This window comes from Pelobates fuscus, chromosome 12 (genome assembly GCF_036172605.1).
Source record: "Pelobates fuscus isolate aPelFus1 chromosome 12, aPelFus1.pri, whole genome shotgun sequence".
In the NCBI taxonomy this organism is placed as follows: Eukaryota; Metazoa; Chordata; class Amphibia; order Anura; family Pelobatidae; genus Pelobates; species Pelobates fuscus.
This window is the reverse complement of record NC_086328.1, coordinates 139,840,306-139,912,394: the sequence shown is the minus strand read 5'-3', so window position 1 is coordinate 139,912,394 and position 72,089 is coordinate 139,840,306.

The following is a 72,089-nucleotide window of genomic DNA, read 5'->3' as shown; positions in this document are numbered from 1 at the left end:
TGCATTAAAAGTTAGGAGCACCAAACTAGCATACCATAACAGGAGCCCATTATTAGCCCAAGCAGACAGAAAGTAAAAAATAAGATCAAGGAGCCAGCAGCCCTCTGGTCCTTCTTTATCCAGCATTTCATATCTCCAGCTTTTCCACCATCCTCCCCTTTGTTTCTTTGTTTTGCTTTTGTAACAGATTAGTGGACGTTCATGGCTAGTGCAATTCAACGAAGCTTTCATGAATCTGGGCTTGGCCTTCCAGGGACTGACATCAAGAAGCAGGTTGCATGCCATGGATAAATTGTGGTGGGAACTGCCTGGCAGGTACTCACTCCAGCACACAACAGGTTATTATTAGTTGTGCTGGCATGTTTCATTTAACTAAAAGCGACAACCACTGCCATGATGCAAACTATTTATCACGTGTCTACTGGATGGTGGGTGGGGAATAGGACAATTCTACATTTCCGAGAGGTGATAATAATATATTAGATGGCAAATCGGATTGAGAATGGGACCTATCAAATTCATGGTTCCATCATACAGATTAAGGAACAGCGCACACATAATAATACATACTGTATATACTCAAGTATAAGCTGACCCGAATATAAGCCGAGGCCCCTAATTTTACCCCAAAAAACTGGGAAAACGTATTGACTCGAGTATAAGACTAGGGTGGGAAATGCAGCAGCTACTGGTAAATTTCTAAATAAAAGTGTGTGTGTATATGAATGCAGTGTGTGTGTATGAGTGCAGTGTGTGTGTGTGAGTGCAGTGTGTGTATGAGTGCAGTGTGTGTGTATGAGTGCAGTGTGTATGGGTGCAGTGTGTGTGTATGAGTGCAGTGTGTGTGTGTGTATGAGTGCAGTGTGTGTTTTAATGCAGTGTGTGTATGAGTGCAGTGTGTATATTAGTGCAGTGTGTGTGTGTGAATGCAGTGTGTATGTGTATGAGTGCAGTGTGTGTTTGTGAGTGCAGTGTGTGTATGAATGCAGTGTGTGTGTATGAGTGTAGTGTGTATATGAGTGCAGTGTGTGTGAATGATGTGTGTGTGTGTGAATGCAGTGTGTGTATGAATTCAGTGTGTGTGTGTGAATGAGTGCAGTGTGTATATGAGTGCAGTGTTTATATGAGTGCAGTGTGTGTGTGTAAATGCAGTGTGTGTGTATGAGTGCAGTGTGTTTATATGAGTGCAGTGTGTGTGTGTGAATGCAGTGTGTGTGTATGAGTGCAGTGTGTATATGAGTGCAGTGTGTGTGTGTGAATGCAGTGTGTGTGTGTATGAGTGCAGTGTGTGTGCGTGATGCAGAGTGTGATGCAGAGCCTTGGTGTGGGGTGGGCATTTTTATTATTATTTTTTAATTATAATAATTGTAATTTTTTTTTTATATTAATTTATTTTTATTATTATTTTTTTAAATTAATTTTTTAATATTATTATTTTTAATATTTTATTTTATTATTATTATTTTTTTCCGTCCCCCCTCCCTGCTTGATACATGGCAGGGAGGGGGGGTTCTCACTCCCTGGTGGTCCAGTGGCATTGGCAGTTTAGTGAGGGGGAGGGGGGCTGTCAGAGAGCACTTACCTCTCCTGCAGCTCCTGTCCGCTCCCTTCTCCTCCGCGCCGGTCCGTGCAGCTCCTCTGTCAGCTCACACTGTAAGTCTCACGAGAGCCGCACTATGACCCCGCGGTTCTCGCGAGATTTACACTGGGAGCTGACAGAGGTGCTGAACGGACCGGCGTGGAGGAGAAGGGAGCTGACAGGAGCTGCAGGAGAGGTAAGCGCTCGCTGCCAGCCCCCAGTCTGTATTATGGCAATGTAAATTGCCATAATACAGACACTGACTCGAGTATAAACCGAGTTGGGGTTTTTCAGCACAAAAAATGTACTGAAAAACTCGGCTTATACTCGAGTATATACGGTATGTAAATCTTAGGCTACTTAACCCCTTGTCCGTCACCCGTTAAAATTAACTCCAGATCGCCACAATCGCGGCAATCGCGGGGTTAATGGTGCTCCGGTATGCCTCTGTATTAGAGGCAGACCGGGAGCACCGGATCCGGCTCCGGATCCGGCTGTCCCAGCTCATGTGCCCGCTCTGACAGCATGTCAGAGCGGGCACATGTGCTCAGTATACTCACCTCCACCTCCCTGCACTTCCGGGTTCAGTGTGAAGTGCAGGGAGACGGATCAGTGCTGATCCTGCCCCCTATGTAAAAAAAATAAAGTTAAATTAAAATCCCACCCCCCTTTACCCATTTTAATAAAAAAATAACCCCTTCCCTGCCAATTGATCACTGATTACAGTGATCAATTGTCAGGGATTACATTTTACTATGATCTGATTTTTTTTTTAACCCCTGAGGGTTAATTCTTTTTTCTTTTTTAACCCTCAGGGGTTAAATTTATTTTATTAATTAATTTCAATATTTTAAAAGTTATAAATGTAGCTAGCTGGGGAGGGTGGAAGTTAGTGGAGAATTGGGGGATTTAGTGTTAGGCTAACTAGGGGTTAACGTTAAAAAAGTTTTAAAATAAGCTTTAAAAAGTTAAAAAATTAAGTTAAAAAAAGTTTTAATAACGTTTACGTAAAAAATAAAAAAAATAAACCCTTTACCCAGTCCAAATAAAAATTAACCCCTTCCCTGCCAGTCGATCACTGCCTACAGTGATCAAAATACAGATCACAGTATTATACTGTGAACTAATTTTTTTAACCCCTGACGATTAACTTTTATTTATTTTTTAACACTCAGGGGTTAAATGTATTTAATTAACTAATTTAAATATTGTATAATTAAATGGGGGATTTACTGTTAATGCTGCTTACTGCTAGTTAGGGGTTAACGGTAAATAAAAAAGCTTAGAAAAATGTTAAATCTGTAAAAAAAAGTTTTACAAAAGTTTAGGAAACTTTAAAAAAATTATTAAGCAAAACAAAAGTTTAAAAAATTGTTTTAAAAAGTAAAAAAAGTTTTAAAAAGTTAAAAAATAAATTTAATAACGCTCATTACCACTACACCTGGTACAAGCTAGCGGAAAAATACCCTGGGGTGTCTTCTTTAAGAAATGGTATGGCTTTATGGGGTATTTGGATTATATAGCCTGGTAAAATACTCTAAAATGGGACATGGGCACAGTGTAAAAATTAAAAGTTTGAAAAAACATGGAATGGCTGTGTCCCAAATGTGCCCCTCCGATGTCCACATATACCTGGCAACGGTACATACGGGGGTATTTTTGTACTCAGCAGACATAGCTGAGCAACATATGAAGTATTATAGAGTGGTGGTACACATAAGGTTTGCAATATATACTGTGCAAACTCACTTTGTGTGTCAAAAAGGCAGAAAAAAACGCTTATTACCACTACACTTGGTACATGCTAGCGGAAAAATGATCCCACGCTAAGGTTCAAAATATGCCTTTTGAAATACCCTGGGGTGTCTACTTTAAGAAATTATAGGCCTTTGTGGGGTAGTTTGAATTTAAAACCTGCGAAGATGCTTGGAAATTGCACATAGGCCCAGCGTCAAAATTCAAAGTTCGGTAAAAACTGATATGGCTTGGTCTCCTATATGACACTGTAGCTTCACGGAATAGTGCCAAAGACATTCATTGGGGGTGTCTTTTTACTCAGAAGACTTAACTGAGCATAATCTGGGGGTTTTGAACTTAGTGGCACATATGAAATATACAAAATGCCCAGCAAAAATGCAATCCGTATGTAAAAAAATGCCCAAAATAATTTTTTACCCATACTTTGGCATATATTGGTGGCAAAATGGGGGCATGCTAAGGCACAATATGCACCTTATGAGATACCCTGGAGTGTCTACTTTTACAAATGGTAGGCCTTTGTGGGTTTTTTTTGAACAATCAAACTACTATAATACCCCAAATGGAAGCATAGGCTCATTAAATCCGTCTCTCAAAATTCGACTGTGAATACTGAAAAGGACAGGTCTCCTGTATGGCACTGTAGCTTCACAAAATAGTGCCAAAGACATACAATGGGGGTACCGTTGTACTCAGCAGAAGTAACTGAACACATAATAAAACTTTGTACAGGAATAGCACACACCAAATTTACAAAATACACATGAGAAGTTCTTTGTTATAAGTTTGTGTGCGAAAACCCCCAAAAAACACAATTTTACTCCAATATTTAGCGAGGTTGGCGGTAAAATGGCTACGTAGAAAGTGTCAAAACAACCTTAGGTAAATAGCCTGTGGTGTCTACTTTATATAAATATATACTTTTGTGTGGCAATTTTCTTTTCATTTATGGCTATTAAGCTTACAAGACAAACATACCAAATTCTAAAATCGCTCCACATTAAAAGTTTATTTTACTCCTTGTGCTTTGTGACCTGTAACTACCAAAAAAAACTGAAAATCCCAGACACATTATATATTCTGTAAACCAGGACAACTAAATGAATTTATTTTTAATTACTTTCCTTAACCTGCACTAATTGTGCACACATTATTATTGCAAAAACTGTAAAAAAAAACAAGATTTTTCATTTTTTTTTTCATTTTTCTGTATTTTTTTATAATAAATAAGCATTTATGTATATATATATATATGTTACATCAAATTAAATCCCTTTCTGTCCTTTAAAAAACGGTATATAATATGCATCGGTGCAATAAATTAGTAAAATGCAAATTGCAGTTGAACGCAAACAGCAAGAAATGCAAAAATGCCGTTGTCATTAAGTGAAAGACAAGCTTCTGAAGCTCTGTCCTTAAGGGGTTAAAATCACCTATCTCAGCAAACAAATATGGGGATTCAGTTCCACCATATGGCCATATTGTGTTAAGCCCACCACTATGTCACAGTACCCCAATATCGGTGGGTCCTACAATAATTCCAATGTGGGAGACAAATCAAATAGTGCTAGTGATAAATAAACTGAAGGGTATTTTAATAATCTGTATTGTGAATATGTATAATGCAAAATAAATGATAAGGTTCCAGGGCCATCGGCAGCCACCTGTGGTCAGATTCTGGTTAATACTGCTTTGACCCCAAATGACTATCATGTTGAATAACTTACATTTACACCAGGCACTTCACGTCTGGATTGAATGTGATAGGATCGGAAGATGAGTTTCTCACTAGGATGTATGCTCTTCTATTTATTATCCTATAATGACAAAATAGCAACATTTATTGCTACACAAGAAGTCGATTAAACATAAAAATCGACACATTCAAACACTCCCGCAGGTATAAATAACATGAACTTTCTGTATATCACATTGTTTCTGCTAATTTTCAGAATCCATTCTTTTATTGGTTTTCACTCACAAACAAAGAGGGACGTGCTTGAAACCTTGATGCTGGAAGAATATAAAATGAAGGTTATTTTTGCTGAAAAAGAGATGGAATGCTGTGGTAGACAATCCAGAATTTGAGATTTGGACATAACAAATAACATCATTGTCTACTTGAGAACAACTAATTTGAGATTTGTGGGTATAGAATTCGCAAAGTCCAAACAAAGCTTGTGTTTTTTTTATAAACTGTAAAGGATCCCGGCTTGGACTGCAGAACGCATTTTTTTATCCACCATCTGGATAGTGTTTGCAGGGCACAGCTTTGGGGAGCTATCCCGATGCTCTATATATACCGATGACAACAGACTTTAGCAACAATACTCCTTTTTGTTCACCAACCTTTGACACAAATAATTTGATTCTGTGTTACGCAATATTTTGTAACAGGAAATATTTTTGAGTTGTTCGTGCCAGCTTCTTGAAATGATTGCATATATCTAATGTGTTATTGGCTGAGTTGTATTGCCTCTAGTCTTCTCAACGTCGGAGTTCATGTCCCATGGGGGAGCTTCCTGTGTAATCATGGTTAGAATTTATATAGCGCCAACAAATTCCGCAGCGCTTTACAGTGCGTGGACGAACAGACAAATGTGAGGTATAGAATTAGAGTACCCTTATTAGTCATGGAGAAAACCTTATCCTTCGCAGAACGGGAGACTTTTTATTGGGCCAACAAAACTAATTCTACGTAGATTTTGTTGAACTTGGGCTTTCAGGACCACACAAGTCTTCTGTTTCATGTAATTGTCCTTTGAATATAATGCTGACCTAAACTTAACAAGATAATTATATCATTTCTGAGAAGTACTATGTACCCTTGTTATTTGAAATCTGTAAAAAAAAATAGCAGAAAAATAGCTTTAATAGTAGAGCATTGTTTTATTTTTCTAAAGGGGTGTCTCAATGTTTGGCTTCTGCTTTGCATTTTGAAGTGATCCTGTGTAACAGAGACCACAATACCCATTCCACCATGGAACATCGTGATTTCATTAATATCACCCCAAAAGAGAGCTCAGCTGGAAGAATTGTTTCACATTATATTGGATGAGATTCGAAGGGACTTACTGTTTATAAAATAAAATACAAAGATGGTTCAGGCAACTCCAAGATTCAGACATGGTGCATTTAGCTAATGGAGGTTATAATTTAGTTTATACAGTATCTCCCAAAAGTGAGTACACCCTCACATTTTTGTAAATATTTTATTATATCTTTTCATGTGCAACACTAAAGAAATGACACTCTGCTACAATGTAAAGTAGTAAGTGTACAGCCTGTATAACTTACTACTATGTTAAATTTTGTATATATTGTGTATTAAGATTGTTTTTTTATTTTATTGTACCCTAATGTAACAATGCAATGATTTGTGGACCCAGGACATACTTGAAAACGAGAGAAATCTCAATGTATCTTTCCTGGTAAAATATTTTATAAATAAATAAATGACAGTGTAAAACCGCTGTCACCTCAAAGTAACTCAACACACAGCCATTAATGTCTAAACCACTGGCAACAAAAGTGTGTTTGATAGTTTGACAAAGACGGCAGGGTCGAAACATTGTGTTACTTTGGGCTTCAATAAATTTGCCATTTCTCAATGTTGGAGTGCCTGCCTGGATTATCTTTGTATTTCATGCTATTGCCATTGGAACCTGGTGCTTGGTCCTGGTTTGGTTGCACCCTGCTCATATTGATGGGATTGAGTGCAGTTCCTTATGTTTGATGGAAAGGATTTACTGTCTATAAAAGAGATAATGGCACACAGAAACATTTATTGATCGAAGAAGAAGAAGGAATGGAGGCGATCTTAAAGCAAAACCAGCAGAAATTCTGGACACACAGAGGTAAAATATGGATAAGGCTCATCCTTTCATCCCACGTGTAGATGAGAAGATTATTGTGTAAATTTAAGGATCATTTTAGCTACTCATACGCATTAAAACAGAAAGACTGTGCATGTGCTTGGCCAATATGTGTCGTCAATAATTGTACAGCGCTGCAGAATTTGTTGGCGCCATATAAATAATAATAATAATAATAATACACAAATAATAAAAGAGAAAAGGAGTTGCACCAAAATGTAACTCAGCAACATATATAAAATAAAATGCCATCTTAAACAATAAGGGTAATACAAGTAAGTATGTACACAGTCTACAGTGAAGAGCTTGTTTTACATTCTTCAACATAACGTCTCTTAGTACGTGGTGATCCTTCGTATAAAAGCCCACTTCAAGATATGATGTTGGTCGATCCTGGAGTGGGAATAATTCTGCTCTAAATCGTATTGTTTGAGCTTTCTGGAAGCTCTATATATGTGAGTGGCCACTTTGTTTCTTGTTTTTATTATTGTTATCTAAGAATACTGCAGTCTGTGTATTTGTGTTTTCCCTTGTACAGCCTATTTCCTGCCTTTGGGGACCACGATGGAGATTGACGGATCCCCATAGTTTAGGTCGCTTGCTGCCAGTTTCAATTCAGTTCCTTGACTGTTAGCACTTGCCCTTTCTCCTGTTTGTAGCCAGTTCCTGAGACAGAATGTTCACTACACATGAATTCGAGCTGCTTTTCTCTCTCTGTTTGTAAATGCCTTTTGTGGCGAAACCGAACTCGCCACGTGTCCTTGGAGGGGGCTGCTTGCCCGCCTCTTGCCTTTGGACTATGGACCAGACTTTATGGGAATGTGATACCCCAGATAGCCATACCATGGAGCCTATCTATATAATGAAAGACTATGGGAAAGACTTTAGCTCCATGGCAATTGTACTGTGTGAGTAGGATCTGCGCGCTATTCGGTAGTTTTGTGCGTGCAGATCCCAGCTATCTGGGGATAGGTGAAATGTCTGTGTGTTATGTGTAAATGTGACTTTATGTATTTTAAAGTGTTTTATGTTGTTTTGCAACCATGTGGTTAATGGAGTCTGCCTTTAGTCCTGGGTAATTGGATTACTTCTCCAATTAACTCCAGGGCAGAAGGGAGGAAACCAGGGTGCATTGTGGGGATGTTTTTCTGCCAGCCAGAAAGGAACAAAAGATACTTTTAGTAACTTTTTAACCCCTGGTCGGATTCATGCCATTTTTAATATGTTGTTCCCCTGAATGGATTGATTGTGGATATGTATTTTTATGTGAATGTGATGTATGGTTTTAAAGTTATGAAAGTTGTGTAAAAGTATATGTTACACTGTATGAATGATGGGATTATGTGTCACACTAAGGGGAGGGGATGTGTGGGAGGTAACATCTATGTCATTGGTTCTTTTATGCCTCCCCCTGGGTGTGGCCTGTATGTGTGAGTTGGAAATAAAAGCCAGGCTGGATGAGCCAGTCCAGAGTTCCTGTTTTACCCTCAAAGTGATGTGTCGTCTCATTATTGGGGGAAGGATTTATTGTATGCTGTTCCAGTTGACTGCTAGGGGTACAAGCCTATTCGTATGGTTCCTATTCAATGGTCTACAGCATTCATATGCTTGGGAGAATTTAAAGGTTTCTTGGATTCGGTGATTGTGGTGTCTGCCAGAGTGCTTGGAGTCCTCAGGAAGCACTAGGAGCATCCATTAACGGAGGTACCAAGTCGGGGTGCCAGGCGATCCGTTACATTGGTGGCAAGCGGTGGGATGGCGTCCTAGTGCGAGGTAAAGCAGCTCAGAGACACTGTTTGGATTTACAAATTGAGGGCAACGCTAGCACTCGTGCAGCGCCCCTGGGAGCAGACTAGTATGGAAGGTTCTGGCTCTGGAGATGATTGGCTGGCCGAGGTGAGGCAGCGAGTGGCCGAGTATGGGGATGATATACCCATGGAGACACGCCGGGTGATCTGGAACCAGGTCATGGCCGAGCGAAACACAAGGCTGGACCGAGAATTCCGGTTGGCGAAAGAGAGGAAGTATGCTCAGCAGCAGGAGCGTTACAGCAGCCGAGTAGAGGCTGCATCCGAGGAGGTTAGCCGTCTTTCCCTGAGGCGGCGGGAAGAACCCGAAGTGGGGGTCCTCATAGACTGGTCCTGTGAGGAACCACAACAGGCAGGTAGAGATGGGACCAAGGTCTCTCCACCGGGATGCTGGGCAGCCGGCCCAGATCCCCAGCAGCAGCCAGAGTTGCCAGGTGGGGAAGCAGGTGGCCCTTACTCACAAATGTTGAGGGGCCTCACGGATTGGTCCTGGGAAGACTCACAGATGGCAGGTGGAGATGGGACTGCGGTCTCTCTACCGGCCCTACAGGGATGCTGGGCAGTCGGCCCAGATCCCCAGCGGCAGTGTGCGTTACAGGGAGCTGAAGGTGCCGTTCTTGCTCCCCAGCGGCAGTCTACGGTGCAGGGAGAGGAGCCTGTTATCCCCTCTCCCCAGCGGTTGAAGGTGTGTAAGGGAGAGGAGTTTGTTATTCCCTCTCCCCAGCGGCAGCACAGCTCACCAAGGGGAGACAGTAAGCCCCTCACCAGCGCAGATGGGACCGTGGTCTCTGCGCCCTGCCTACAGGGAGTACAGAGGGTCAGCCCTGCTCCCCAGCGGCTGAAAGTGTGTAAGGGAGAGGAGTTTGTTACCCCCTCTCCCCAGCGGCAGCTTAGCACACCAAGGGGAGACAGTAAGCCCCACACCAGCGCAGATGGGACCGTGGTCTCTGCGCCCAAGTTACAGGGAGCTGAAGGGGCCGTCCTCCCTCCCCAGCGGCAGTGTGATTTGTTGGGAATTGGGAGCCCAGTCTCCATTCCCCAGCGGCAGAGTATCCAGCAGGGAATGGAGAGCCCAGCCCCCTTTCCCCCTCAGCAGGACTCTGTGCTGGGAGGAGAGACAGTCGGTCTCCCTCCGCAGAGACGGGAAGTATGTATGGGAGAGGAGATTGTTACCATCTCTCCCCAGCAGCGGATCATTAATGTACAGGGAATAGAGAGCCCAGTCTCCATTCCCCAGCGGCAGAGTGTTCTAATGGGAGAGGAGCTGGTTACCACCTCTCCCCAGCGGCAGCTTAATGTACCAGGGGGAGACTGTAAGCCCCACACCTGTGCAGATGGGACAGTGGTCTCTGCACTTCCAGCACAGGGGGTAGGGACGGTCGGTCCTGCCCCCCCACGACAGGGCTGTTTAGCCAAAGGGGAGACAGTCTGTCTCCAGCAGCAGAGCTGTGTACCCAGAGGGGAGACGGTCGGTCTCCCCCTCCCACAACCAGGCTCCAATCAGGCTACTTCAGTGGTAGCGCTGGCACCAGGGCAGAGTACCGCTGGTCTCTGCCCACTCAGCAACCCACCAAGGCAGACTACCAGTCCCCCACACAGCCGTGGTGAGGCACCTGGACCTGGACAAAGTTCTCCTCTACCCAGGTGTAGTAACCAGTTATTGTGGGTGGGAGGTACTGCTGTTTGTGCTTCATGGGTGGGTTGCTGGACTAACCAGGGCACGGACCGGCAGGAGGTCAGATACCCTGTTAGTCTGGGGGGTAAAGGGGAGAAGTGTGGCGAAACCGAACTCGCCACATGTCCTTGGAGGGGGCTGCTTGCCCGCCTCTTGCCTTTGGACTATGGACCAGACTTTATGGGAATGTGATACCCCAGATAGCCATACCATGGAGCCTATCTATATAATGAAAGACTATGGGAAAGACTTTAGCTCCATGGCAATTGTACTGTGTGAGTAGGATCTGCGCGCTATTCGGTAGTTTTGTGCGTGCAGATCCCAGCTATCTGGGGATAGGTGAAATGTCTGTGTGTTATGTGTAAATGTGACTTTATGTATTTTAAAGTGTTTTATGTTGTTTTGCAACCATGTGGTTAATGGAGTCTGCCTTTAGTCCTGGGTAATTGGATTACTTCTCCAATTAACTCCAGGGCAGAAGGGAGGAAACCAGGGTGCATTGTGGGGATGTTTTTCTGCCAGCCAGAAAGGAACAAAAGATACTTTTAGTAACTTTTTAACCCCTGGTCGGATTCATGCCATTTTTAATATGTTGTTCCCCTGAATGGATTGATTGTGGATATGTATTTTTATGTGAATGTGATGTATGGTTTTAAAGTTATGAAAGTTGTGTAAAAGTATATGTTACACTGTATGAATGATGGGATTATGTGTCACACTAAGGGGAGGGGATGTGTGGGAGGTAACATCTATGTCATTGGTTCTTTTATGCCTCCCCCTGGGTGTGGCCTGTATGTGTGAGTTGGAAATAAAAGCCAGGCTGGATGAGCCAGTCCAGAGTTCCTGTTTTACCCTCAAAGTGATGTGTCGTCTCATTATTGGGGGAAGGATTTATTGTATGCTGTTCCAGTTGACTGCTAGGGGTACAAGCCTATTCGTATGGTTCCTATTCAATGGTCTACAGCATTCATATGCTTGGGAGAATTTAAAGGTTTCTTGGATTCGGTGATTGTGGTGTCTGCCAGAGTGCTTGGAGTCCTCAGGAAGCACTAGGAGCATCCATTAACGGAGGTACCAAGTCGGGGTGCCAGGCGATCCGTTACACCTTTCATTTAATTGAATAAGACAGACAGGACTAGATATGTTGTACATTTTTGACAACTAGGTGTGTTGCCAATGTGTTTGTTGCTAGGCTTTATTTTGCCAGGAGTTCGATCTTATCTTCATCTTTGACACCCCTCACTTGTCCACACATAGGGTATGAGAGCCATAGCTGGGATAATTTAGTTCCTAGCTAGAGGACAAGGGAAATCCTTATCTCCCAAGTCTTCTTCAACACATTTGTTTCTTTCTTTGTGAGCTTGCAATAAAATCTAATACTGGGACCACGCTGAGTGATCATAACTGGTTTTCATCCATTTAGATAGGAACGTGTTAGTGAAACAGGCTTGGGAACCTCTAACGTTTACATCTCCATCTGTCCAACATATTCATCTTTCCTTCTGTATCTTAGATTTCTCATATTGATTAACGTAACTCATTAATAACAAATCCAACTTCAGTTTATACATTTGAATCTAATTTTGGTTGGAACACATTTTTAAACGTTTCTAAATCATTTTGGTGTTTTGATTTTGTAGACAGTGATTTGAGCAGTTCTGGGACAGTGGAGATATGGATATAAATGGACCATGCTAGAAGGAAAGATAAACATCCCGTGTAGCTGTCTTACTAATCCCATAATTTGTGGTCACCTGCAAGACGTATCTCGTATGAAGTAAGTCTGTGGAAGGCACTGGGTAAAACAAAATGGCTGCAAAGTGCGGTAACGAGTAACACGCATTAATAAGAAGCAGATGGAGAATAGAGTGTATTGTAAGTGATATGGTTACAGTCAATGTCTCTGCAGAGGAGAGTCACACTATCTATTATTAATAGCTTTCACTAATTTAAATAAAGTACGTTTTATTCCCATATTCTAACTTTACTTAAAACAGCTCAGTTATCTTTTTTATTTTCCAAAGACAAATACAAATCAGGACACAATAAATAATACATATTTTGTTTTACATCATCGACCCATTACTCGATTTAGATCAAATCTTAACCAGTAATTCGTCTTAAAGTGTCCCATACACATTAAAGGACCACTCTAGGCACCCAGACGACTTCAGCTTAATGAAGTGGTCTGGGTGCCAGGTACCTCTAGGAGTAACCCTTTTTTTTATAAACATAGCAGTTTCAGAGAAACTGCTATGTTTATAATGAGGGTTAATCCAGCCTCCAAATCCTCTAGTGGCTGTCTCATTGACAGCCGCTAGAGGCGCTTGCGTGCTTCTCACTGTGAAAATCACAGTGAGAGCACGCAAGCGTCCATAGGAAAGCATTGTAAATGCTTTCCTATGAGACTGGCTGAATGCGAGTGCGGCTCCTGCCGCGCATGCGCATTCAGCCGATGACGTCGCGATCAAGATGGAGAGGAGGAGGAAAGCTCCCCGCCCGGCGCTGGAAAAAGAGGTAAGTTTAACCCCTTCCTCTCTCCAGAGCCCGGCGGGAGGGGGTCCCTGAGGGTGGGGGCACCCTCAGGGTACTCTAGTGCCAGGAAAACGAGTATGTTTTCCTGGCACTAGAGTGGTCCTTTAATCAGCATAACACTCTATACATAATAACCTTGTATATATATATAAAAAAAAACAACAAACAAACATAAATGACAAACATCACGTACATGGCCATATAGAGTCTCTAAAGTGAAAGTTATAGATAGGCAGGATATATTGGCTAATTCTTTCCTTTCCTTTCTATAATTTTGTTCTAGGAGAGAGCCCCGGAGGAGAGAGCACGTACAGTCAGGTCCCCTTTGAACCTTTATAAGAGATTAACCCAAGATTCTTTAATATGAGCGGAGCCATGAGTTATCACTTTTATAAAATCCAACGTGACCATTGGCCTTTCAATAAATATTAATGTCCTTCAGGTGAGTTTCAAAGTTCTGCCTGCTTTCCAAAGTTTCTTTATTCTAAACCAGAAGTGCCAGCCGGACTCCGCTTATGTCTCCTTCGTACTGAACTGATGTATCACTTTTTGTTACTGCAGACATACGCTCTTGGTGTGAGCCTGCAGGCGTCCAGGCATATACAGCAGCATGCATTCAAATGAAGCACAATTTGCAAGTCAATGGCATCCCACTCATCGTCGCCTTTCGATAGAGAGCTCACAGTGCATTCACTTAAAGCTCTTCTTAGAAAGTATAACACAGGAAGCTGATGCCAATTAAATGGCTAAATAAGGACGCAACGCTTGGTTTGAGCTGCATTTTCACGAGTAAACTTTTAAAAATATCTCTTAAACGTGCAAATTGTTTCATGGGATAAGCACACAATTTGCCACTTTCGGTGGGAATATATAAACGTTGTGACACATACCTTTTGCGCAGTTGAATGTTATAGTTAAATAAGATTCACATTTAGAGAATGTTAAATATGTCAGTGGTCCGGGATCCGCTCATTTGGGACTCGTTCTGAGAGCAGCATAGTCAATAGGCGAAGGATAAAGCATCCTTAAAACTGTAAGCTAATTGATGTAATGTCATAGCCACTTACAGCTTTTCTTCACACTAAGTTTCCACTAAATAGAGACTGATTTTGCAGGGTCGGACAATGGATACAAATGTACTTAATTCCTGGAATTTTAACAATATGGAATTGCATTAACTTTTTTTTTTTGCTTTCCACTGGATCAACGGCAGCAATAGAGATGTGGGAAAGGTTCAACCTGTTGGACTTGATTCTTTGTTGACTTTTTTTTAGTTGTTTCATTTGTTATCCTGTTATTTTGTTACTGGTGGGTTGCCATAGGCAAATTATTCCAGAAAGTAAAATGTATAGTTAACAGAACAATACACATTATTACATATGACAGGGTTAACAATGCTATTGAAGTCATTTTTTTTAATTCTTTGTTTAAGAGCAAGGGATGATAGCTCAGATAGATAGAGTCTGTTCAACCCTGGGTGTCACAGGTTCAAATTCCGGCAGAATTGGCTCAGCCCTTCATCTTTCCCAGGTAGAGAAATTGAGTACCATTAAATTGAATAATAGTAACTGTGATGGACCGCCTGGCACCCAGACCGGGTGCCCCCTCCCCCCCATCAAATATCCTAGTGCTGACCGAGTACTCCAAGCATTCCACCAGACACCATCAGCACTGTAGTCCTCACTTCCAGCATTACAGCTTGGCTCGCTGTCCTCCACCCACCCTGGAACCAAGACCAGGATTCAGCTTCCAGTGGGTAGACCTCTCCTTCAAGAGAATGTAGCAGTATGCTCTTAAAAGAGCAAGTGATTATAATCCCAGGGGAGTATAGTGATATATCAATCCCCAGGGTAGATACAGCCATTTCCCCCACACATGAGATGAGACTCTATGTTGAGGGTAAGCAGGAACTCCTTTAATGGTAGCAACAACTGGCCTTATATGCAGGTCTCCACACAAGGGGCACTCCCCCTGGACCTGATGGAAACTACAGTACAAAGTTACAGACCAATGACAAAATTGTTCAAGTACATGACACTCCCATACACAGGGGCGGACTGAGAACCCTCAGGGCCCCCGGGCAAAATAAATCGAGGGCCCCCTTACAGGCCCCACCCATACTCCGCAGCAAGCGCCACCCATGTCCCGCCTCCATGCACCGCCTCCAGCCACACCCTACACAATCTTTAGACACAAGGAACAAAAGTGCAATAATCCCTTCAAGGCCCCAGTAGAGACTACAATTGAGGGCTAATGGGCCATGGAGGGGGGTCTTTCTAGCAGAGGCTATCTCAGTGTCCTTTAGAGAGTGTGTTAGAAAGAATCCCCTCCAGGCCCTATTAGAGACTACAATGGAGTCTAATAGGCTTGGAAGGGGGTCTTTCTAACAGAGGCCATCTCAGTGTCCCTGCTGGAAACAGTCGCCTCCAGGCCCCAGTAGAGACTACAATTGAGGGCTAATGGGCCATGGAGGGGGGGAGCATTCTAGCAGAGGCTATCTCAGTGTCCTTTAGAGAGTGTGTTAGAAAGAATTTCCTCCAGGTCCCATTAGAGACTACAATGGAGTCTAATGGGGCCTGGAGGGGGGTCTCTCCAACACTCTGGTTCCTATTCACAATATAGCAACACAACATAGCTGATACCTAGGCCAAGTTGGCTCCTCTTACCTTAATTACTGTTGCTGGCTGGCAGTCTGTGGGCTTGCTGGAAGGCTGTGGGCTTACTGGCTGCGGCTGGCAGGCTGTGGGCTTGCTGGCAGGCTGTGGGCTTGCTGGCTGCGGCTGGCAGGCTGTGGGCTTGCTGGAAGGCTGTGAGCTTACTGGCTGCGGCTGGCAGGCTGTGGGCTTGCTGGCTACTGCCGGCAGGCTGTGGGCTTGCTGGCTGCGGCTGGCAGGCTGTGGGCTTGCTGGCTGTGGCTGGCAGGCTGTGGGCTTGCTGGCTGCGGCTGGCAGGCTGTGGCTTGCTGGCTGTGGCTTGCTGGCTGGCAGGCTGTGGCTTGCTGGCTGCGGTTGGCAGGCTGTGGGTTTGCTGGCTTTAAGCCTAACTGGTGGCCTGTAGGCTGGCTGGCTGTCTACTGGCCAGCCTGTGGGCTGGCTGGCCTGTGGGTTGGCTGGCTTGCTGGCTACTGGGGCACTCGTAGATTATTTAAAGAAATAATCCATGCACAATAACCACTACTACTCTGTGTAGTCGTTATGGTGCCAGGAGGGCCGGGCCCCCCTCCCAGAGTAAGTAGTCAAACCGTTTAAGAACAGTTTGACAACTTACCTGGGGTCTGCTGGGATATAAGGCTGTAGTAGGGTATAGGAGCAGTGGTGCAATGTGTAAGGGGTGCAGTGTGTGTGAAAGGTTCAGTGTGTGTGAGGGGGTGTAGTGTGTGAATGTGTAGGGTGTGTGGGGCAATGTGTGTACGAGGGGGCTGTGTATGTGTGTGGCAATGTTAGTATGGGGGGCTGTGTGTGTATGGGTGGGCAGTGTATGTGTGTGTGTGTGAGGCAATGTGTGTAAATGTGTATGGTGTGTGTGGGGGCAGTGTGTGTGTATGGGGGGCAGTGTGTGAATGTGTATGGTGTGTGGGGGCAGTGTGTTTATGGGGCTAAAGTTCACTCTCACCACTGCGACCACCAGGAATACCTGGTGGTCACAGTGTTGAGAGTGAACTCTAGCCCGTAGCTCCAGGGCTAGAGTTTACTCTCGCAAGAGCCGTAACGTTGCCGTGGTAACCGCGGCAACGATCTGTGCTCGCGCAAGAAGGACCCAGAGGAGCTGCAGGCTGAGCTCCCGGGTCCTCTCTTCCTCCCTCCCCTGCCGGCTGCCCGCACGGTGCCTGCGGACAGGGGAGGGGGCAATTGCCCTCCTCTTACTCCCCCCTCCCCCTCTTCTTACCCCCCCTCCCCTCTTCTTACCCCCTTCTTACTCTCCCCCTCTTCTTACTCCCCCCTCCCCCTCTTCTTACTCCCACCTCTTCTTACTCCCCCCTCTTCTTACCCCCTCCCCGCTATTCTTACCCCCCTCCCCCCTCTTCTTACTCCCCCTTCCTCTTTTTACTCCCCCCTCCCCTCTTCTTACCCCCTTTACTCCCCCCTCTCTTCTTACTCTCCCCTCTTCTTACCCCCCTCCCCCCTCTTCTTACTCTCCCCTTCCTCTTTTACTCACCCCTCCCCCTCTTCTTACCCCCTTCTTACTCCCCCCTCCCTTCTTACCCCCTCTCCCTCTTCTTACCCCCTCCCTCTTCTTACCCCCCTCCCTCTTCTTACCCCCCCTCCCTCTTCTTACCCCCTCTCTTCTTACCCCCCTCCCTCCTCTTACCCCCCTCCCTCTCTCTTCTTACCCCCTCTCTTCTTACCCCCCTCCCTCTCTCTTTTTACCCCCCTACTCCCCTCTCTCTTTTTACCCCCCTACTCCCCTCTCTCTTTTTACCCCCCTACTCCCCTCTCTCTTTTTACCCCCCTCCCTCTCTCTTTTAACCCCCTCTCTCTTTTAACAACCCCCTCTCTCTTTTAACCCCCCCTCCCTCTCTCTTTTAACCCCCCTCCCTCTCTCTTTTAACCCCCCTCCCTCTCTCTTTTAACCCCCCTCCCTCTCTCTTTTAACCCATCTCTTTTAACAACCCCCCTCTCTCTTTTAACCCCCCTCCCTTTTAACCCCCCCTCCCTCTCTCTTTTAACCCCCCCTCCCTCTCTCTTTTAACCCCCCCTCCCTCTCTCTTTTAACCCCCCCCTCTCTCAACCCCCCCTCTTTTAACCCCCCTCTCTCTTTTAACCCCCCCCTCTCTCTTTTAACCCCCCCTCCCTCTCTTTTAACCCCCCTCCCTCTCTCTTTTAACCCCCCCTCCCTCTCTCTTTTACCCCCCCCCCTCCCTCTCTCTTTTAACCCCCCCCCTCCCTCTCTCTTTTAACCCCCCCCTCCCTCTCTCTTTTAACTCCCCCCTCCCTCCTTCTCTCTTTTTACCCCCTCCCCGTAGCGTGGCCGAGCTGCTCTGCGTCCGCGGTGCCGGCCGGATTGATAGGAAGGTGCACACACACTGAGTGTGCACCTTCCTGTCAGTCCGGCCGGGTACAGGAAACAGAAACTCCTGTTCCGCGCGGAACAGAAGTTTCTGTTTCCTGTACCCGGCCGGACTGACAGGAAGGTGCACACTCAGTGTGTGTGCACCTTCCTATCACTCCGGCCGGCACCGCGGACGCAGAGCAGCTCGGCCACGCTACGGGGAGGGGAGGTGAGAAGCTGCAGCCGCCTGAGCGCTCTTAAGAAAGCGCTCAGGCGGCTGCAGCATTTAAAAGGGCGGCCGGGCCCCCTGATGGCGGGCCCCCCTCCCGGCCGGGCCCTTGGACCATGTCCGAAGTGCCCGACCGGTCAGTCCGCCCCTGCCCATACATAATCATATAATCCCTCCCCTCTGCCTGGGAGATAATTGAGTCAGGTACTGTATTAACTCAATAATCTCCAGACACAAAAACACAAATGTAAAAAAACAAAACAAAAAAAAAAACCTTAAAACACACAAAACACACACAACCCCTGATCTGGGTGATCAACATATGCAAAAATCGCCCAGATCGGTTCAGGGGTTCAGGAATTTCCTGGAAGGCTTATTTTTGACTGACCGCATGCATGGTCCCATGCCGAAAACAGCTCCAGAGAATCAGGGCTTGCGGTCCGTCTAGTTCGGTACTTTGGAAAACAAGAACTACCGAACATAGTCAATGTTCTTACCCTGGAGCTTGTTCCCTTCTAAATAGTATAGAACCGAACGCAGGCGATGATGGAAGTCCACCGGTGTTCGGGAGTTTCTGTGTCTGATTTTAGTTCCATGATAATAATGCCCAAACAACGCTGCCTGCGTTCATGCGAACAAGATGGCCGCCACATAGTGGTTGTCCATATGAATTGCGGCCACCCAGACGAACAATTAGAACACTGCGGTGAGAAACGTTCCAAGGTGTTAAAAATCTCTTGAGTGGTCCCTGGTTCGTGAGTCTGTTTGGTTCCCGAACAGGATAGCAAAAAGGCACGAACAAAGTCTTGTATGAGCCTTTTTGCATGGCCCATAGTCCTGAGGCAGAAGGCTGGCAAACAGGCCCCTCCAAGAACTTGTGGCGAGGTTACTTTCACAATAGTAACATTGCCTGGATGTTGGGAAAAAGTAACATCCCAGGACGTACTTGGAAATCAGAGTAATCTGAATGTACCTTTCCTGGTTAAACACTTTGTTATTATTATAAGACAGCATTGGTAAATATCACAGAATACAGTGAAAACAGATTGTACATTCACAGGGAACATTACTTGTTTAATAAAAAAATAATAATAATGCCATTTTTAAGATAGAAGAAAGAACAAGCAAGGGGAGAAAGAAGATCAAAGGGATGGCACTATAGGCACCCAGACCACTTCAGCTCATTGACGGGGTCTGAGTACTAGAAGTAAAATCCCGGAAGCGCCTTTAGGTCACCTGACTCTGGACATACTACTATCGTCTTTTGGTTTCTATACCCCACCCTTTCCTAAATAACACATAAATGTCGGCACCATGAATCGATCTCCTGTGTTAGCAATAGCTATGTGTGACAGAGACTTACATTACATCCCGACATCCCTACAATAGATGTTTCATTTTACAATAATGGACCTATGTACATAAAAGTTACTCTTTACCATATGCTTTGTTCTGTAATTATAAGAATTGTATCTAACCTCTCCATTGCCTTCCCTTTTTCTTTCGGTATCCTTCTCCCATTTTATGAAAACTCAAATGAGAAAAAAAAGGTTTGTATTTTCCCAAAAGCCGTGTTGCCCCGCTACACTCTTTAATGAACGCTGCCGCCAGACTAATTTTCCTCTCTAGTCGGTCCTCTCACACCTCAACCCTCTGTCAGTCCTTACATTGGCTTCCTGTATCCTATAGGAGTCAATTCAAAGTGCTAACCCATCCCTATAAAGCCCTAACCAACTCTAGCCCCTCTTATATCTCCTCACAGATCCTTAGGTATGCACCTTCTCAGTCTCTTAGCTCTGCCTGTGACCTTCTCCTGTCCGCTGCTCGCACCCGTATGACCAACTCGTGCTTGCAGGACTTCTCGCAGGCGGCTCCCTTCCTGTGGAATAGCCTGCCTACTGCCATCAGACTCTCCCCTAGTCTTGCATCCTTTAAGAAGTGCCTTAAAACCCATCTCTTTAGGAAAGTTTATGGCCTCACAGAGTAACCTCTACCTCACATACCTGTCTCTTGCCCTCTCCTAAAGGGCAGCACTCTACTCTCTCCTCCAGCTCTGCTTCACTCCCACCTTATTTGCTTGCTACCTCCTGTCCAATTGTGTTTTACACCCCACCTCCTATAGACTGTAAGCTCGTTCTAGCAGGGTCCTCTTCAACCTATCGTTCCTGTAAGTTTTCTTGTAATTGTCCTATTTATAGTTAAATCCCCCCCCCCCCTCTCATTATATTGTAAGGCGTTACGGAATCTGTTGGCGCTATCTAAATGGCGATAATAATAATAATAATAATAATAACTAAAGAACCCTTTTAAGATGTTAAAGTAAAGCAGGGAAAGAGGAGGTTTAGTAAGGTCCTCTTCAGTGGGTCTCGCAAAGCCACAGAAAGTTTGCAAGGAGTAAGCAGCTTTAGTACAACATCTATCTGAGGCTCTCCTCTCATAGCTGCCACACCTTGTTTAAATATTTTATTGTGAGCTGTAATTTGTCCATAGTTGTCCTTTATTTTAAATATGACATCTTCGCTCCCGTGAACTTTATCCTGTAACCAAAGGTGAGACAAAACTCCTCTTGCAGCAAGGGTAGTCTAATTAAGCAACCTCTAGTTATGTGAAGACCATGGCTCGACTGTTATCGTTCTATAGAATATAGATACTAATAGATTTTTAAGCATTTCCCAGAAATTGGCCACTTTGGGACATTACCACCAAGTGTGGATGCATTTTCCCTTGGCATCAAAACCTCTCCAACACAAATCGTTGGTAGTCTTCCCAATATGGAAATATTTGACAGGTGTTGTGTACCATCTGTGTATAGTTATGTGATTGTTCCTGCAATGTCACACGAAAGGAAGCCTTAGAGTCTGTCTCTCAAATCTCCACCCAGTCTTTCCCTTCACGTACCTGTTGCAAATTACTCTCCTATAGATCTATGTAGCGTTGCTTATCCCATTCTCCAGAAGAATCACAGATATGGGCATACATATTTTGTAATACCTCTGATTTACAGAGCATTTCAAAGAAAGAGAAAATGCTACATGCAGCTTTTCTAACAAGATACCCAGGGCAAAATCTCAAATTGCAAATATCAAAAATAATCCCAGGGTGTCAGGGTCTGAAAAATTTACAAAAATATTATTATCATTATAAATGCATGCACTGTTGAACACGAGCATCCTCAATTCCCTTAAAGGCTCTGGAAAGGGAATTTCCTTTTGTGCATAACAGGTGTAAGTGGAGAAGGGACAGCAGCCAATAAGTACTTAACTGCCGTTGCATCCCAAATTTGTATAGCGTTAAGTTTAATGGAGTTTTGCTATCATATTCCCTCTGACGTGCAGTTTTTCTAAACTAAACAGATTTAAATTTGTTGACCATAAATAAAATGCTCCATTCCTTTTATCAATTTTGTAGCTCGTCTCTGCACTTTTTCTAGTGCCATGATATCCTTCTTTAGAACAGGTGCCCAAAATTGCACCGAATATTCAAGGTGTGGTCTTACCAGCGATTTATAAAGAGGCAAAATGATATTCATGCATGACAAAACCTTACTGGCCTTAGCCACTGCTGATTGGCATTGCACATTGTTGCATAGTTTGTTTATAACAATTCCAGTATTCTTGTGTATTGTTATCCCTAATTCACTACTATTTAGGATATAAGTTGCTTGTTCATTCTTTATCACAAAGTGCCAAACTTTGCATTTTTCCACATTACATTTCATTTGCCATTTCATTGCCTTGTCCCCCAGTCTATCCAAATCCCTCTGCAACAAAGTAATATCCTGCTCACATTGTATTACTTCACAGAGTTTTGTATCATCTGCAAACACCGAATAAAATAATTTCTAAATGTTGAGTAGAAGCAGTCCCAGAACACAACCCCGAGGGACATCACTTACCACTTTTGTTTACCTTAAAAATGTACGATTAATCTCTGCACTCTATCTTTAAACCAATGTTCTACCCAAGAACAAGAATTTTCATTTTGAACATGAACCTATTGTGAGAAACCATATTAAACGCCATGTCAAAATCCAAGTATATCACATCCACTGCAACACCATGATCTATACTTCTACTTACTTCTTCGTAGAATGGGATTAAGTTAGTTTGACATGACCTATGCTTCATAAAACCATGCTGATTATTGCTAATAACACTGCTCCTCCCAATGAATTCGCCCTATAATGAATATTATCCCTTAATAACCCTTCAAATAATTTCCCAGCCACAGAAGTTAAGCTGCCTTCCTCTAATAATCTGGGACAGTTCCTGAAAGAAAAGAATCCTGAATTATTAAAAACAGAGGTTCACTTATTTCCACACTTTGTTCCTTAAGTACTCATGGATGAATACCGTCAGGTCCTGGAGCTTTGTTTATATTAACTTTAGTTGCTGCAGCACTTTGTCTTGAGTCATCCAATTACAAGTATTCTGCACACTTTTATTGCAGCAATTATTTGCACATCTATTAACATGGGTTCCTCCTTAATATATATATTTCTGCCTCTTCCTGGTCTTCTTTAACACTTTCTGTCTTCATTAGCACTCGTACTAACAATATCTGTTTTTAGTGTACCTACACTTTCATATTTTGTTCTTGTAGAATGTATGTACTTAAAAAAGCTTTGGGGTTGCTTTTGCTCTCCTTGGCTATCACTTTCTCATTTCCTAATTTGGCAAATCTAATCGCCTTTTTGCAAGTATTATTGGCTTCCTTATATCTTTTATAGGATGTCTCTGATTCGCCAGATTTAAATGCTATTAATGCTCTTTTCTTATTTTTAATTTCTTGATTTACTTTCCCCCTAAGCCACACTGGTTTTAATGTGTTTCTTCTATATTTGTTACCCAATGGTACATACTGAGAATTCAAACTGAATTTCAAATTAAAGTTTGGCAATTTCCACCTTACATTTGAATTTGTAATGAATTATTTTCCTGTTAGAGAATAACCCTGATGCTATTATAGTTTTGCAGGCTTGCTTCTTAATGATTTAGCTTTGTTTGCTGGGTATTACCAGTATGTCATGTTTTGAGGTGCATGGCTATACACAACACAAAACAATCTGAGAACCGACACTGAATGACAAACCCAAGCCCCTTCGTGGACACACAGAAACTGCAGATAGACATCAAACAAGGTCAGTCAGATGTCTTAAGACATTGTTCAGCTGATTGTTTTTCACATCATTCCAGACATATAGCTTACTGAAGTGCTGTATGTGTGAAGAGTTTGTCCTCTTTTTTTTCATTTTGCACCATGTGCAGATTTCCACAGAAATTAGCTTTTGTATAAATTAACCTTGTTCCACCCCTCTGGCTGTCAATCAGACAACAGGTCCTGTGATTGGACAGCCACAGAAAGTCTGGACGGGGTAAAAGGGGCAGGGCTTGCAAAGGTTTCAGACAAGAGAGCTGAAGGTTTTGCAAGTTGGTTTTAGATATACCCAGATGCATAATTAAATGCAAGCAAGTTTTCATTTGTGGGAAATGACTAAACAGTGATATTTATTTCAATTGTATTAAGGCAGTGGAGTGTCCCTTTAAATGTGCTTTAAAGTTTGGTCCTAGGTTTCCCTTTTTACAAACTGTCATTTTACAGGATTTTAATAATATAATGTTTACTCACCCCTTGTGTGTCGGGTGTAAAAAGTAAAAAGGTAGAAATTCATCTCTCTCTACCCTGGAACTTTGACCTTATCTCTCTTGTCAACCATTGTTTCAAACTCCGCCCTTGTACCTGTGAGTAGAAGAGACTAATAAACGATGTTGCAATATGTGCCCTGCCTGTGCCAGGATTGTACCGGATTATCATGTCAATTGTTTAATCATTCATTTACGTTTTAAAGAATACAGAGCATCAAATGGGGAACAAAAAGGTTTAAACAAGTTATATATAATGTTCATTGTTTTATTCAATTGCATAAGGTCCAGAGAAACAATTCCCCTTTAAGTTCAGCACTTGGCTCTCATGACAGTGGCCACACTTGCATACCTAGTAAAAGCATAAACACATTTTTTCCACACCACCACCACTACTTACACACCTCACTTACATTATATACAGCATTCCATTTAAAACCACACAGTACTCACAAACCTTTAGGGAGTCTGTTTTGGCAAATTCACAGTAAATGTGAGACATCATGAAAGTCTATTCCAAGTTTGCAGAGGTAAAGATAAATGAAAATTGAAGAACCAACATTTACTTTAAAAAAGAATCCTAGCAAATTCTCATAAAGTTTTCTCAGACATTATCCCAGGAAGAGATTGCTGGCTAAAGTGTGGACATAATTAAAACTAAAGCAATGTCATGTAGCAGATGTTCAGGAGGGCAAGACAGGCTCAAGGAAGAGTCAAAAAACCATAAACACTACAGTGCAGTCTAGTGGTTATGGTTACGGAGTAGATGAAGCAGAAGAGCTCCCCCCCATTGTAAACAGATAAACCATTAATTTCAGAATGAGTTGAATCCTTGTTGGGCTCAGCCAGGTGCCGCCCCCAGCCTCTCCAACTATCGATAGCGACCTGGAATCAGGGCCGCACTGAGGATACAAAGCAATCTATGCCAGCCCCATAAGTAATTGTGCCATTTATTATCACATGTAATATGTAAAGCTAGGTCTTGCCACCCCAGATGATTGAGTAATATATAAACACACACACACACATATATATTTATTACATAAATAGATATTTATTTTTCTAATATAAAATATTGGTCCTTTCAGAGTAAAACATTTAATTACACAGTAAGCATACTCACATGCAGACACAGACAATCTCACTGACACACACAAGCTCATTGATACACAGCCTCATAGACAAACAATCTCACTGATATACATAAGCTCATTGACATAAAAACACAAGCTCACAATTGCACACACATAGGCTCACTGACAGACAATCTCACTGACACAGAGATAAGCTTATTGGTATACACACAAATGAATATTCTTGTTCTTGGGTAGAACATTGGCTTAAGGACAGATTACAACGAGTTGTCATTAATGGTACATTTTCAAGCTGGACAAAAGTGGTAAGTGGTGTCCCTCAGGGTTCTGTTTTGGGACCCCTTCTATTTAACATATTTATAAATGATCTTGAAATAGGCATTGAAAGCCATGTTTCAGTGTTTGCAGATGACACAAAACTTTGTAAAGTAATAAAATGTGAGCAGGATATTGCTTTGCTGCAGAGGGATTTGGATAGATTGGGGGACTGGGCACTAAAATGGCAGATGAAATTTAATGTTGGAAAATGCAAAGTTATGCACTTCGGGGTTAAGAATGCACAAGCAACTTATACCATAAATGGTAGTGAACTCGGGATAACCACACACGAGAAGGATTTGGGAATTGTTCTAGACAACAAATTAGGCAGCAATAAACAATGTCAATCTGCAGTTGCTAAGGCCAGTAAGGTTTTGTCATGCATAAATAAGGGCATAAGTTCTCGGGATGAAAATTTAATTTTGCCTCTTTTTAAATCGCTGGTAAGACCACACCTTGAATATGCTGGGCAATTTTGGGAACTTGTTCTTTTTTTTTCTTTTTCTTTTTTTTTTCTCTTTCCTTTTTTATATATAAATCTTTATTTTCGATTAAATAAAAAAATTCATTCACATACGACTTTTCAGATATAGGATTGAAACACAGTACAATAAGTTGCGTTACAGTAGAATATTGTGCATATATTACAATAGGACCGTGTTTCGAATGCTAATAAATACTCTTTCTGCTATATCTACATTCATACATTACATAGTATTCAACTTATCCATACACAGTTCTCTGCTACCTAGAAGTGGCGATCTATGGGGGAACGGGGGGTTTGAGTTTTGTAATTTAGGTATCTAACCCAAGGGGCCCAGACTTCATTGTATTTCTCTTTGGATATCTTATTTTGAGCTATTCCAGCTTCCATACTACGTTGAAATTCTATCTGTAAACATATATCGTGCCAGTTTAGCGCACCCAGATTTCTCCAATTTCTGGCCATAACTATTTTTATTGCCATACAAATATGAATCATGAGAATTTTTAATTTTATATTGCTTTTTGGCAGATCCAAATGAAACAAAAACATTTGAGGCGTAATCACAGTCTGAATCTCAAAAATAAAAGCTACCAGTTCTGATAAGATTATTTTCACAGGCTTCAGCTCCTCGCAGTCCCACCAGATGTGGGAGAATGAACCTAACTCCCTGCCACATCTCCAACAGTCTGGTAGGAGTGTGGGTTGAAATCTGTGAAGACGAGTAGGTACCAAGTACCAACGATATACAACTTTAAAGTGCACTTCCTGAATATTCACCCCATGTATGTATCTTTTTACTGCTTGTAGGCCCGAAACCCAGTCCTCAGCCGAAGATGAAAAATTGAGTTCTTGCTCCCATTTGTTCATTGCTGGCGCTTTATCTATTTGCCTTTGGCTTCTTAGGAATTGATTAAATTTAGATGCAATTTTTTTTTTTGTGATGGGATGCTACGAACTGGTCTATTGGAGAAGTTTCCGAAAGGACTTTTCCCATAGTGAAAGATTTTATTCTTAGGTAGTTAAATAATTCCTTCGAAGGGAGGTTATATTTCGACTGTAACGTTGGAAATGACATTATTTTGTTATTATTTAGGAGTTCCGCAATTCTTATGATTCCGCAGTTTTCCCATTCAGGAATATTTATGGGAACTTGTTCTAAAGAAGGATATCATGGCACTAGAAAAAGCGCAGGGACGGACTACAAAATTGATCAAAGGAATGGAGCAATTTAGTTACGAAGAAAGGTAAAAAAATGTATATATTCGGGGCCAGTACAAAACATTATCTAGAAATCTATTCATAAACAGGGCTATACATAGGACACGAGGTCACACATTTAGGCTGAAAGAAAGGAGATTTCATCTAAGGCAAAGAAACGTGTTTTTTTTACAGTAAGAGTAATAAGGATATGGAATTCTCTGCCTGAAGAGGTGGTTTTATCAGAGTCAATAAAGATGTTTAAACTGCAATTGGATAAATACTTACAAAAACATAACGACTGGGATATGATTTCTAATTAGTGGGGTAATAGCTGTTTGCTCCAAGGAGACATCTGACTGCTATTTTGGGGTCAAGAAGGATTTTTTTCCTAGTTTGTTGCAAAATTGGAAGCGCTTCAGACTAGGTTTTATGCCTTCTTTTGGATCAACATCAAAAACAGATGTGAGGAAGGCTGAACTTGATGGACACAAGTCTCTTTTCATCTATGTAACTATGTAACTATGTAGTAGACACAAACTATGACACGCACAAGCTTACTACAGAAAAGCTCACTGTCACACAATGCTCACTGCAGACAAGTTCACTGACACACACATGCTCCATACAGAAAAGCTCGCTGACACACACATGCAGGGCCAGCGCAACCGTTAGGGGAACGAGGCATTCGCCTAGGGCTCCGGCCTGCTGGGGGCGCCCACCAGGATGTTTCGGTCAGTGAGTGTGTGTATGTATGTATATCAGTGAATGTCTCTGTGTGTGTGTGTGTGTCTGTCAGTGAGTGAGTGTATGTCTGTCAGTGAGTGTGTGTATGTATGTATATCAGTGAATGTCTGTGTGTGTGTGTCTGTCAGTGAGTGTCTGTCAGTGAGTGAGTGTATGTCTGTCAGTGAGTGTGTGTGTCTGTCAGTGAGTGAGTGTATGTCTGTCAGTGAGTGTCTATGTGTGTGTGTGCCTGTGTCTTTCTATGTCAGTGAGTGAGTGTATGTTTGTCAGTGAGTGTCTGTGTGTGTATGTGTGTATCTGTCTGTTAGGTTTCAAAACTGACATGTAAGACTTTTTAGTTTATTACTGGCCTTTAAGTGAACTTCATGATTTTCTCCTCTAGTGGCCTCCCTAGCCACAAATCTATTCACTCACCTTAATAACCTCACCTGGATTAACTAATTAGGAGGCTTGATAAGTCTACTCGCGGCACACAACAGGGCCTGGACATTGAAGTCTATGCTCTGATAAAGAATCTCTGTTCCTGGTAATATCCTGTATTTTATCTACATGATTTCATTCTGTAGAGAACTTACCTGCAGTGCCTCATCCTGTGCTCATCTGCATTTCCTCATACTGAAAGGCACTAACCTGCAATACTTCATCCTGAACTTGCCTGAAAGACTTTCCTTATCAGCTTCCAAGAATCCTGATTTGTGGCGTATTGCCTTCATTGAAGAATCTTAACTGCTTCAATTGCTGCATCACTGCATGATCTTGTAAGCAACCTGCATTATGTTATTTGGGAATATACCTACCTGTTTCAACCTCTGCCACTCTGCATGATCCTGTATTGCCTTATCCTAAAAGGTATTTACCTATAACTAGCTGCATTGCAAAGTATCCTGGAAATCCTTAAATACTTGGTATAACTTCAAGCCTGCTTGTATACAAAAGACTTTATTCATTTACTTTCTAAAGATCTTGTTTGTGGCATATCGCCTAAACCCTGTTTTTTCTCACAAAGTATCCTGTTTGTGGCAGACTGCCCTTTATTCTTTATTTCAGTAAATTTGTTATGTCTGATACGACAAATAAAGTTTTAACCAATAACCCTTGCAATCGTCTCCTCTCTGACCTGCTCAGGAGCATGACACTGTCAGTGAGTGAGTGTATGTATGTCAGTGAGTGTCTGTGTGTGTGTGTGTGTGTGTGTATCAGTGAGTGTATGTCTGTCAGTGAGTGAGTGTATGTATGTCAGTGAGTGTCTGTGTGTGTGTGTGTATCAGTGAGTGTATGTCTGTCAGTGAGTGAGTGTATGTCTGTCAGTAAGTGTATGTGTGTGTTTGTGTGTGTGTGTGTGTGTGTGTCTGTCAGTGAGTGAGTGTATGTCTGTCAGTGGCCGATATTAATGTAAATTCTCCCTCTGACCGCGGGTATCCTAATTTTGGCTGCACCTGCTCCTAGCTCCTCCCTCTTAAATCCCCTCGTACTGACACAGTCTGGCACAGTCTGAGGGAAAATACTTAAATTACAGGAACCTGATGATTAGGGCTGTCTACCCAGCCCATAGTGGCACGGCCCAACTGGGAAATTTCCCCGTATCCCGGTGGGCAGTCCGGCCCTGGCTGGAATTTCTCTGTTGGAGCTATGTCCAGTGGTGCTGCTCTCTCGTCATTGGCTGAAAGCAGTAAGCTGTTTTTCTTTGGAAATTAGCATGCACTGAACTACAGGGATATCTCCTGCTTAGAACATTAGAGGCAGGGAGACAGTAGATGCAGGGAGCCGAGCCAGGCATTGTAAAACAGGTTGACCACTGACAATGGGGGGGATCCTGGTGTCATAAACACTTCATAAATCTGAGTGGTTCTAAGAAAGCTAAGTGAAGCTGTATTTTACTGCTCGGTGTGTGTTCACTGGAAAAGAAATTAAAGAGCCTGGTAGGACAACTGGACTCAAGAAATGAGTGTAACTGAAAACCTACAGCTCGGGCAATACACTGAAACAAAGTGATTTAATGGAAGTTTCTGTCATTAGACTATGCTCTGCTCTACCAGAGGAGGCCTCAATAATTCCATATTTTCACTTCTTCTTTATTTAACACCTACGTCAAGCAGCTTTAACATTGCACAAACACACATAAATCATATGTGAATGATATACATGCACTTGTCTACCGTGAGGTAGAAATATGTCATAACTAGAGTGGAGACTCTACATTTCCAACACTCTTCATCTCCAGGCATGGAACAGTCGTCGTTTAGCCCTGCCCACTCAATGCTGGGCTTCACCAAATGCAAAAGCCTCCCCACTGGAGGTTCACTTATTCCCTTCTTTTATATCCCCTCCTTCCTTGCTCCTATACCAAAACCTTGTCTAGAACTGGAGGTCTCTAATGGCCGCTTGTCCAGGCAACCATCTGATTAGCAATATAAATTTCATCCATTTTGGATTACTTTGATTGGCTGAGTATCAACTGACAGACTCAGCCAATCAGTGCCATCCAAATGTGGATGAAATCGGTATTGCTTAACATCGGGTATGACAGACTCTTACAGCCACCTGATAGAAGTGGGTGGAAACCCCACAAATGTATTTATTCAGACAGGAGAAGTTGTGGGTGCCAGGATGAAAAGTCTACTCAGTAAAACATAATCTTTTTAGAGTGCTTGTAAGAATTAAGTTTTACATAAATTAAGTGGGCACTGTATATGGTTTCCAAATAGTATAAATCAATAAATTTCTCTCTTATTTTGTCACCTTTGTTAAAGGACCACTCTAGTGCCAGGAAAACATACTCGTTTTCCTGGCACTAGAGTGCCCCGAGGGTGCCCCCACCCTCAGGGACCCCCTCCCGCCCGGCTCTGGAAAGGGGAAAGGGGTTAAAACTTACCTTTTTCCAGCGCTGGGCGGGGAGCTCTCCTCCTCCGATCCTCCTCTTCTCCTCCCCGTCGGCTGAATGCGCACGCGCGGCAAGAGCTGCGCGCGCATTCAGCCGGTCACATAGGAAAGCATTCATAATGCTTTCCTATGGACGCTTGCGTGCTCTCACTGTGATTTTCACAGTGAGAATCACGCAAGCGCCTCTAGCGGCTGTCAATGAGACAGCCACTAGAGGAAATAGGGGAAGGCTTAAACCATTCACAAACATAGGGGGGAGGGGCAAGCTCAGAACAGAGAAGCTATGTAATGTTGGTAATTCACAAAATAAACAAGAGACGCATGATATTAAATGTATGCTTACTAATGCAAGGAGCCTAAATAACAAAATGGGGGAACTAGAGGCATTAGCATACACTAAACAATATGATATAATAGGCATAACTGAAACATGGTGGGATGAGACACATGACTGGGCAGTTAACTTAAATGGGTACACATTATTTAGGAAGGATAGGAAAAACAAGAAGGGTGGTGGGGTATGTTTGTATGTCAACCATGATTTAAAGCCAAATCTTAAGCAAATTGAATGCGATGAGGAAAATGTGGAAGCTTTATGGGTAAATATCTGCTTGGGGGAAAAGAAGGGAAACCAACTATTGGTTGGGATATGTTATAAACCACCTAATGTTAATATTGACGAGGAACAACAGCTGTTTGAGCAAATTGAGAAAGCTGCAAATCTTGGTAACACTTTAATTATTGGAGATTTTAATTACCCAGACATAAATTGGGACATAGGGACTGGTAGCTCAGCAAAGGGAATTAGGTTTTTAAACTTGTTAAATGACAACTTCATGTCACAACTTGTACAAGCACCAACTAGAATGGACGCTTGTCTGGACCTGGTTTTAACAAACAACGTTGATCTTTTGACCAACATTCAAGTAGGTGAGCACTTGGGAAATAGTGATCACAATATAGTGTCCTTTGAAATAAACTCAAAAAAACAAAAGCACATGGGGTATACTAAAACATATAATTTTAAAAAGGCCAATTTCAATAAGATAAGGGAAGCTTTACAATATATTGACTGGCATAAACTCTTTAGTGAAAAGAACACTGAGGATAAATGGATCATCTTCCAACAAATATTAGAAATGTACATTTCTCAGTATGTACCATTGGGAAATAAGTATAAAAGAAACAAATTAAAACCAATGTGGCTTAGTAGAGAAGTAAAACAAGAGATTAAAAATAAGAAAAGGGCATTTAAAGCATTTAAATCAGACAAATCAGATGCATCTTATAAAAGATATAAGAAAGCAAATAATGCGTGCAAAAAGGCAATTAAACTTGCTAAACTTCAAAATGAAAAAATGATAGCTAAAGAGAGCAAAACCAACCCCAAAGCATTTTTTAAGTACATAAATTCCAAAAAACCCAAAAATGAAAGTATAGGTACACTTAAAACTGAAACGGGGGTGTTAGTTAATGAAGACCAAGAAAAGGCAGGAATTCTAAATAACTATTTCTCCTCCGTATATATTAAAGAAGAACCCATGGCAATAGATGTGCAAATGATTGCTACTAAAAACTTGCAGAATAATTGTAATTGGTTAACTCAAGACAATGTGCTGCAGCAACTAAAGAAAGTTAATATAAACAAAGCTCCAGGGCCTGACGGTATCCATCCACGTGTACTTAAGGAACTAAGTGTAGAAATAAGTGAACCTCTGTTTTTAATCTTTCAAGATTCTTTTCTTTCAGGAAGTGTTCCGGAGGATTGGAGGAAGGCAGATGTGGTTCCTATATTCAAAAAGGGTTCAAAATCCTTGCCTGGAAATTATAGACCTGTGAGCTTAACTTCTGTGGCTGGTAAAATATTTGAAAGGTTATTAAGGGATAATATTCAAGAATTCCTTGAGAAGAATATGGTTATCAGCAAAAATCAGCACGGTTTTATGAAGCACAGGTCATGTCAAACTAACTTGACTGCGTTCTACGAAGAAGTAAGTAGAAGTATAGATCAGGGTGTTGCAGTGGATGTGATCTATTTGGATTTTGCCAAGGCATTTGATACAGTTCCACACAAAAGATTAGTGTTCAAACTCAAGGAAATCGGTCTCGATGAAAATGCTTGTTCTTGGGTAGAACATTGGCTTAAAAACAGAATACAAAGAGTTGTCGTTAATGGTAAATTTTCAAGCTGGACAGAGGTGGCAAGTGGTGTCCCTCAGGGGTCTGTTCTGGGACCCCTTCTATTCAACATTTTTATAAATGATCTTGAAGACAGCATTGAAAGTCATGTTTCAGTGTTTGCAGATGACACAAAACTTTGTAAAATAATACAATGTGAGCAAGATATTACTTTGCTGCAGAAGGATTTAGATAGACTGGAGGACTGGGCACTCAAATGGCAGATGAAATTTAATGTTGAAAAATGCAAAGTTATGCACTTCGGCGTAAAGAATACACAAGCAACGTATACCCTTAATGGAAGCGAATTAGGGATAACAACACACGAAAAGGACTTGGGAATTGTTATAGACAACAAACTATGCAACAATGTGCAATGTCAATCAGCAGTGGCCAAGGCCAGTAAGGTATTGTCATGCATGAAAAAGGGCATTCATTCTCGGGACGAGAATATCATTTTGCCTCTCTATAAATCACTGGTAAGACCACATATTGAATATGCTGTGCAATTTTGGGCACCTGTTCTAAAGAAGGATATCATGGCACTAGAAAAAGTGCAGAGGCGGGCTACAAAATTAATAAAAGGAATGGAACATATCAGCTATGAAGAAAGGTTAACAAATTTAAACCTATTTAGTTTAGAAAAACGTCGCCTGAGAGGGGATATGATAACATTATACAAATATATTCGGGGCCAATACAAACCATTGTGTGGAAATCTATTCACAAACCGGACTTTACATAGGACACGAGGCCATGCGTTTAGACTGGAAGAAAGAAGATTTCGTCTAAGGCAAAGGAAAGGTTTTTTTACTGTAAGAACAATCAGGATGTGGAATTCTCTGCCTGAAGAAGTGGTTTTATCAGAGTCCATACAGATGTTCAAACAGCTACTAGATGCATACTTGCAAAGACAGAATATTCAAGGATATAATCTTTCAATGTAGGGTAATAACTGCTTGATTCAAGGATAAATCTGACTGCCATTCTGGGGTCAATAAGGAATTTTTTGTCCTAGCTTGTTGCAAAATTGTGCTTCAAACTGGGGTTTTTTTTTTTTTTTTCTCTTTTGGATCAACAGCAAAAAACAGGTGTGAGGAAGGCTGAACTTGATGGACGCAAGTCTCTTTTCAGCTATCTAACTATGTAACTATGTAACTATGTAATAGCAGTTTCTCTGAAACTGCTATGTTTATGAAAAAATGGGTTAACCCTAGAAGGACCTGGCACCCAGACCACTTCATTAAGCTGAAGTGGTCTGGGTGCCTAGAGTGGTCCTTTAATTGTTTTTTGTTTTTTTAGCCTGTGATTATAAGAGGAGGGATAGTTATTATATGTAGACATGCTAAGAGAATATTGCATAGTCTTAAAGGAGGTATAGTGAGATAAGGCTTGGGACCTGAAAGAACCTCCAACATTTCGGCAATGTGCCTTTATCAGGGAGATCCCAACATAGTCCTAAACTAAACCTATACATGTATCACAGAAAGTAGTCCAGATGTGCGTAGTATAACCACAGAAACCTCCCATCTAAGTCTTTATCTTAATTATTATTTAATAATTCCTGCAGCAAATCCAGTTGCCATATTAATAATTTACGGCGGCCATTCCAGTCCAATTGATGGAAATTCAGTTTTTGTGCCAATTTTCAGTGCAGATGCTGTGCGTACTCAATGTTTTATCTTATGCAGGTTCACTGTTCTCATCATGTGTGAGTCCAGGAGGAGAACCATGCAGTGCTGTTAATGAGCCTAAATGTTCATGCCATCATGTTATATATTATTATTATTATAATTTATATAGCACCAGCTTTGTCCGCAGCACTTTACAATAAGATGATGGAGTGTCTGTCTGTCAGCAGAATGCCCCACCAGGAGAGAAAACTGAAATAAATCCCCTACTGCTCAGCTTCGGTTTTACTCGGCTTTTTTAGGGTTAACCCTTTCAGGAGACATTATGAGGGAACTGCCATTAAATCCCATGCTCTGCCCTTCATACAATTCCATATTTTAAAACACTTAAAATGGTGAGAGATTCCAGTGGTCTTCAGATTTCATTACATTAATAAATAATAATTTTATAATATTCAAATATAGTCATTTGAACTGGAACTTTTATTATCTCTATTTTTTACTCACAAAATACAGATTTGGAATTCTAATTGTCATTTTAGGTTAAGTTTGGAATCATTTAACACATAGACTTCTTCCATTGTTGTGTATTAGGTAGGTCCAAGAGCTATATGCTCACAGTAAGTGTGTTTATCTGTGTGATTCCACCTGGTATTACTTCTATTAGTCAGAAAATCCTAGCACCATTCTGTTATAGCATCTCCTTTTAGAAGGATCTTTACCACCTCTTCCTCCAGTGAACCTCTAGTCTTGTAAATCACGTCCACCCATTATAGAGCGTTATGAAATGTGTTAATGCTATTTAAATAAAAATAATAAAAAATCATTGTCAAAGCGAAACATATATTCTACGATGCATCGGGAAATGAACATTCATTAGCATTATATATCGTTTAGTATTCCACAATAGAGGAGAGACATATTTAAAATAAAACAAGATGACAATGACTGTTCTCACAAAGCTTACATTCTAATCTAAAGGTTCCCATGAAGACAGAGTACGTGGATCCTTCTTTCCATTGTAATAAACCCCATGAATCTCAACTTAATATGAAATGAACAACAAAGTGCAGTGTGTACTGATATATCAATTATTACACACAAACAATGACATGCACGAATGTATCAGTGTGTGGATGAAGGTTGGAAGGTTTTGTTTGGCTGGGTTAAACAGGATTAAAAAGTAACAAAGTGATGTGACCAACCAAAACGTTTATCCCAAAATAGATAGCAAACATGCTTTCAAATAAAAGGATGTGAGCAGCCCTTCCTCCATGCTGGCAAAACCTCCCAGAAAACTCGCAAATTGATTTCATGGAAAGTAAATGATGTTGAAAATTCAACAAAACAAACCATTTGACCTCAAACGACCAAAAGGTTAAAGTGCAACTTCAATGCTGAGATCCTAAACTAATTCAGTGCAGCCCTGACTGACAAATACCCAGAAAAATAAACCAATTTATAGGAAGTATCCATGTTTTTTTAAACCACATAGTAACTTAGATCTCTACCAGTGATATCTGCATAATCTTCAAGACAAAACAACACTTTCAGATCATTTAAAAAATAATAAATAAAGAAAATAGAAGGTCAAAGATGACATCTAAATCAGATGCAATGTCTGGACTTAATTGAGTCCTCCAGACACTGCTCGGACTTTACATATTTTGTTATTCCGAGAGCTTCCGTTCTTTAAAACGTATCACAGGGTATAAAATGCTTACTGGTGCTTTATAACACATTATATTTTATCTTTAATAGCACAATGTGGGGATTTATCAACGTTTCTAAAAGTGGTATAATGAGCGTGGAAACAAGGGAACCGGCAGACACATTCGTCTGGTTCCACCCCACCACCTTTGATATTTCAATATATCTGTGTTACTTTCATAGTTATGTCTGCCAGACAGGGATCTTATATTTATAGAACATATTTGGTTATAATTGTAAAAACACCTTATCATGTACCGGAAGTGACCACTTTCTACAGGCTCTATCTTCACAAGTGGCAATGACAGTAACCCAACATTCCAGCAAAGGTTATGGACTTTCTTTAAAAAAACGAACAAAAAAAACTATTATTGTAAGTTATCCCATGTTAGTCAGCTGAAGATCGGGGACAATGCCCACCATCTTTATTTTCTGTCATAACATACAATAAATTAGAATGTGCCGAAGGTGATCTGACCTTTATTTATTATTATTATTATAAAATACAGATTAAGAAATGGCACACACACACAAAATAGAGCTTTAAATATTTTATTTTGTGTATGTGTGCTGTTCCTCAATCTGAATTGTGTATGTATTTTGGTCTTATCGCAGCACCGCTGCTGAGAAATGCATGTTCTGGGTGTACCCCCAATACCCCTTTCTCAGCACTCATTATTAACCCTTTAGTGACCAGACTGATTTTCAATTTTCTTACCGTTAAGGACCAGGGCACTTTTTACATTTCTGCGGTGTTTGTGTTTAGCTGTAATTTTCCTCTTACTCATTTACTGTACCCACACATATTATATACCGTTTTTTTTCTCCATTAAATGGTCTGTTTAAAGATACAAGCAAGTAAATTAGGTGGATAGCACTAAGAATTATTATAATAAAGATTCTGTTTTAATACCCAGTCACTCTTGAGCTCCTTATACTCTCACCATCACTCTGCTGTTCCGGATCTACATATATCCCTAGGTGGGGATTGTTCCACCTCAAGCTCCATACACTAGAGCAGGTCATTGCTCTAGCAAATGTAAGTAGGCCAAATATTATTTACTTATCCTACTTTTACATACGTACTGTACCATTGGTATACATCCTTATTTTTTTCATATGATGAATCGCACTACCTTGGGAATCTGATACCAGCAAAAAGAAATCCTTAGACGGGGATTGTTCCGTCCAGGCTCCTAAAATAGAGCTTTTTAAGCTCTGGAAAACGTGAGTGCCCCTTTGGAATATATCTTTATAACCATATTATTCATAACATACTGCACTATCATTGTACTTTTATTTCCCTTTTTTTTAAAGAGTAAGACACATAATTGCGAAATCTGCTGCTACCTGTGTATGTATGATTTTATTATAATAATTCTTAGCGCTGTCCACCTAATATACTAGCTTGTTTTGTTCTATTGTTCACAAGGTAAAAGGAACTCCTTGTTGGTGAATAGCTGCTTTATTTGATAGAGAGCACTTATCACCTTTTTCACTATCTGTCTAAAGATACAATTTTTTCATCATATCATATCATTTACTATAAAAATAATTACAAAATATGATGAAAACAATCTAAAAAACACACTTTTTTTTAAAACTTTGACCCCCAAAATCTGTTACGCATCTACAACCGCCAAAAAACACCCATGCTAAATAGTTTCTAAATTCTGTCCTGAGTTTAGAAATACCCAATGTTAACATGTTCTTAGCTTTTATTTTGCAAGGTATAGGGACATAAGTACAAGTAGGACATTGCTGTTTGAAAATATATATTTATAAAATTAATCAATAATGATATTGTAACACTATTATCTGTCATAAATCTCTGAATCACACCTCACATGTACATATTTTTATGTCCAGTCTTTTTTAGTAGCCACTTAGTCACAAACACTGAACAAATTTAGCTTTTTTTATTTGTTTGTGTGTTAAAAAGGCAAAAAAGAATTATGAACACTAATTTTAGCCAGTGTTTGTGATTAAGTGGCTACTACAAAAGACTGAACATACCCCATTTGCAATACCTTGGGTTGTCTTCTTTTGCAAATGGTATGCCATCATGGGGGTAATTCTCATTCCTGGGCTACCATATGCTCTCAAAGGCAACATAACCAATCTTGCAAATTTTAATGAAAAAAATTAAATGGGCAAGCCTTGTATTTGACCCTGTAACTTTCAAAAACGCTATAAAACTTGTACATGGGTTATACTCAGGAGACTTTAATGAATACAAATTTCAAAACAGTAAAACGTATTACAACAATTAAATCATCAGTGAAAGTGCCGTTTCTGTGTGAAAAATGCAAAAAATGTCACTTTCACTGACAATATTAACCCTGTGGTATGTTTTACTGTTTTAGAACACTAATATTTGTGTTAAGCAAAGTCTCCCGAGTAAAACAGTACCCCCCATGTACAGGTTTTAGGGTGTCATAGAAAGGTACAGGGTAAAATACAGTGCTAGCAAATTCAATTCTCTGGACTTTCGGCCTGGGTTGTCAGGCAGGTCCCTCAAATTGTAATCAATAAAGTTCACTATAGGCACCCAGACCACTTCAGCTCAATGAAGTGATCTTGGTGCCAGGTCCCCCTAGTTTTAACCCTGCAGTTGAAAACTTTACACTGCAGGGTTATTCCAGTATCTAGTGGCTGTCTCACTGACGTCCTCAAGGAGTCCAGCATCAAATAAGATCCCCATAGTAAAGCATTGAGTAATGCTTTCCTATGGGTGGGTTTGAATGTGCGCACGCCTCTGGCCGTGCATGGGCATTTGGCTCCACTCGGGAGCTGACGTTGGCGGGGAGGAGAGGTTACCAGCGCCGAGGGAGGGGGGCTCTCCAAGAGCTATAGTGCCAGGAAAACAAGTTTGTTTTCCTGGCACTATAGGATTCCTTTAAGGAGTTAACACTTGGAGGGTTGTTTTATTCCACCAACCATCTATCCAATTATTGGAACATCCACACCCTTGGCTAACTAGAACCCAAAGTTATCAAATGAGAACGTGATGATGTGTTGAAATTTGATTTTTGAGTGATGATTTGAGTTAAAATATATGCTGCCATTTTAGCAGAAAGGATGAAAAAAGTATTACCTGCGATAATACACCCAAATCAGATTGTTTTTTTGGGGGGTAGGCAGTCAACACTCAAAGAGTGGTGGATATTTTGGATTGGGCTCAAACTGAGGGAGTTCCCAATCTGATCCTATCGGTGGATGCAGAAAAGACCTTCGACAGAGTCGGATTGGGATTCTTAAGAGGAGTTTTGGCCCATTTTGGCTTTCAGGGATGGATAGCAGAGGCAATAGGAGCTCTATATTCAGTACCCTCAGCAAGGATTGTGGGCCGAGATCTGTGTTCTGAATGGTTTAACATAGCAAATGAGACTAGACAGGGCTGCCCATTATCACCATTATTGTATGTTCTGTCCATCAAACCCTCGCAATTAACATAAGAAGTAACCCTCAGATCAAGGGTGTCAAACTGGCAGAGAGAGAATTAAAGATATGTCTCTATGCGGATGACAAAATTATATCTGTTACAGAACCATCTCTCTACCTAACGAAAGTGAGGAATTTGGGAAATAAAGTAATATATCAAATTATAAATTAAATATGAACAAAACAACTGTCCTTTCTAAAAACATAGGAGGAAATAACCTCCAATTTCTGAAAAGAGATTTTGACTTCAGTTGCACATCCAAAGAAATCACTTACTTGGGCCACAAGAAACCAGCACTGAGGGCACGGGTAGTGGGTTCATGAAATGCCAGGGGGCTGCGGTGTGGTACTTCCTTGACCACACAACACGGAGTTGCTGCTAATCACCAGTGGGAGGCAGGAGCGGACCTCTACAGTGGTACCCCAGAGGTATCAGGCTGCCAGACCAGGTGGAATGGATGACTCACTTTGCTGGGCACCAGTGGACTTTACCAGAAACCTTGGCCTTCCCAGGCTGACTGTATGCTTTACGTTATGTTGCCATTTATTTTCGTTTTTTCCTGTTTTCTGTCATGATAGGTATATGCATCTTGAGACACTCATACTCTTGCTGCCACTTAACGAAATCTCTCCAGTTCTTGTGTAATTAGCTAATGTTGTGCTAATATCTAAACTCAGTAGATTATGTTTATAGCTGTGCCTAGCCTGAACAAAGTTCCTGTTACCCGTTTTCTCTACTTATCTTCCCTCCTCTAAAATTTGTGTATTACTCAAAATGTCTGGCAGAGCACACTACTTTCTGCACGTTTTCTACCAGATTAGACATATTGTTTGTGCATTTTATAATACACAACTGTGCTGTCTAACTGAATGCCATGTCTATGTTTCTTTAACTTCTTAATACTTTGCTTGGAAGTGCTGGCGTGGCCTGCCAAGCTTTTTTGTTATCACTTGCACAATATAAATAAACAATAATAAAAAATACAAAAAAGGTATCCATGAAAAAAATGGCGTTCTTGCAATAATCTTGGTGATTTATACACCGCGAACACAATGTCATTGCAATATAAATATTAGCAATGCTAATGCACGAACTTATTAAACTGTACGTTAAGGGAAAACGGGATTACCTGCATAGGAAGAGATGTTGAGATTTTTTTATGAATCACTGCTTGTTTAAATTGTGAATCAGGGAAACAGCTCAATATGCTCTCTGAATGTTGAGAGAAAAGGTAGTGGGCGCTCACAAACCGATCTTATTGTACATCCAATAAGCTGTGACCAATGCCTGTATATATGAAGGCAGTAGTGTAGGTTGGGGCAGGTAGTGGTCTAGCATAGAATGGAAGGTCCAATAAGCTGTGACCAATTCCTGTATATATGAAGGCAGTAGTGTAGGTTGGGGCAGGTAGTGGTCTAGCATAGAATGGAAGGTCCAATAAGCTGTGATCAATGCCTGTATATATGAAGGCAGTAGAGTAGGTTGGGGCAGGTAGCGGTCTAGCATAGAATGGAAGGTCCAATAAGCTGTGATCAATGCCTGTATATATGAAGGCAGTAGTGTAGGTTGGGGCAGGTAGTGGTCTAGCATAGAATGGAAGGTCCAATAAGCTGTGACCAATTCCTGTATATATGAAGGCAGTAGTGTAGGTTGGGGCAGGTAGCGGTCTAGCATAGAATGGAAGGTCCAATAAGCTGTCATCAATGCCTGTATATATGAAGGCAGTAGTGTAGGTTGGGGCAGGTAGCGGTCTAGCATAGAATGGAAGGTCCAATAAGCTGTCATCAATGCCTGTATATATGAAGGCAGTAGTGTAGGTTGGGGCAGGTAGCGGTCTAGCATAGAATGGAAGGTCCAATAAGCTGTGATCAATGCCTGTATATATGAAGGCAGTAGTGTAGGTTGGGGCAGGTAGTGGTCTAGCATAGAATGGAAGGTCCAATAAGCTGTGACCAATGCCTGTATATATGAAGGCAGTAGTGTAGGTTTGGGCAGGTAGCGGTCTAGCATAGAATGGAAGGTCCAATAAGCTGTGGCCAATTCCTGTATATATGAAGGCAGTAGTGTAGGTTGGGGCAGGTAGTGGTCTAGCATAGAATGGAAGGTCCAATAAGCTGTCATCAATGCCTGTATATATGAAGGCAGTAGTGTAGGTTGGGGCAGGTAGCGGTCTAGCATAGAATGGAAGGTCCAATAAGCTGTCATCAATGCCTGTATATATGAAGGCAGTAGTGTAGGTTGGGGCAGGTAGCGGTCTAGCATAGAATGGAAGGTCCAATAAGCTGTGGCCAATTCCTGTATATATGAAGGCAGTAGTGTAGGTTGGGGCAGGTAGTGGTCTAGCATAGAATGGAAGGTCCAATAAGCTGTGACCAATGCCTGTATATATGAAGGCAGTAGAGTAGGTTGGGGCAGGTAGTGGTCTAGCATAGAATGGAAGGTCCAATAAGCTGTCATCAATGCCTGTATATATGAAGGCAGTAGTGTAGGTTGGGGCAGGTAGCGGTCTAGCATAGAATGGAAGGTCTCTGGAATTTAGATGTCAATCAGGAACAGGGGAAATGAGTGTTTGAGATGAGGCAGCTTGATGACTGGTGTGTTAGAGAGAGCTTTTAAAAGCATTATTGCTAGTTTCTCATAAAAGGGAAATCAAGCTGGCTAACACAGACGGCAACATAGACAATGATGCAAGAGTAGTTATTGTGCTGTTATGGTGGGGAGACCTGTGCATGAGGCCAGTAAAAGCTCAGTACATATGGGAAGTGTCTTAGACACGTTCAGGGTAATTATACAAAAATCTAATGTTTTGTTTTCAACTTTACTCAAAGAAATCAACCAAACGTATTTTAATGGAAGCATTCGTCAGTTTTAGCGCATGCTTCTGATTAACACAGTATAAAATAATTAATTTAACAGAGTGGGGGGCGAGTGTGACCTCCTGCTGACCTGAATGAATGCTTTGTGATTTAAATCTTACAGCTAAATAAACTGATCAGACATGCCATTCATTTTATTACTATTTCTTAATATTTCTGGCATAGTGAAATCACAAGTAGATTTTGGAAGACATTGCTCAAAGTAACCTGAAACAGAAACTGTAGAGGACGGCCCCAGTACCAAGTGTTTCTGACTAGTTCATTGAGAAGGACTCAGTGTTCGGTGGGTGATACGACGTTGCATGCCTTTATGGATGTAGCATTAAGAACATTGGTCAAAAGTCACTGGACCTTCTCCTCTTCAGATACACCTAAATAACGTTAGCAGATGCTCCCTTCCCAAGTACCCACAAATGTGATTTGAATATAATAAGGTACGCCACACGTCTTGAGAAAAACAAATTACAATGATATTACCATCGGAATACTACAGTAAGCAGGCACTGGGCAAACACTCACTAATGAAACAGAAAGGATTATTAAATAAAGGTAGTATAAGTACCATCTACGCCAACACAATAGTACAAAAACTAAAATATAAAAAATGTGAAATAATAGTAACATACATTTCCACTTACTTACATGATCATACATGGAGTCAGTTATTGTTCTTTAAATAATGGGAAACTTATAGGGAAAAAAAGATATAATAGAATAATAAAGTAGTATTTGACATTGACTTTTATTTATTAATAGTATGATATTAAAATTGATGGATTACATTTTACTTAAACATACAATGCAAACCATAAACACGACCAAGACATGGAACTTCAGGGAAGCATGGCATAAAATGGGGTTATAATTTTCTGAATAAACAGTATTTATGGCACACTTAGAGCTTATGAGGAAAATACAATATCACTGGTACTATGTACCGGACAAACATTCGCAAATGTACCCTAATCTGTCCAACAAGTGTTGGAGGTGTGACGGGGGTTGGGAACAATACTGTATGTCTGGTGGTCCAGCACAATTATCCAACCTTACTGGAAATGGTTAACAGAGAACTCATAAACCTTCTTCAAACACAATACAAGTGTACACCATAATAGTACACCATAATAGTACACCATAATAGTGTGTTTTGTGAGTAGACCTCCCATGCTGCCATCTTCATCCTCCACAACTTGAAAAGATGACCAAAAGTCTACATGTCTGAACGCTTATCTAAGATCTCGCGTTACATTCTCGTTGATGTTGGATTTCGATGAATGTATTTCTTTATTGAGAAGATGGAGTGTGGAGTCTTTGGCACATGAGGTAGTTTTAATTATTAATCAACATGTATTATAGAAACATACACATACCATGTGTTTCTTCTGTCTTACTTTTTTGAATTTCTCCATTCATTTGTATGGCTGGATTTATTGAATATCAATTTTTATTTTGATTGCTTGCAAAAAAACGACCTCCCGCACAAATTAAAATCTTCCCTAAGCTTAAAGTCCTTTAAGAGATCCCTCTCTACATACCTCAAACAGAATGCACCTGTCATGGTTGATTATATATTTCCTACCTGTTAAAATTTGTATATATTGTATATTAATATTGTTTTTGTATTTTATTGTACACTAACTGTAACAATGCAATGATTTGTGGACCCAGGACATACTTGAAAACGAGAGAAATCTCAATGTATCTTTCCTGGTAAAATATTTTATAAATAAATGTACATAATGCATTTAGTGTACAATGCAATGTATTTAATCTTACAGTCTACACACACACACAGATACACATATATACACGCACACACACACACACACACACTCACACACACAGAGATATTTACTAAAGTGAGAATTATCAGAAATTAAAATTTTAGATCAAAATAGCCGAACTGGAAGCATATGAAATTAGGAGATTTTTTGCAGTTTAGTTAAAGGGACACTGTAGGCACCCTGACCACTTCAGCTAATTGACCCTTAGTGCTACAATGTTAAACATTGCAGGTCCAGAGAAACTGCAGTGTTTACATTGCAGCTCTAAGTCTGCCCTCAGTGGCTGTCTACCAGACAGCTACTAGAGGGCTTCCTGAATCGAAATGGACCTTTGGTCCAGTAAATGATGCTGGACGTCCTCACGTCCACCTTTCCTATGTGGAGGTCTAATGTCCCCTTCAGTTCTCCATCTGTACTGACTCCCTTGGTAAACTCATCAGCTCCTTTGGCTTCCATTATCATTTATATGCATATGATACGCAAATCTACCTGTCCTCTCCTGATCTCTCTCCGCCCATCTAGACTTGTGTCTCTGACTGCCTCTCCGCGATTTCCAACTTGATGGCTGCTCACTTCCTTAAACTCAACCTGTCCAAAACAGAACTTCTGATGCCCCCCCTCCAAGACTTATTCAGGGCTGCACCTTTTCTGTGGAACTTCCTTCCCTTCTCTGTTAGACTTTCACCCAGTCTCCACACCTTCAAATTTTTATTTTAAAACACACTTCTTCAGGATAGCATATCATTCACACTGTTAGCAGGTTTTCATACCCTCCTGCCCCCACCCCCATGACTCCTCTCCTGCAACTGTCAAAAATAACCTAATACTTTTCTTGCAACCTATTTCATTAAACCCTACTTATACCCTTTGTGTCACTACACCCCACTCCCAGCATGTAAGCTCATTGATCAGGGCCCCCAACCCCTCTGTTCCTGTGTGTCCATTTGTCTGGTTATAATTACGTGTCTGTTAGTCCTCCCATTGTACAGAGCTACAGAATTTGCTGGTGCTATATCAATAATAATAATAATAATAATAATAATAATGTGCGCCTGTCGTTACCGAGGGACATCTGTGCTATGATAAGGTAAGTAAATAAAGGGTTTTTAACCCTTTATTTACCACCTCGGGGGCGGTGGGGCACAAGGGAGGGGGGAGGCAGAGGGCGCTATAGTGGCAGGAATGTAGCTTTGTATTCCTGGCACTTATAATCCCTTAACTTCACTTGGAATCTCTGACATTTTTTATTTTAGTGGCACATTTGGATAGTTTCTGCTTGCCGCATATCGCTGGTATGATATATGATTCCAATAGATAATATTTCTGTATCACTCCCAGCTATTGTTTTTTCAGTACTCTTTATAATACCTGGTCTCTGTTGACATTACAGTTTTATATTCTCATACACACCCTTCCTACCTATTATGTTGATTTATCTTATCTCTTTCCAAGTAAACATTATTACACGCATTCTAGAGCAATATAGTTATAAAACAAATGGTCCATTCTTTGGGGATAATATATTTAACGCCTTCACTGCCAAAATGTTCTGTAAGTAATATGTAAATTAACTTTTCATGCCAGTCGGACAGAGTAGGTGACAAAATGTGGCCAAATTTCAACCAAAAATCCAATTCTAAGAATTGGTTATTTAAACCAAATGAGCAAACTCACTTGATAAAATGTAATGATATACAAAAATGGGGGCATGTCTACTAAATAGCAGATCAGTCAGCAACCATTACTACATCATACCTTCAGCAGGTGAGCAGGTAAACAGAATAGCGACTGCAAAGACCCATCTCCCCTGCCACATGTTCTCCCCTTTTTATTATTATTATTATTGTATTATTTATATGGATTATTATTATTGTATTATTTATAGAGGGGGGATTGCAATGGTTGCCTCTGTGCTCCCACCCATGAGCGGCATGTGTGGGCTTTACTATAAGTGGTGGACCTGCCACTGGATGTCCCCCTAAGCTCCCAGCCATGGACAGCCGATAGAGGTCTACATTATGAATGACCGAGGGAAGGAGGACCTATGACTAGTTCCTTGCATGCACTCCACTTGCTAAGTACCCTGTATTGGGATTGCAGTGATGGGGTGAAATCTGATGAGATTTCTTCTTACATGGTTGGCTGGAATTTGCCTTGTTAACATCCATTAACTCTGACGGCATAGGTTCTTTATGTGTATGCTGGCATTTGGACTATTAGTAGTCCTGATTTTAGACATGCTGATCTTGATTTCAGCTTTCTAGCAGTATCATGACCGGCTGAAATCTGGGGGGAATTTATGTCCATTTGGATGCTAAAGCCAACATTGATAAAGAACGTGGTCAGTGTACAGATTTTGTTGTCTGAAAGCTCCCGGGTGGTCCTGGGTAATCTGTGATAATTCAAACCAGGACATCACAGACATGGTAATGACAGCCCGCTGTAAGCTGGACACTGATTTCAACCCCGCAAAAATGTGGGGAGAGTGTGAATGAAAAGGCCACCGATCAGAAGGTGCCCGTCATAGTTGTGACTTTGAAACAACCTCTGCATTCTCATTTCTATTATTTTGTTTGATCTTTATTCTAAAGTTTTGATAGGATTTGCTTCTATTATATTATATTCACAGTATATACTTACCGGTTAACTTGTGACCTAATTAGAATGAATTGAGTTGCAACTCTATACAACATATAGTCATTTAAAGCACGGATATGAACGACCGCATACAAACCCAGAGTGTGATCCAAATAGAATGAAAACTCCTTTGTAGTTATACAAATTGAAGGGCTTTTCTAAGTGATACATGAGAGATCCATCAAAGTAGTTTAAACTGAAATGTGATGACCATAGAGGCAACGCCTATGTAGCTAAAGTATTCATACAATGGAATCCAAGAAGCAATGTATTTATACATCGATGCTTTACGTATTCATTGTTAGGAATAAAAGAACATATTAAAACAAGATAAAAACGTCTCCATTCTTCTCCGATCTAGAATAGATAATAATTGCCCTAAGAGAAATGACTCAGGAGTCAGGAAATCTATTTTACTCGAAACTATAATGAATTAAAAACATTCTCAGCAGTGCGAGGGTAACAGGATTATTAACAGCTAAATCATGTGTTTCCCTTAGCACAATTTATACCAAATTAGTTAAAGAAACATCACAAATGAGAATTTATCAAAACATCCCGTATCAGAAGATCCAGCTGTTCAAATAAAAGAGGCGCAAAGTGCATTACTTTAGGATTTAAAGTCAAATTCTCAGAATTTTACCGCATACCAAAATTGTCAGAAGTTTGATGTTTCCTTTTTACTGTAGATAATATACAGCTCTTAATTTATCACTATCTGTGTGTCATATCTCCTGGCACTTAGCAACAAAAGGGTTTCATTTAAAGCCAAATCATTGTCACCGTGATTTACAAGAGAAGATTAAGAATCATTTTGGTGCCCTTTTAAAACAATACACTTATGCCCTGTAACGTTTTCCCTGAATGTCATTGTGACATTGCGCTAGTATTAGGCAGAATGTAGCGGCAGCTATGATTGTCAAAGTAGATGAGAAATTGGATACCCAAGCCGACCCGTTTAATCCTCTGGCCAAATGACAAGTTACGTCAACTGGACTGCCATAAAACTGTTACTTAATTGGAAGTTCCATTGCTTTTTTACTTTCATTAACATTCCTACTAAAGAGTTTCTAATGACAGGGTCTTGGTTTATGGGCACCTTAACAAGGACGACAACTGGGAAAACCTCACGTCCACCTTTTCAAAAACACCCAAGGAATCCAGGGAAGGTTGACTTTTTATAAACCGAATGACCTAGAACTCGATGTGGTTCTACAAAAAGCGTTTATTTCTCCTTTCTTGCTTACATGTTGTGTTACATGGGGAAAACATGCAACAAAATATTACCAAGTTTTTATATGTTTAAGAGCAGAATTTGTATTTTACTTGTATTTGTTCTTTTGTAAAAGTGTTGTCAGTGTAAGTTGTTCTGAGCCCTGACACTTTATTACCAGCTGTATCTATTAAAGGGAGAAGGCAAGGTGAATTCTGGATGGATAGTGAATAATAATATTCAGGGGGAATATGGCCAGAGTAGTTAAACTGATTGCAGGGCTCACTTAGAGATTTTTTGCAGTTAGTTTATTGTTTTTGTAATTTGTTTTTTAGTTTTGCAGTACAGTGTCATATTCAAAGACATGAGTAGACGTCATTAAACATAAAAGAGGCATCAGACATCATATGTCGCTATATCTGCACATAAAAAAATAAATATATATATATATATATATGGTAATGCTTATTAATCACAATGCTCAGAACTAAAAAAGAAAATACCACAAAATAGCTAGGGTACATGGCTCCGGTGATGGAACTGAAAGACGAAGGGTAGTTTAACCATATACAATGATGACAAAGTCCTACCTATCAGAGCCAAAACTCCATAGGTAGTTGTCAACTGGAAAACAGTAACCAAATTGAGAATATTTATAATATTCAAATGTACATTTAGTCCCATGTATTGTCCACTGAGAGGTCAATAAAGAAAATAAATAAAATTAACTATAGCCAAACTGGCTATTCCTCTAGACAACTCAAATTGTTAACATCCCATTAGTCAAACTTCAGACTTTAATTAGTATTGTCTATGTATGGACAAGGACATAATTATACAGTTGAGTAGTGTTCTAGGTTGTGGAGATCAGAATTCTAATTGGGTGTATAGCTAGATAGAGAGCCGTGGACGAGAAGGGTAAGAGTAATAGATTAAATCTATTTGGTCTCTTAGCAGGAGAAAGTGAACTTATTAATGCTGTTGGTTAGATGGACAGCATAGAATGGCACTGGCTGTAAGCCTGCGCTTGCTGTTGTGAAACAATATAGCACTGTTGTTGCCAGTAGAACTAGGTATTCATATAGCAACTAAGTATAATTTATCTTGATCAAACTATTCTAGTGTACTATGTTGATGATAACTCTGTCAGACACACTTCAGGATCGCCAGACGTGCTTCTAAATGTCTGACTCAGCAAAATAGTGTAATCAAAAATGCTGATGACTATTAGACCAGAGTGTAAACATAGAAATTGATCTGTTAGGTCTCTGCCATGTAAATGATGCTCGAAAACTGTATAGACATAGAAGAGGAAAGACATAAAGGAAAATAATCAGTGCCAATGGAATAGAACCATGCTTAGAATGCTGGTTACCTACACCCTAAGTGATAGTGCCCTGTGAAGAAAAGAAGAGAACCCAACGCACGTTTCGGTGCATGGACATGTGCACCTTCGTCAGGGGTGAAAACAGTACTGACCTGAAGGCCTCTTAAATAGGATTCTACCCTATTGTAACTGGATGCGGGACACATCATCTGTTGAAACGCTCAAGGGGGCGGTACCATGCTGCTGACGTCACCTGCTGATGCAAATTTGGTTTTGTAAAGCGACCAATCGTAATGCAGATCGTCACTCTTAGTGTGTCAACCAATTGAGTCTGAGTTAGATTTATAATAAAATTAACCCCTGTATCAAGCAAATAAATTTAGCCCATCCTCCTCCCTGTCAGCAATGATAGGAGAGATTAAATTGAAATTACATAAAATTAATTTGGAACGCACATCTCTCATGGTGAGACGCCTTAAGAAAATGTTTTATTTAAAAGGCAATAGGGCCTCAACTCCGGCGTCTAAACTCTGGCAAGTGAATGCCCAATCAAAAATAACGTATTTATTTGATAACCAGGGAAATAAAATATTCCATCCAACTAAATCAGCGATCAATTTGCAAATTATTATAGTGAACTTTATAATCTGAAATTGGATTAGACTCTCACCCAGCCGTCAGAGGCAACAATTAATCATTTTTTAGGTGTCATTGCCTCGGTTGTCTTCTGACAATTTAAAAAAATTAGAGTGTGATATCACTGATGCTGAGATAACTGAGGCAATCAAACTTATGCCATCTGGAAAGGCCCCTGGCCCAGATGGATTCACTATTTTAGATTATAAGACCTTTCCAGAAATTTTAATTCCCCATATGACCAAATTGTTTAATTCCTATAATAATAATGATTCGAAAATATACTCTAGGGTATTAGACAATAGATTAGCTAAATTGTTACCTTTACTGATTAACAATGATCAAGTGGGGTTTGTTCAGGGCAGACAAGCTCCCGATGGCACGAGATGATTCATAAATATAATTCAATGCATTAGTTCGACAAAAACACCTTCTCTGATCCTTTCATTGGACGCAGAGAAGGCGTTTGACAGAGTACATTGGGGATATCTGTGGAGCACATTAAAGAAGTTTAATATACCATCGTCCTTTATTGACGCGATCAAAGGACTTTAGCGTGCCCCTATATCCCATGTTTCAGCTTCGGGTTTCCAATCAAGAACCTTTTCCCTCACCAATGGGACACATCAGGGCTACCCCTTATCCCTGGTTCTCTTCATCCTGGAAATGGAACCCTTGGCCGAATTAATCAGACTTACCCCAGACATCGAAGGCATTGATATTAAGGGATCTACCCAAAAAATTGGCCTTTTTGCTGACGATGTTATTCTTGCACTCAAAATCCCGAAAAAATCATTGTCATGTCTTAAAGATATCTTGTTACAGTTGGGGAGGTATCTTATTATAGATTGAATAAATCTAAGACCCAGGCCCTCCCACTCCATATGAGTAAATCTGAAATAGTCAATTCACCCGTTTGATTGGAGAGATGAATATTTAGAATATCTGGTTATTAATTTGTGTAAAAACGTATCCAATATGCATATCCACAACTTAAAGAAAAGCATGGCCAGACCCATAAAAAGAGATGGAGAGATGGGGCAGGATGGAACTTTCATGGCTAGGGAGAATTGCTTCCATCAAAATGTCCATCCTTCCAAAAATGTTGTATTACTTTAGGACCATACCTTTATCCACCTCACTGTCCTTTTTTAATAAAATGCTCTCAACAATACTAAAATTCATTTGGAAAAATAAACCCGGTAGAATTAAGCTTTCCTCCCTGCAGCATCATAAAGCACATGGGGGTATAGGAGTACCTAATTTCCAAAAATATTACTTTGCAACTAATGCTGCAGTGGTCGTAAGCTTTTATAGCCAATCCAATAGACCTCGATGGATGGAGATAGAAGAATCTAAAATTCTCCCATTCCAACTCAATGAATTGCCCTGGTTAAGTCCTGGAAGAAGGCCTGAAGTTACTAAATTATTCCTTACCACCAAAACTACCATTAAAGCTTGGGATATAGTGCACAAAAACAACTGCCACTCAGCAAAAGTGTATAGGGCTATGCCGATTGATTTAATGAGACACTATTTGCCCTCTTTGAATTCGGGTTTATTAAAGACTCACCATCTGACTAACATAGATGATGTTTTCCACGGTAATGCTATTTTATCGTTTGAAAAACTACAATTCAAGCATAAATTGATGGATGAATTTAAGGATGAATGTATGATGGCTATTGATAAATTGAAGGAATTATACAAAGTTACAGACACCGACAAAAATTAAAAAATATTGGAAATTTCACCACTGGAAAAATTATTTCTATATGACCCAAATAGGAAAGGCATGATATCATTATGTTATTTAATGCACAACGCCAAACCTAATGTTAAACTCAAACACATGCTGTCCTGGGAAGCGGAGCTGGGTACCCAATACAAGTTATCAGAATGGTTTCGCTTTTTTTCAGCGCTGAAGGGAATTTCTTTTTGTGCCGACCATTTTGAAAATCATTTTAAAATTTTAAATCGTTGGCACTTAGCTCCGTCCAGGCTACATAATACGAATAATAAATACACCGACCGGTGCTGGAGAGACTGTGGTGGATCGTGCAACATGGCCCACATATGGTGGTATTGCCCAAAAATATCCACATATTGGAAAACGAGATATGACTTGATCGCCAAAGCAGACAGCAGCATTGACATTTTAACATCAGAATTAGCTTTATTTAAAAAATTCCCTGAGTCTGTCAACAGAATGAATAAAATAATAATAGGCCACATCCTGCTAGCCGTCACTTCGTGCTTACCTAGGTACTGGAAAACGAAACATACTCCTTCGATTAAAGACGTGCTAAAGCTGGTCATAGACAATAAGTCTCTGCTACACTAAAATACCTTTGGGATTTATGGGAAGTTGAAATTAAACAAGTTTTTAATTTGTAAGACTTGCTTTCTATTTGTAGTTTACATGCCTTGTACATTATTTATCGATTGTAACATTAGATTGACCTCCCCTTTCCTCCTTCCAAGTTTCCCCTTCTTTCCCCTCCTTTATTATACTGTTCTTATAATTTGTTGTAAAATTTGCAAAACTTTCAATAAAAACTATTTGAAAATATTTTTTTGTTTTTTTAAATTAACCCCTGTGTTTCCCAATTGGTTTACAAAACCAAAAAAGTCGAGCATTCTTCAAACTTGTGTCAAAACTTCAAGAAGTAAGATATTAGGACAAAACACGCTCACCACCTTTCATATTGTCACCATTTACACACATGGCATGGCAGAAAAATTCATTAATTAAAAATAGTTTGGCAAAATTCATTAATTTGGGGGGGAGGGGGAGGGGAGGGTTTAGGATTTATACATGTGGTTCGGAAGAATTTCCTTCATGCAATTGTTTCAGGAAAAATGATTTGACAAATCAATAGGGATTAAGTGTACTGCAATATAGCCATTATTTACAGTGGGACCTCGGTTTACAAACGCCTCGGTTAACATAATTTTCGGTTTACAAATGAAAATCCATTGAAAATAATGCCTCGGTTTACAAATTATTTTTGAAATATGAAGCAAGTTTCCCCATGATGCATTGCGCCTGGGAGGTTTATAGCGTCGCCCCCTGCATGCTGGAGTCTGTGGGTAGCACGTGACATTGAATGTGGAGGTGTTGGAGCGGTTTTTGCATCGAGTTTTGGAGCCATTCTGGAAAATGTTTGCAGTGGTTTTGGGACTTTTTGGAACTATTTTGGTGCCTTTCTCAAGCTGTGGAAAGGTAGTGAGCTGAGCTTCGTCGTTTTCATGCCTTTTACTGTGAGTTCTGCATTGTGGGTTGGTTTCCATGCCAGCTCATTTTGACTTTTTTTTTACCTCCAGAATGGATTAATTGGCTTTCAATGCATTCTCATGAGAAACCGCGTTTCGGTTTACAAATTTTTCGCAATACAAACGTCCTGGAGAACGCATTCAATTTGTAAACCAAGGTATCACTGTATATATATCCTACAGTACACCGATAGGAGCACATTCACAAATCAGAGGGAAAAAGAGGAGGAGCAATGAAAAAGTTATATTTATATATTCATGAAATATATAGACTACATCTGTGATTAAAATCAACATTAAATGAGCGTCCCCTAACCAGCAATTACTTTTTTCCATCAGACACCACAGACGAACGAGTTTGTTTATTGGTCATTCTGATTGGTTTGAGATTAAGTCGAGTCCTATGTTGTAATTTCATTAAATTTCCAAATTCATAGGACTAACATTTCTGTATCTCATCGTAAAGCCTCACGTTGACAAAACCTGACAAAAGATGGCTGCGAGAATTAGTCATTATCTCAACCATTGTAAGACATAAACTGTGAAGGATGCATGCGTGAGACTATGCCTCTGTCATTGGGCAAATTAAGCATCGGGACGTTGGTGGACAGCTATAGGTAAGTATAATTTACTTCTGCTGCACCCCCAACCAACTGAACCCCAGTTAATTATACCACAATAGGGGATCAGTCTAGAGACACTTCACTTGAATAACCCATTTAAAATGACCCTTTTGTCACCAGATCCACTGCAGCTTAATGCAGTTCTTCTAGTGTCTGTAGCCTGTCCCTGCAGGCTTTTCAATGTAAACGCTGCCTTTTCAGAGACTAGGCATTGCTTACATTACTGTCTAGGAACACCTCTAGAGTCAGTCACTCGGACAGCCACTAGAGGTGCTTTATATCTTACAACTTACAACTTACATCTTACAACTACATGTCTGTTCGTCCACGCATTGTAAAGCTCTGCGGAATTTGACGGCACTATATAAATATCATAATAATAATAATAATAATAATAATATCTCAGTGCTCCACAGTGTGCAGAACCCACGTTAAGCATCTTCAGTGCACTGAACGCTCCCAATAGAGATGCATTCATTCAATAGATTGCTATGAGGAAATGCTGATTGGCGCAGAATGGCGTTTTCCCGCTCCTACGTTATAGCCTTCCAATGCACTCCTTTGGGAAAAACACAAACAAATGTTACTGTAACGGATCACCTGGCACCCCGACTGGGTACCTCCATTGAAGGATGCTCCTAGCGCTTCCTGAGGCCTCCAAGCACTGCAGCAGACACCATAACCACCGTGGACTCCTCCAGAGAGCAAAACAGGAACCAGCGCTTACAAGAGCTTAGCAGTGAGTTAGCAAGGGAATATGACAAGCATAGCAATCCCTTGTAGCAGATTCCCCCAATAAGAGACGGCACTCCAAATTGAGGGTAAAGTAGAACTGACTATGCTGGCACACCCAGCCTGGTTTTTATTACGGTCTTGCACATACAGGACCGCCCACAGGGAGGTATAAAATAACCAATAAAATAACAGTTACAACCCACAGTAAAGTCATTCCCTCTGCCTGTGATACAATTATCTTACACAATGGGAAATTTAATCATCACAGGCAGAGAAATACAGTTTTTACAAATATACTATAACTTTAAAACTATACATCACATTCACATACAAATTACATATTCACAATTAATCTATTCAGGGGAACAACATATTAAAAATGGCACGAATCAGACCAGGGGTTCAAAAGTTAGCAAAAGTATTAATAAAACCCACTGCCAGCATGGCTTTCCGGTCCAAACCAGTTTCACAAGAGTCCTCTATCCAGGAGACAATGGAGAGGTAATCCAATTATATCCAGGGATAAAGGCAGACTCCATTGAGCACATGTTAGCAAAAGACACAAAAATACAAAAATACATAACTCCTATCATACTGAACAGAACCCCCACATTCAACCCATCCCCAGATAGCTTGGATCTGAGCGCTCAATATATCCGAACAGCGCTCAGATCCCACAACCACAGTCAAATCGCCATGGGGTTAAAGTTACAGCATGGGCTGATGAGAGGGCCATAGTCTGAAAGGGACATACAAGGTCCAATATAATTCCATATGCTGCTTAAAGGGCCAGTGGCAGTATAATAAAATACAGTATGTCCAAATGTTGCACTTGAAGGGCCAAATCTCCCAGGGACCATAATCACAGGGCAGGAGGCGGGCAAGCAGCCCCCTCCAAAAGCTCATGGCAAACTCTGTTAAAGGGATGAGTTTGCTACAGTTACATAGTGGCATCCACTGGATCTTTGTTTATTATTCTTTATTTTTCAAAAGTGAAAATTCTGCAAACTGACCGTAGGTATTAACCAGCGGATATGAAAAATCTGTTGATTTGAAGTGGTCATTGTGCCTGGAGTCTGTGTGTGCAGTATTTGAAAGCTAAACGCTAAACAGAGATTAACCCCATAACTACCAAATTCCACCTCTGGCGTGATCATTTTCCAGCACAGAACAAAGTTCTAGGCTGGCTGATGTCAATACTATTCAAAATTGGTATATGGGGTGGTGTTGGGCTGCCAAGCCAGCTGGCAGCCATTTTTGTTAGCACTGATACCGGCTCTCAAATTACCCCAAAAGGCACATACTGCACACATTTATAGCCACTATCTCTTCAGATTTGGGAGCAGGCCAACTTCAAAGTATCAGCCAGCAATGGATACTGGCCAGCAATGAATACTGGCCAGCAATGGATACCGACTAGCAATGTAACACCTTGGATGAGTGGCACCACTGAGGGTTTTGGCATACTCGCAGATGCAAGCGTAGCACACACGAAGGCCTGGAAGCATGTTCAGCTGACGCCTGCGGGAGACAGGATGCCTAGGCTGTGGGCTGAATTTGCAGGCAGACAAAGAGGGGTGCGCTGCAGCCCCACTGCCCCCCAGGCTGGTGAAAGTAATAAAGGCCGCCATTTAGTAATGTAGGCTCACAGTGCGATGAGGGTTTGATGCAAGCATCCTCACATACGCAAGTCATAGCAGTCCACATCTTAGCCCATGTGTTTATGGAAGTGGAGAAACCTGGAAACTCATCACACCATAGCACCAGGGATGACTGGGTCACTGTTCGAATTCCAGAGCTGCCTGAATGCCGAAGGCCTAGATCCTCAGCCTCCAGGTTACATGGGGACCTGGAGAGAGATGTCCCCACCACTGTGAGCCTCATGGGATGGGATGGGATCGGCCTATGGCAGACCGGTGGCTGCAGGGTGCAAGGTGCTACATCCTCCTTTCCTTTCGCTTGTGTCTGGCATTGGGAAAGACATGCGGAGACATCTGGATGAACCTGACAGGACCTTGAGATTGCTAGGGTAGTTCTGGGTCTGCAGACTTTAGCGGGGGTTCGCAGATGTCTTGCGGGACCTGAAGGGAGGAGGCAAGGGTGGACGTGGGTGACAGCCGGGATCTGGAATCCTGGAGGGCCTACCACATGCATATTCCAATTACCTAACAGTTTTTATTTGCTTACCCAGTATTTCACTATTTCTGATGCCTCATTAAAAAGTTACCTATACCTTACGTAAATGTTAGTGCGGACAGCCCGACAATTCATCTACATTCGACCCCCCACTTTTATATTTTTTTTTAATTATTATTATTACTGTTTGGCACCTAACAATGCCGGGTGGTACGTGCTTGTACTAGGTCCTAGGAAGTGCATGGACAATTTTGCTCTATGTGGGCCTTCACGTAAGCCTACTTTTTCCTCCTCCCTTATTCTAATCTCTCTTTTTGCAGCCCGGCCCAAAAGCAAAGCTAACAAAAAATCCAAACTGAAGAGAATGAGAGGAAAGATGTCATTGTTTTTTCCCTATCTTGCTCTTATCTTACTGCAGAAACCCTGCGTTACGTTCCAATTAATAATATAATAACCGTTATTTAAGCATATGCTTTGAAGCGTGAGACACACATACTTTTTTCTGTGTTATTTTTTTCTGCAATGACCGATAAAAGGTTATCTAACCATCAGACACCCTTTGGGCACATCTAATCATATTACCTGTACTGACAGTTTTTGTCACGCATGAGATCTGATGTGACCACGTGACCTTTGCTACTTACCAAACGGGCTGTATTTATAACATATACACTCGTGCTAACTGTTAAATGCTGTGATTTTATACTCTCATATAGGAATACAATGGTGTTAGGGTCTGTTAATGACAGAATTTGGTTGCTTTTCTGCATACATATTGTTACGCCATCATGTTGTCCCATGATATCTCCGGAATACCTCAAGGCTTAGTGATTCTGTGTTATTTTAATGTATCTACACGACCTTACCAGATGCAGGAATGTATTCTTTGTCAATTTAAATCACAGTGCAGCATTGCTACAGTTCACTGTTGTGATATGGTTTCATGCTGACCTGATAAGCCACTGTGTTAAGCATTTATGTCTATTGTCTTCTTCTGTGATGGCCTTGATTTTTGTTTGCACTCAAAATAAAAACCATTTAAAACAAATTGTGCATCTGTCGCTAGTACCCTATAGTACCCTATAGTATCCCCCTAACTCATGTTCCCCTCCCTGGATTGCAGAAAGGGTTAAAAACTCTTCTGTCACTTATCCGAACCCAGTGCCGATGTCCCTTGGTGCTACGTCAGGCTCAGCCTCCGGTCCTACCATGACGTCAGGAACCTAAAGTTCAGACACGGCAAGCACCACGCTCCATTAGGACTACCCCATAGAAAGCATTGGATCAAATCTTATGGGGTTTCAGCTGACAATGGATGTACTCATGCTGAACAAACAAAAGTTACCTAACCACATGTAAGCGGCTCCAGTGGCCACTAGAGGTAGCGTTAACCTGGCAGGTAATTATGACAGTTTCTCAATAACTACAATAATTACTATTGCAGGGTTAAGGGACATGGGACACTGCACCCAGACCACTTCACTGAGATAAGGTGGTTTGGGTGCCTACAGTGTCCCTTTAAGCTTTCTCACCTTGGTGTTGTCATCTTCTCACTGTCATATTTGTATGGCTTCTCCCAGAAGCAATCATTACTGTTATAGTATGATGCATTATGGCCCATTGAAGATCCCAGTCTATGGAAGTCCCTTTTCCATAAAATAACAAATAGAGAAGTGCTTGTCTACTAGTATAATTTTAGCTAAAACATAACGTTTAATATATTGATTAAAAAAATATTGCTATTAGTGAATCAAAAGGTAAACCAAAAGAAAAATGGATAATCAAAATATCAATAATATAAAGCAAAAGGTATACAGAGAAACTATAGCAGATTATCCAAAACATATAAACTGATAGGTGTTTATAAAAATAAAATATATCTGTAAGATTAATTAATAATCAATTAGCATATTGCTGGGATTGCAGGCTGAACCCAGATATAAAAATCTGTGGTGTTTCCTTAGAGATGCCAGTAAAGTGCAAACTGGTGATCCCAGGAGACACAAAGTGTTGAGTTAAGTAGATGTAACAATGTTATCGGTCTGTAAGACACAGTTGTTGTAATTTTCCTTGATGGGAACTGTTTGAATCACTATTCTAAGGTTCTCAATTCTAACTGAAAGAAAAATGTTATCCATAAAATATGTGCCTCTCACAGGATGAGCTATAGGTAAGAAGACATTACTGTGTTTTTCTGCCATTCAGAGGATATACTGCCAAAACTAGCAGGTGTACTTTTTAGATGCTCTCACTACGAATAAGTCAAGGACAGTAACACTACTGTGTCTCTGTATTCAGTAGATTATAGTGCACATAAATGATGAAACATCATCCAAAAGGCATCCAGGCAATGAGAAGCCAATGTTTGAAAAACCCCAACTATTTATTAATGAAAGAGGACAAAGGCAACTAACACTAAACTTCACCGAGCAACATAATGCCCAAACTCAGCAGACTGACAGTCCAGAGCAACTGGTACTGAAATGACCTAAGAAAAAAATGCCAAAAAAAAAAAAAAAAAAGAGACAAATGGGGTAAGACGAGTATTGCATGACAACACACAAGTCGATATTGTCAGAGAATCTAAAAATTACAGATAAATGACTGATGTTTTGGAAAGAAACATTGCCTGGTCTGATAATGTCTTATTCTTGTTGCTTCTCGGTGATGGGAGCTCTAAAGAACAAAAAAAAAACCACACAAATACATTCATGTCAACAACACAAGCTGGTGATGTTACCGAGAATATTTTTGTAAATCATGTTTGACTCCTTGACAACGCATAATTCCAATCCCAAAAGAGATCCTGGCATTTTACCAGCCAGGTGCATTTTTAGGTCTTTTATGGTATGAGCACATCCTTCTGCTAAGTAACATTTTCATCAGGATAATTCCTCAAGACCCAAGGCTTGGAGAAAACAAGGAATGGATCCAAAAATATGGAAGTGGAATTATCTGTAAGACGACACAGAATGAATGATTTGGAATAATAACATCCATCTACTACTGGCCAATTTGACTGAATCACTGATGCTTCTCATGTCTTTGTAGAATCCATCCCAAAGCGATATTTTATAGAACAAAGTATACTCAATAATTAATCGAATGTCACAGAGACAATAAACACAAAAAAAGGGAATTGGTGGGCACATCCGGAATCTGCATTTATGCTGCTCCTTAATCCGTATTTTTTGTAGAGAGACAGCATGTCTGCCTCTCATCCATAGTACTTGCCAACAGAATTCATTATTTTCCCTCTGTCACTATGATCAGAAAAGTAATAACTGTTCAACATGTAGAAAACGGAGTCAAGTGTTGGACCAATGTAGTTCCAAGTAGAAACATATTATATATTTATAACATATGTGGTGGCCTAATCTGAGTCCAGTTAATGTTGAATGTTGGCCATATCTACTGAGCCCATTTTATTGAAAGGAGCTATCTTACAATATGAAAACCACTAACAGTTAAAGTGAATAACACAGATTCTATCATTACAATGGCACAAGGGTCTTATATATTAGGCAGCAAGTGAACAGTCAGTTCTTTAATTTCATGTGTTGGAAGCAGGAAAAATCTGCAAGAGAAAAGTCCTGAGTGACTTTGACAAGTCCAAATAGTGTTGATTAGACAACAGGATCAGAGGATCTCCAAAACAGCAAGTCTTGTGGGGTATTCCCGGTATGCAGTGGTTAGTACCTACCAAAAGTGGTGTATGGAAGGACAACTGATGAACCACTGGTAGGGTCATGGGCACCCAAGGCTCATTGATGCATATGGGGAGTGAAGGCTAGCCCGTCTAGTCTGATCACACAGAAAAGCTACTATAGCTCAAATTGCTGAAAAACGTAATGCTGGCCATAATAGAAAGATGTCAGAGTATACAGTGCATTACTGCTTGCTGGATACGGGGCTAGGTAGCCGCAGACTGGATAGGATGCCCATGATGACCCATGTCCACAGCTGAAAGTGCCTTCAATGGGGTCTAATGAATTACGTTTTCGTTTAGATCAGGTGAATGGCTGGCTGCATGTGTGTCATTTACCTGGGGAAGAGATGGAAGCAGGAAACACTATGGGAATAAGTCAGGTCAACAGAAAAGTGTTATACTCTGTTTTCTGTGATACATGGCATCCTTTAAGGCCCCCCCATAGGAAAAAGTTTAGAGGTGTTCATGGCGGACCCACTACCTGTTCGTGAATTGTCTGTCTTTCCATTGTGTGTATTTCCCCATAGTTTTGTTTATTGTGCCCGCTCCCTGTTCGGGAGGTCTTCCACGATGGGAATCCATTCATCTCCCAAACCAGGACCACCCCAATCCCTCATTTAAAATGTTAGAATAGAATGTTCACATCTTGTCAAACCGCAAATCGCAAAGGGAAGTAATTAATGAGTGCTCCACTGGGTGGCCACTATTCGCACAGACGAACAGACAAATGCCATCCGGGGAGGGGGGGAGGGTATTTGTACCTCAAAAGGAGACGCTTCCATTGTCTGGGTTTCACACCAGAACCTCGCGAATGGAGTCTGGTCGATCGAGGGACCAAGGAGAGGATCCCTGAGATTGGTATGGGCACTTCTGGGCACTAGCGAGTTTTGGCGGGTTCCCATGAGCCCGAGGGACAAAGGGACCAGCTCTTTTCTCCCCAGGCGGGTTTTTCTGTTTTTTTCTGACACTTTGAAAAAAACTTTAAGCTGAAACGCGCCAGTGTATGGAGATTTATTTGTTGCTGCTGTTTTTATCTTGTGGAATAAGAACCTGCATCCTGGGCACTTTAAAGAAGGAGCAGGAAAACTGTCAGAATTTGTATCCAGCTTACACCACTCCTTATCCATTCTACGTTCTTAGTCTGAGCCAGCTTTTATTAAGTGGCTCAGGAATATGTGAGTTTATCCATTTATTCACCATTTTATTTTATTTTTGTAAGTTTTTACCCTATGATTGTTTTTCCTGTTTTGTTTCTGCAGGATTCTATTTGACCAAGGGTAATATACCTTATTGTTCTTGTGTGTGCTCTCACCACTTGCATTATTATTATTTTTGCACTTATTTATGTGTGGTGGAGTGGCCCACATAGGTGATAGTAGCACTACATTTTTGCATTGTATTTTAACCTTTATACACGCACTATTTTAGGGTTTTTCCGTGACATGCTTTTCTGTCCCTTTTTCCCGCGCATAGACTCCCAGGCACTGAGGCTCTTGGAAAGAAGACCTTTGGCAGTTGGTGTGGGGAAGCCCGGGGATTTAGTGGTGGGCTTTGGGGACAAAGAGAATGTAGTCCCTTCCTGCGCTGGGTCCTCGGGCAGGGGGAGGATTGTGGGATGTCTCTTCGTATGTGTGTGTGATTCACCCCTTGCACGGGGTATGCATAAAAGCCGTGTGTGGCCAATACAATTGTGTTGTATCTCCAAGAATGGGTCTACTTATCCTTTACATGGTTCCTGACCAGCTGAAGGAAGGGAATTAGTGGAGGTAACCAGTCGGGTTACGCTGTGTCCGCTACAGTGTTAAATCAGGAAAATGTACGGGAACTCAACTGCACCTCTTTGTCCTTTCCTGTGTCCGTGCAAATTTTCATCCAGGTAAGTTTTCACATCTCACTGGTAGTGTGTCGGTGCTCAGTCTTGTTGTAAGAAAAATTCATCATTCATATAAAGTGTATGAATGTCACGGGTGGCGGTCCGAGGACCGGGAACCCTGTATGCCTGATGAGGATGAAGATAGGAGTGTCAGCGTGGAAATGGACAAACAGGGTCTGGTGCAGGCTAACCACACATCCCCTGGTGTTGAGCACCAGCATTTGTGCTGCCACATACCAGACCCCTGATGCAGCTTAGCGGGTGCCAGGAGCTGATATTAAGCAGATATGTATCCAGTACTAGAAACAAGGTAAGACAAGAACAGGCACCAAACAAGAAAACAAGACAAGACTAGAAGAACCCAGAACCGGAGAAGGACAGAAAGCAGAACCCGGAACCCAGAACTGGTACACAATACACGAGGGAAACATGAACAGGGGGCAGGACAGGACTGTACATGAACTGGGAAGACAAGATATACAAGACAAGTACTAATATGTGCAATAAACATTGGAGATTTAGAAATACATAAATGGGCAAGATGTATTCAGCCCACCACTGCACCAAAGTACTCCAATTACGGTGGGTCCTAACTGCCTAGATGTGCATGACTAAATAAACAACAACAAAACACAAAAAGTACTTACCAGCAAATAAAGGAGCAGAGGAATGAGACCACTGCCTGCAGTAACAGACTGAAACAAAAAGGATTAATGGCAAAGGAACGGGTGTGACAACAAAAAACTAACATTGAAAGGAACCCAGGAGACTGGGAATTCCAGAAAACCAAGCATAAAGAAAACCAGACATAGAATAGAGAACCAGAAAAAAACTAGTTTTTAAAGAATTGTAAAAAAGAGTACTGGATACCAGACGCTAAAGCCAGACACATCCGCAGAATGGAACAGGACATGACAATGAATGGCAGGTAATATGGATGTGCATAGCATGTCTAGATACCCTTAACCAGTAACAGTACCTACAAAGAAAAATGGCCCCTTGATGACAATACACTCCAGACATTGACCCCAGGTAAATTGAAGCTAGTATTCACTGTTCCATTAAGCTTAAATTGTTCTTCATCAGGCAAAACAATCTTCCTCTCAAACTCCTCATCCGTACCTACCTTGTGGTGAACCCACTGACAATACCGGATTCTTCAACCATGTTCGTCCTCATTCATTGCATGTAATATTCTTTGTATGTAAACTTTTCACCTAGCTACTTGCCATATATGTGTTTACTGCTGACTCCTGTCTCACATGCACATTGTGTAGTAGACGTCTTTATCAAGCATGTAAACTGTTCCAACACCATAGCCGAGGAAGCAGGATTTGTTGCTTTATGAGGTCTACCGGATCATCCTTTGTGTACATCTTACATGATACCATGGGTTTCAAACTTCCCTAGAATTCATGAAATTGTCAGGCGTGTTGGAGGTTCTGTTACAAACTCACACCTCAACAACATTCTCAAAATTGAAATATCTCTTTACAATTGCCTCACGTTCCATAAACGACAACTGTGCCATTTTGTTTGACTGTCCCCAGTTACATGTTGATGCTAGAGTCATGCAGGCAGCAAAATCTTTTTTAGAAAACATCATATTACACATTGCTATCGTAATTTGATCCAACTTCGAAAAAAGTCTATGGATATCCTCTGTGAAATTATGTATTCATTTTTCTGGCTAGCTCTGTAGATATTATTATTATTATTATTATTATTATTATTATTTTTATTTTTTTATATAGCACCATCAGATTACGTAGCGCTGTACAATGGGTATATTAAAAGTCTTCATGAGGAATTGCCTCTAGTGACTGCCTGACTGAAAGCCACTAGAGGCATGCTCACTGACAAATGTAAATGTTGCTGTTTCTCACAAATGACAATGTTTATATTTGTCAAAGTTTAGAAACAAGTTCTTTGCATCAAAATCCCTACATGAAGATGTAGTGTCTTTTAAAATATATAGTAAATCATGTATGAAAACTATAGGATACAGTGAAAGACTAAGTTACTGGAAACAGAAATGTAGAACTTAAAACAAGACTTCTTATATAGGAATGTTTAGTGTCTGCATGATGTTCTTATTGTTTGAACATTTTTATTATAAATGGAAAAGTCTTCTTCTCGGCAATCTGTTAAACATGTCTTGAGGACCTACCACAAGATATTTAGATTTATTTTTATTGTTGCCTTGTACTGTGTTTAGCTTCTCCTTTATAAGCCTCTCGGGACTTACGTAAATGTATCTTTTTAACAATGACTGTGCTCATATAATGAAGCACATGGCACATATGCCCTGCTAGCAGAAGACTGAGGTCTGTCTTTTCTTTCAAAGAAGGTCTTCAGTCAGTTTGATCTGGTACCCGTCCGGTTTTTGGAAAAAAAATCTATATTCCATCAAATAGAGATCTGCCCTGGGGTAGTCATAATTCTTTCAAGAAGTGTTGCATTTGAGGTTATATTTCACTCACCAAAGAGTTACTGTATTCATTTATTAAGATTAATATGCGTCTGACTAGTTTATACTGGAACATGTGTTTGTAACTGCACAATGTACTCGAGTGTTGCCCGATGATAATCTCGTACTCGATAGACATGTGCATCCATGTAGAACAAAAATCTAAAAATTGACAGAATTTTTTGCAATTCATTCAATTGTCCGCATAACAAATATTTCCATTTAAGAGAATTTCAGGAGGAACAAATGATGATATGAATGAACCATGGTCATGTGATTCATGTGATTTCATTTCATTTTTTTTTACAGAAAATAGGGGAGAGAAGCAAGAAGGGAAATCATTTTATTGTCAAATCAGCACATTAGTTTGTAGAGCTATGTATGGAGGGGTCGGATATAATTAATAATAGCTATGTTTGATGTTACGTGACAGCCAATGAATGTTGATTTTGTCACACAGGTTTGACCAATAAAGATGGTGTTCTTGATCTTGGCTTAGCTTGTCACCAGGGAGTTTTATTCTTTAAATTAAATCATTGATCATTGATCCTCACTTGTTCCAGAAGAAATAGAGTGTCTCCAGCAACTGGAAAAATCACTCCTAACACAACTGGCACTGCACCTAATGTATAAACCGGCTTTCCTCGAATGTAATATTCTAAAAGAGGATTACACTGCCCCAGATGTTGACATAAATTGCGGTCAAGTGGTTTCTCCTAACCTTCTAACTGAGACAAGGGTGTGAGGATGAGGGTAGATAAGTGTTGTAACTGATTCCCTATACTCCGGCTGAGTATATTCGTTGTAAATCTCTGTGTCTGGGAGATAATTGAGTGTACTTTGCTTAAACTAATTATCTCCCAGGCACTAGAGTTATAAAGTGTAAAGCATAAAATATTAAAAATACATATAACACACATAGGAACCCCCACAAATATTATATCTCCGGAGAGCCTGGATCTGAGCACCCAAGTTGTCCAAATAGCACTCAAATCCCACGAACACAGCCTAATCGCCATCGGGGTAAAGTTTTGACCGACCGCACACGTGGTGTCTGCCCAAATTAGTTCCAGACATTCAGTGGTAGCAGTCGGTTATTTGTGGGGGTTCCAAACTGAACAAAAAGACGAAGGGTTCCCTTAGCTCATAGGTAGCGATTGTTCCCCTTGTTCGTGTGAACATTCCTACCGAACAGTGTTCTCCTAGCTTGTCATGTGAAACTGCACGTCATATGAAAGCACAGGTGTTCATGAGGTCATGTGTCTGACTTATAGTTCCAGACACTCGATGACCAGGTCCTGCTGCCTGTGTTCGTGCAACAATATGGACGCTGTTTTCCAGCGCGTGTGTTCGGTTATACGAATGGAGGCCAAGTCAAGGAGGATAACGGCAATGCTAGCACTTATTTTCATCTTGTCCTTCATAAAAACAACACTCAAGCTATAAGTGCTGGAGCTAGCCATATAGCTAGGAGTGTCGTGTTCGAAACTTTTGCCAGATGTTTTTGTCTTTGAGATGACTAAACCCCCCTAGAACTGTATTCGCTGTTCCTCCCTAGCCCCCTCGCTGCAGACGAGGAACAGTGGTTGTTGTAATGTTATTATTTGCCTTGTTGTTAGAGAGTAAAAGAACGTTACACAACTTGACTGTCCCTGCTGCCACTACCATAACTATGATGATTTTCTCCTCTGCGTTATTAGTAGAAGGATTATTATTAGGATCAGAAGCTGTTTGTAGCCATTATTCTCACATGATGTTACATGTGAAAACACCTCTGCTGCTGCTGGTGATCCTGGTGGTGCTGCATGGCCAGAGCAATGCAACACTATTTTACACCACCCAAAAACAAAATTTACAAATTTGTGTGTCTCTTCCCCCCCCCCCCCCCCACAACTCCCTGTGTCTTTTTTTTCCTTCCCCAGCCCCTCTGTGTCTCTTCCACCCCATCCTCTTTGTGTGTCTCCCCACCCCCAGCCCCTTTGCATGTCTCTCTCTCACCCCTGTATCTTTGTGTGGCTATTTGTTTCCCCTAGCCCCTCTGTGTCTCTTTGTCCCTCCAGCACCTCTGTGTGTATCTTTCTCCCCCCAGACCCTTTGTGTTGCTCTTTCTGCTCAGCCCCAATAAGTGTCTCTCTTCTCTCCTTTGTGTCTCTTTGCCTCACCAGCCCCCTGTGTGTTTCTTTCTCCACCAGCCCCTTTGTGTGTCTCTTTCTCCCCCAAGTCCCTCTGTGTGCTTCTTCCCCTAAGCCTGTTTGTGTATCTTTCTCTCCCCAACTCCTTGGTGTGTCTCTTTTTCTTCCTGCTCTTTTTGTGTCTTTCTTATCACCTCTCTGTGTGCCACTTTGCTCACCCCTCTACCCAGTCTGACAGGAAGTTGTTAATTTCTCCCAGTGAGCTGCACTCCCCTCCTGCTGGTCACCCAGACATTGTGCCCCAGGCCAGATAGCATTATACAAATATATTTCAGGTCAATACAAACCATTGTCTGGAAATCTGTTCACAAACATGACTGTATATAGGACACACGGTCAGCCATTTAAACAGGAAGAAAGGAGATTTAGTCTAAGGCAAAGGAAAGGCTTGTTTACAGTAAGAACAATAAGGGTGTGAAATTATCTGCCCGAAGAGGTGGTTTTATACAATTATTTAAACAGCAATTGGATAAATGCTTCCAAAAACATAACATACAGGGATATCATTTCTAATTAGTGAGGTAATAGCTGCTTGATCCAAGGAGACATCTGACTGCTATTTTTGGGTCAAGAATGATTTTTTTCCTAGTTTGTGGCAAAATTGGATGGGCTTCAGACTGGGTTTTTTGTCGTCTCTTGGATCAACAGCAAACACAATTGTGAGAAAGGCTGAACTTGATGGACACATGTCTCTTTTTAGCCTATGTAACGATTTTTGCAGGCTCCACATAAAAGTCAGAGTAGGTCTAGGGATATATATCATTTTAAAAAACAAATTAATTTGAACAAATTATATATTGAAAACTAAAATGTGATAGTAAAAGCAATACAGTAAATATCAAAATCAAATAAATTTCACCATCAAGACTTTTTCAAAGTATTGCAAACATCTGGACATACACGGTATTTATAGGTAGCACAATTTCAAACTTCTCAAACGGTCACAGAAAGTCATAGTAATTTCATTAAAAAATAATTAACCATAATACAATATATTCACATTAATACATACAAAGAGTGAGGAAAATAAACGTGTTAGCATGATACAAGTATTAAAACAAGGTTTTAATGCAGAAAATAAATAACTAAAAAAGAGTGTGTGTGCCTGTCAGTGAGATGGTATGTCTCTGAGAGTGTCAGTGTGTGTATGTGTGTATGTGTGTCTGTCAGTGAGAGTGTATCTCTGAGAATATTTCAGTGTGTGTATGCGTGTCTCTCAGTGAGAGTGTATATCTCTGAGAGTCTGTCAGTGTGTGTATGTGTGTCTGTCAGTGTGTGTATGTGTGTCTGTCAGTGAGAGTGTATATCTCTGAGAGTCTGTCAGTGTGTGTATGCGTGTCTGTCAGTGTGTGTATGTGTGTCTGTTAGTGAGAGTGTATATCTCTGAGAGTCTGTCAGTGTGTGTATGTATGCCTGTTAGTGTGTGTATGTGTGTCTGTCACTGAGAGTGTATATCTCTGAGAGTCTGTCAGTGTGTGTGTGCGTGTCTGTAAGTGTGTGTATGTGTGTCTGTCAGTGAGAGTGTATATCTCTGAGAGTCTGTCAGTGAGTGTATGCGTGTCTGTCAGTGTGTGTATGTCTGTCTGTCAGTGAGAGTGTATATCTCTGAGAGTCTATTAGTGTGTGTATGCGTGTCTGTCAGTGTGCATATGTGTGTCTGTCAGTGAGAGTGTATATCTCTGAGAGTCTGTCAGTGTGTGTATGCGTGTCTGTCAGTGTGTGTATGTGTGTCTGTTAGTGAGAGTGTATATCTCTGAGAGTCTGTCAGTGTGTGTATGTGTGTCTGTCAGTGAGAGTGTATATCTCTGAGAGTCTATTAGTGTGTGTATGCATGTCTGTCAGTGTGCATATGTGTGTCTGTCAGTGAGAGTGTATATCTGAGAGTTTGTCAGTGTGTATATGCGTGTCTGTCAGTGTGTGTATGTGTGTCAGTGAGAGTGTATATCTCTGAGAGTCTGTCAATGTATATATGCGTGTTTGTCAGTGTGTGTATGTGTGTTTGTCAGTGAGAGTGTATATTTTTGAGAGTCTGTCAGTGTGTGTATGCGTGTCTGTCAGTGTGTGTATGTGTGTCTGTCAGTGAGAGTGTATATCTCTGAGAGTCTGTCAGTGAGTGTATGCGTGTCTGTCAGTGTGTGTATGTGTGTCTGTCAGTGAGAGTGTATATCTCTGAGAGTCTGCCAGTGTGTGCATGCGTGTCTGTCAGTGAGAGTGTATATCTCTGAGAGTCTTTCAGTGTGTGCATGCGTGTCTGTCAGTGAGAGTGTATATCTCTGAGAGTCTGTTAGTGTGTGTATACATGTCTGTCTGTGTGTGAATGTGTGTCTGTCAGTGAGAGTGTATATCTCTGAGAGTTTGGCAGTGTGTGTATGCATGTTAGTGTGTGTATGTGTGTTTGTCAGTGAGAGTGTATATCTTTGAGAGTCTGTCAGTCGGTGTATGTGTGTCTGTCAGGGAGAGTGTAGATCTCTGAGAGTCTGTCAGTGTGTGTATGTGTGTCTGTCAATGTGTGTATGTGTGTCTGTCAGTAAGAGTGTATATTTCAGAGAGTCTGTCAGTGTGTGTTTGCCAGTGAATTTGTATGTCTGTCAGTGTGTGTGTGTGTGTGTTTGTTTGTGCCTGTCAAATAGTGTATGTGTGTCTGTCAGTGGGTGTGTGTGTCTGACATTGAGTGTATATGTGTCTGTCAGTTAGTGTGTATGTGTGTTTGTCAGTGTGTGTCTGTCAATGAGTATATGTGTGTCTCAGTATGTGTGTGTCTGACACTGAGTGTACATGCATTTCTGTCAGTGTGTGTGTGTGTGTGTCTGTCTGTCTGTCAGTGAGTGTGCATGTGTGTCTTCTCAGTTATTGTGTATGTGTGTCTGTCAGTGAATGTATGTGTGTCTGTCAGTGAATGTGTGTGTCTGTCTGTCAGTAATGGTCTGTCTGTTAGTGAGTGTGTGTAACTGTGAGTGAGTGTAACTGTGAATGAGTGAGTGTTTATGTCTGTGAATGTGTGTGTTTCAGTGAAAGTGTTTGTTGGTTAAACAGTTAGTGTGACAATGACTGTGTATCTGCCAGTCAGTGTATGCCAGTGAGGGTGTGTGTCTGTCAGGCATGTAGGTTTTAAACAGGAAGAAACATTTAGGGGGGGGGAAGTATGCTCGAGTTTTGTCATCCCTAGGGCAGCACAAAACCAAAATAAACCGCTGGCAAGGAGGCATCACTTCTACCGTGCTCTGCTAAGGGTGACTATCCTCTGGGGTGATGCAATTTGGGCACTCAATGTCAGGGTGTTCTGTTACCAGTAGACCAATAATATTAAAACAATTTACTAGATATGAATTAGTGCACAAATCATGATTTCTTAACAGCAACATCATAGACAATCCTGTCTAGTCATGTCTTGGGAATCTTCACAGAACCAGAACAGCTCAGAGTATTTATGATCTAATTATTGCAAAAGACAATGCTGATTATTCTCTTCTTTCTTGGCTCTTTCTTGGGTATTTCACACCACTAACCAGATGATTGTAATGGATTGCTATGATGGATTATGTGGCTTCGTTGTGTAATGCATTAATGGTTTAAATAATTTCACATTGTCAGATCACAGAGAGTGTAATCATGAATGTGCTTCTGTGCACCAAAGCAATGAATGTGGCACTGTCACATTCTGGGGGGGCGGAGGTATGTGGGGACAGGTAAAGGTGCTTAACTAAACCTGTTCCTTGTGGGCGCGTCCATCTTACTCTGGCGGGTCCTGGCTGAAGCGCCAGGAGCCAATGTCACTGCTGTAGTCTTGTTCATGTGCGAATGTACAACATTAAGGTCTATGGAAGACAAAGCCAATGCCTGTCACCGATGAAGGCTGGGGATATTGATACTTCTAGATGGCGGTAGCTCCACCAAGTGTCTAGAAGTGTCAGGTGTAGGAATATACTGAAACAAAGTAGTTCCTAATTCTTTGATATCACTGCAATGCAGATGACTCACTTATCTTTACTTTGCACGAGAAAAAAATATCTGTTGCTCATTTTAAGATAAAAATAATAAAACATGCATTACCAATTAGATGGATAAGTCTAATTATGTGTTCTTTAGTAAAATGTTATGGTCACACTAATGATAGGGCTGCTTATAGGACAATAGCTAACTACATCATGGCTTGCGAAAGCTCACCCAGCTGACCAACAATGTGGCATTTCAGAGTTATTTAATATAGTTGTCATAACATGGCATGCGATTATCACATTGTCAATTAACTTGTCAATGGTTCTGTGATGAAATATTCTGCTTTTTATTTACCTGAGGAGCTAGGTTCTACTGGAAGCTATTGCTATCCTTATTCACACACTGATGATCTTTACCCTTTATCAGCGCAATGAATTGTAATATGGTGGAAAATTTAGTTCAGATGAGTCAATTAGATCACAAAAAAATAAGTAATTCTGTTGAATGAATTTTGTTGACGCTGTGCCACGGCACCCGACTTATTCCATACAGCATGTCAGGGTCACCAGCATGCTATGTGCTAATTATGGGTATTTGGGTCTGAACCTGGGTCTCCTGCATCCCAGTCAGGCACCTTGTCCTTGACTCCATGCATCTCTAGTTCCTTTTGGGTGGTTCCTGGGTTCATGCTGTCTGAATCTCTAGTTCTGGACATTTGCACACCTGTTCCTGGTTCCCTGATGATTGGCTGAGACTCCCTATTTAAACCCCGCAAGGCTGGTTCTCGTTGTCAGATCGTGTTTCCTGTTCGGTTTCACTGCTATTCATCTGACTCCTGGTTTTGATCCTCTGTTGGTCTACGTTTTCGCCTGATTGCTGCCTGTCTTGA